We start from the raw sequence: 70,687 nt of genomic DNA on the forward strand, positions 1-70,687 counted from the left end.
GTCCCTTGTATTTCCTTAAGTTTGTTGTTAGATTATAGGCTTGATCAGATTCAAGTTTATTTCTTCTCCTCTTCTTCCTCTTCCTTCTTCTTCTGCTTCTTTTTGGCAAAACTATTTAATAGGTCATATTTTGTCCTTCCATCTGGCGATACCTAATGTCTGGTGATCTTTCTTTTTGTGATACTGTTACAGGATTTTTTTGCTCCCTTGGTGCTCAGGGTTCTTGGTCACGCCACTTCAAAGACTGAAGAGGTAGACCAGACAGAGTGGTGGCAGCAAAGCAAAGTTTATTGAGCGATAGTACAAAGCTCCCAGAGAGGGAGGGGACCTGAGAGGGTTGCCCCAGAAGTTTCTAAGTCTAGGGGTTTTTAATGGGCTTTTTGGTGGGCTGTTTTAATCTGATTAACCTTCCCTGCCACCTATCACATGGGAAAGGGTGGAGGGCTCCTCCCTGGGTGGCGTAAAATCCTTTTCAGGGTGGCTTCCTCTTGTGGGGGTGGTGAGGCTTGTCCCTGCCTGCCTGCCTTCCAACTATCCTTCCTCAATATTAGCAGCCATAGATGATCAATGCCCAGATCCTTTAACTCTTTAGGGATACAAAATGGTGCTATTTTGATTCTTTGATTCCTTCTTTAATTATTAGCTGGTGTTCTGTGCAAAATGACCTCCAAAGACCAAAGGAGCCTTAAGACCAAAGAAAAAGGCCAACAAGTCCAGCTTGGCAAGAAATGGTTTATTAAGGGGGTGGCTGCAGGAGGAGTAGATCTCCCACAACCCCACCTCCCTTAAGACTACCCAAAAGAGGGCGCCTGGGTGGCTCAGTTGGTTAAGCGACTGCCTTCGGCTCAGGTCATGATCCTGGAGTCCCGAGATCGAGTCCCACATCGGGCTCCCTGCTCAGTGGGGAGTCTGCTTCTCCCTCTGACCCTCCTCCCTCTCATGCTCTCTCTATCTCATTCTCTCTCTCAAATAAATAAATAAAATCTTTAAAAAAAAAAAAAAAAAAAGACTACCCAAAAGAAGAATGTTTTTAAGAATAGGCGTGTGTCATAGTCATATCTCCAGGGCAGATCAAAGACAGAGACAGCCACCGCCCCCCACCCCTGTGTGCTTAAAGGTGTGGTTAAACAAAAGGAGAGAATGTGGGAGGGGGGCTGAGCTCAAATTGGTTTCAGGTCACAGCAAGGTTATCATGGAGGATTTGTCCAAGGATTAGTCTGGTTCCCACAGCTGGGATATTTCACAAGACCTAATGCCAACAATTCACCAATTTTTTGATTTTCTGGCATCTGCTCTCTAGTGGATTATCCAGTATTCCTCGGGCTCTTCCATGTTCAAAACAGTTTGACTCGTATACTTGATGGTCACTTTCACTCAGTGTTAAATCTGTGGGTCACATGTCCTGAAATACTGTATTGTCTTATATTAAACATTACATTGTCTTCTGGCATAAAGCATTGCTGTAGAAAGTCAGATGACAGTTTGTTTTTCCTTCCTTTATCAGTGGTGAGATCTGTTTGCTTGGATTCCCTCTATTTTTTTTTCTTTCTTTTTCTTTTTCTTTTTTTAAGATTTTATTTTTAAGTAATCTCTACACCCTACACGGGGCTCGAACCCACACCCCCGAGATCAAGAGTCGCATGCTCCCCAGACTGAACCAGCGAGGTGCCCCTTTTCCCTTTCTTTAAAGCCCAGTGGTCTTCCTAGACTTGAGTCTCAGGGTTGTTTTGCCCAGATGTACCGCACGCCTCCTCAATATGAAATTTCAGGCCATGCTTTCTGTGAGGAACAGTTTTTTGAATTACAGCTTTTGGTATTTGTTCTATTCCATTGTTTTGGTTTTCTTTAAGGTTCCTTGTGGATTTCTACTACATGGATGGTGAATCTTCCTTTTCTCTGTGCTGGATCTATCACTTACCCCTCTTTTATCTCTTTCATCCCTTGGTTTTATTTTTATTTTTATTTTTCTTATTTTTTAAAGATTTTATTTATTTATTTGACAGAGAGAGACACAGTGAGTGAGGGAACACAAGAAGGGGGACTGGGAGAGAGAGAAGCAAACTTCCCACCAAGCAGGAAGCCCGATCCCAGGGGCCCGGGATCATGACCCAAGCCGAAGGTAGACGCCTAACGACTGAGCCACCCAGGCACTCCTGGTTTTATTTTTATACGTTAAAATAACTTCCCCTCGTGTCGCCTGGCTGGCTCAGTCAGTAGGGCATGTTACTCTTGATCTTGGGGTTGTGAGTTCAAGCCCCATGTTGGACGGAGATTACTTACAAATAAGATCTTTAAAAAATAAAATAAAATGCCTTCCTTTCTAGCTCACTTTTCTCTTAGAATATTATCTATTGTGTTTCTTCTCTCTTCTGTTTTTTTTCTCTTTTCATCTTCATTTCTTTTTTTTTTTTTTTTAAGATTTTATTTATTTATTTGACAGAGACATAGCGAGAGAAGGAACACAAGCGGGGGAGTGGGAGAGGGAGAAGCAGGCTTCCCGCCGAGCAGGGAGCCCGATGTGGGGCTCGATTCCAGGAACCTGAGATCATGACCTGAGCCGAAGGCAGACGCCCAACGACTGAGCCACCCAGGCGCCCTTCATCTTCATTTCTGAAATGGTTTCTTATTTTATATTTAGTTATTTTCTGATTTTTGTCATCACTTTTTCCCACTTTTTTCTTTTTTCCTCTTCACTTCTGAGTTTCTCTAATTTCAATTATTTATGTCATTTCATAACTTCTATCACTTTTAAAAAATTTCTCTAATTTGGTTTTGAAATATTAAGTTACCATTTCTATCTCTTTTGTGGACGTGTTTTTCTGGCATGCTTTTATTATTTGCAGGAATATTATTTTGCTACTTCTCCTTGTTCTTATAATTTTACACAGTATTCAACCTTGGTGCTTTCCCAATGCTCCTTTTTAAATTAGATTGATTTGGGTGCCTGGGTGGCTCAGTCGTTAAGCGTCTGCCTTCAGCTCAGGTCATGATCCCAGAGTCCTGGGATCGAGTCCCGCATCGGGCTCCCTGCTGAGCAGGGAGCCTGCTTCTCCCTCTGACCCCCCCCCCCCTCTCATGTGCTCTCTCTCTCATTCTCTCTCTCAAATAAATAAATAAAATCTAAATTAGATTGATTTTCCCAGCACTTTTAGGAAACATGGGTGAGTAAGGATAGTTTTCTACCTTCATGGCTCTTGAGCTTCAAATTCTGTTGAGTCTACAACATGATTGCTCTAATTACTACTGCTGCATAACAAACCACCCCAAATGTACTGTATCAAACAATAACCATTTTATTGTATTCCCAGATTCTGGGGTCAGAGAGTCAGAAAAAGTATGGTGAGGGTGGCGTGTCTCTGTATCTTGATGCTTGGTGGCTCAGCTGGAAGATGATGGTGTGGAGGTGACATGACAACTCGGGGCTGGGGCCATCTGAGGGCTCCTCACTCATATGTCTAGTGGTGGAGGCTGGCTGTCTAGTAGAATACCTACATGTGCCTTGTTGGGCTTCCTCACAGCATGGCGGTTGATTTCCAAGAGCGACCATCTTAAGAAAAAAGGTAGACATGCATGACATTTGAACAGTCTTGGAAGTAACATTGTCTTTATGTCCACTGTACTCTGTTGGTCAAGCTAGTCACAGAGTTCCAACCAGGTGCATAGATCCCACCATTTAATGAGACGAATGTCAAGGTCCCATTGTAAAAAAGCATGTGGGATGAGGAGATAATTTTTGCAGCCATTTTTGGAAAATAAAATCTGCCTCAATGATTACACACACACACACACTTTCCCTCCGTCCCTCCCTGTCTCTCTCTCTCTCATGGCTTTGTACTTTCTGAGGTTCCTCAACCCTCCACCCTCCAATCCCACTCTCCCCTGGAGCTTCTCTTTCTTTGTCCCTTAGTGGGCCTGTCCTGATCAGTTTGGATTCTACTCTCAAAGTCCCAGGGCCCAGATGGCTCCAGCACCATTATACCTCATTGTGTAGCGGTCCCCTGGCACTCCCACATGAACTGGATTCTGCGAGATTGTTTTCCAGTTTCAGCTACTGCTGAACAGGTCTGCCGTACTTTTGAGCACCACTTGGTGATCTGAGGGTTTACCTGTTCCTGGAACCACGAGAAGCCCAGTTTTCTTCCTTCTGCTTCCTCCCACACAGACACTGATATCCATGGGGCTCCTAACTGCCTCTGGCTTGTCCCCAGCCCACCTGTATTTTGGGCTTGTGGGTTTAACTTGTCACCTAGTTTTTTGTTTTGTTTTGTTTTGTTTTTGATAGATGTTGTCTGTGGGTCTTCTGATTTTTTTTAACCTAGTTTTTCATTTTTTTTATAAAAGGGGGGGTCGGTGTATTAGTCTGTTAGAGCTGTCATAATAAAACACCACAAGTTGGGTGACTCAAATGACAGAAATTTATTTCCTCACAGTTTTGGAAGCTAGAAGCCCAAGATCAAGGTGCTGTCAGGGTTGCTTTCTTCCTCCTAGACAGCTGCCTCCTTGTTGTGTCCTCACAAGGCTTTTCCTCTGTGAGGAGAGACAGAGAGAGAGAGAGAGATCTGCTGTCTCTTCCCCTTCCTCCATAGACACAAGCCATGTCAGATTAGAGCCCTACCCTTATGACTTCCTTTAACCTTAACTACATCTTAAAGGCCCTGTCTCCGAATATAGTGGGGTTAGGACTTCAACATAGGTATCTGGGGGAGAACAGGTTTCAGTCCATAACGGGGAATTTGGGAAGAGACATTCTACATTCTGCCGTCATCCCAGAAGAAGAGAGGCTTTCTTTGGCCACAGTCCACACAGGCCAGGCCCCCAGGACAGAGAGCGGAGTGCGGAAGGGTGGCCACTGCTCTTGGCAGCAAAGGGAAGGTGCCCAGCACCTGGCGAAGGCCCTCTGTGGCTGGGCCTCACCTATGTCCTCCTCTCCTCAATTCCTGACACCCACTGTTTTCCCCAGGTGCTCTGGAGACAGCAAACTGCCTCTCGGTGTCCCTGAACACCCCATCCTATTTCTGGCCTCTTTGCCTTTGTTCGCACAGCATGACTGCCCAGGACGCCCTCCCTACTTCCCTGCCCACTTCTCCCTATTTCAGCCGAGAGCTCCTATTTATTTTCTCCTATCGCATTTACCTCGGGCATCTTCTCTAGAATATCTTCCTAAATGTCTACCTGCTGGCAGGGACCCACCTCCATGCTGTTCATGTGTACATTCACACACACACACACACACACACACAGCCCTGCCACCCACCTGCACCTCCTCCTTGCACCTACCTCACTGCATTGTAGTTGTGCCTCGGTGAGTACTCCCACTAGACTGTGAGCTCCCTGAGGGCAAGACCTGGGCTTGGTCACTTGTGGCAGACTGGATTTCTGCTCTCAATTCTCATTCCCCTTGTCACAGACCTCTCTGTTATCACCGGGGCTTCATAGTGGGTACAACAGACTTCTCTGCCTTAATGCCTTCAGGTCTGGGCATGGGATTTGCTTTGGCCAGTGATGTCAGCTTAGGCTTCAAATGTGCTTGGGTGGTTTGCCTTGTCTCTTCCGTCTCGAGAAGAATGTGTCACGGGTAGTCACCGGACCAACGAGAATGTGGGGACTTGAACAGCAGACCTGAAGCCAACACAGAGGCTGGCCCCACACCCAGCCAATCCGTGGCCTACAACAGAAATCCCTGTTCAATTGCTGACCTACCCATGAATGAAGAAAATCCGCACTTGTCGTAAGCCACTGAGATTTGGAGGAGGTTTGTTTTATAGCATCATTGCAACAATACCTGACTAAGACGTCATTCATCCCCGGGTTCCCAAGCCCAGTGCAGTCCCCGGCCACAAACTGTTGAATAAAAAAGCAAAGACATTCTTTGATCCGATACCTTTGCAATGTGAGTTGGCTCAAGTCACTGCACCACCCGAAACCTTTGCTACCTCTTCTTTGCAAAGGGCATAGTAATAGTTTCTTTGCGGGGTTGCTGTGAGGATAATGGAATACTCTGGGGAAAGCTCCTGGCACTTTGTGTTCAACAACTGACATTTTCTTCCTGCATCTCTGCCTCTTACCATCTCGAAGTGAGCTCTTTGGCGAAAATGATCAGGAAGTAGAGGAGGCTGAGATGGGGTAGGGTGGTGGGGAGAGCAGAGAGCTTACTCGTGGCTCCTGAGCCTCTGAGCCCTTTAACTCCAGGTGGGGAGCCCCTTTAGATCCTTCCTCCTCCCCTCTTCCTTTGCTCCCAGCATTCTTCCTTGAGTCACTGCTAACTTGCTCTTCCTGACCCAGACAGGAAGATTTGCCCCAGATCCCAAGAATGGTTCAGCAATTCCCTGGCCCAGCATGTGACTGGGTTGCCTTACGAAGACAGGCAGCTTCTACTTCCTCTCAGAAGGGAGCTGCTGTGTAAGAAGTCTGTCTCCTCCGAAACTACCATGCTGTGAGGACACCGAGCTGGCCACATGGGGAGAGAGACACAGGCTGTGTGGAGGAGCACTGAGGTGCCACACTTCGGAGGGAAGCCTTCTTGGGCTTTCCAGCCCAGCGCAGCCCCCCTGCCAGCTGAAGGCAGCAGAATGACTAGCCTCACCTGATGCCATATGGAACAGAGGAGTCTTCCAGATGTATCCCGTCAATCCACAAATTTGTGAGGAATAATACTTTTTTGCTGTTTTAAGTCATTAAGCTTAGAGATGGTTTGTTATACAGCAGATAAATTAATAGATAAATGAAACTCTTTCTCTATAATACATATTTTATGTACAATGTGTATAATGTTTACTTTTCCTTAAAAGATTTTATTTTTAAGTAATCTCTACACCCAGCGTGGGACTAGAACTTACAACCCTGAGATCGAGAGTTGCATGCTCCATCAGCTGAGCCTGCCAGGCGCCCCTAATGTTTGTTTGTTTGTTTGTTTTTAAGATTTTATTTATTTATTTGAGAGAGAGAGCAAAGGGAGGAGCAGAGGGAGAGGGAGAGGGACAAGCAGCCTCCTTGCTGAGTCTGGAACCTGATGCAGGGCTCTATCTCACAACCCTGAGACCAGGACCTGAGCCAAAACCAAGACTGAGCCACCCAGGTGCCCCCCCTAATGTTTATTTTTATTAGTTTTTCTGAGCCATTTGAGAGGAAGTGGCAGAAATCATGACCCTAAATACTCAGGTGTGTATCTCTAATGAACCACACACCATCTTACAGAGCAGTGCAGTTATCAAATGCAGGAAATACAGCACTGACATAATATTAGCAATCGCTTGGCCCCCTTTCTCAATTATCTAAAGCATGGCTTTCATAGCATTTTTTTTTTCAGCTCCAGGATCGAGCTCAGGATTATGCATTGTACTTAGTGGCTGTATCAGTTATATGGAGCTGCGTAACAAGTCACTCCAAAGCTTCGTGGCTTAAAACAACCATTTTGATCATCCCACAGTTTTTTGGGTCAAGAATCTGGATGTAGCTTAGCTCTTTTGCTTAGGGTCCCTCAGTCAAGGTGTCGGCCAGGGTTCCCGTGATTTCAGGGTTCCACAGGGATGGGATCCGCTCCAAGGCTCATTCAGCAGGTGTTGGCAGGATTTAATCGTAGCACTCTGTTGGCCCGAGGGCCTCAGCGCCTTGCCACATGGGGCGCTCCACAGGGCAGCTCTGAAATCAAGCAGGCTGAGAAGAACCAGAGAGGATGTAGCAAGACAGAAGTCACAGTCTCTTATAACCTCAATTATGGCCTTTTGTAATCCAGAAATGACATTCCCTCACCTTTGCTCTATTGTATTCATTAGAAGCAAGTTGCCAGGTCTGGGCGCACTCAAGGAGAGGGGACTGCACAGGGGAGTGAAGGCCAGGAGTTGGGGTCCTTGGAGGCCGTCTGAGAAGCCTGCCTACCACAGTGCTCACATCCCTCTTGTCTCTTCTAATCTGGGGTGGTTTAGTTGTTTTCTTTGTCTTTGACATTTTAATATATTACAAGCCAGCTGTTTTGTCAATGTCCCTCAGTTTGGGTTTGTCCGCTGTGTCCTCATGATTAGATTCAGGTGGTGCATCATTTTTGGCAGGAATACTTCATACTCAACATTGTAACCTTCCCAGTGTAGCGTATCGGGAGACACATGATGCTGGCGTGTCCCATGATTAGTAACTTTAACTTGGATAAGTTAAAATGGTACTCAGGCTGCCACATTCTTACCCACTCTGCCATTCTGCCTCTGGCCTGGAAAGTTCTTTTTTCAACGGGGTAAAATTTTTCAATTTTTCAAACAGGGTAAACAAAACAGTACAAAACAAAACAAGACAAAACGAGACCAAATCTCTTGGCAGAGCAATTGTGGGAAGAAGTTGAGCCTGGAAACTCTTTTAGGATGAAAATCCCCAATGTCCTGTCAGAACTTTACCCTCCCCTCTCATTTGCAACCCAGATACCCTCAACCGAAGGCCCAGGGATTGGCTGTCATGCCAGCCCAAAGGAACCCGTTTCTTTCAATTGCTGGTGCCTTCACCTAGAAAGCCCTGTTCCATCTCTGCCTTCTGCTCTGCCTGCAGAACTCCAGTCCATCTCTGAAGCCCAGGCCTGGGGTCTTCAGCTCCAAGAATAAGGCTACAGCACTGAACAATTCCAGGGACCCCCGGAGCTGTGCAAGCCTGTGATCTTGTTCTGGAGACATCTACCCCCTTACTCCCGGCCCCAGCCTCCTCTCACATAGCACACAGTATCACTAGAATTTATTGAGATATAGGTCTGTCTTCTCTGGACAGAAGGTGGGACTAAGGTTTGTCTACCTCTCTGGGCCCCCGTATCCAATACGTGCTCCAGAAGTATTGGGTGAACACTGGAATTTCGCAGTGGCCGCTTGTGCTCCTCCTCCCACCCCTACCTCAGTAGCACTGTCCCTGCTCTATAATCTGGGGGTGACACAGTCCTAGATTTCAGACTTTGCATCCCCTGAGGTGCTTATAAAGTTCTGGCAATAAAATCCCAGATTCCATGTGGTTGACCGGAAGACCTCCCTTATAAGGCCAGCAGGTGCAGTTAAATGTAGCTTCTTGACAGATTTGTGAGGCTGCAAAGAGGCCCTCCCTTCAGAGAAGAGATGATGGGGTCTGGAGAAACCCTCCTGATTTGGAAACTGGTTGGAGAGCACACAGACTGATTCTAGAGCAGAGGCCCACAACCTGTGGATGAGGCCCAGGTAGCAGGAGATGTGGAGAGGGCCTCAGGATGCTTACCCAGGAGGTGACTTTAGATCTCAGTTCCCACCAAATTTCTAGTCCCCTGGAGCAGGCCACAGAACTGTTAATAATAGAACTGAAGCACCCAGTTGGGTTTTTCTGCCAAAAGAGACACTGAGGTCTCACTTCACAATCTGGAGCACTTTGCTCACATCCCCTCCAGTCCACAGTCCCAGGGGCAGCTTGGGCTGGTTCCGACCCAGATAATGAACAGGGACCTCTGACTTCCCCCACCTGTGAGGACTCACCCCTGGGGAAGGCCAGGACCATGCTCTGTTCTGTTTGGGTTTCTTTTCTACAAATGTTGAAAATGACAATGGAGGCAAGTGCAGATGTTGAGGTTTTTGCCTTTGGGGGCTTTCCTATTTCTCCTTTTCGGGGAATGACTTGTTGTTCTGAACCCTATACTATCCCGTTAAATGCCAGGACCACTGTCTTCAAGAGGCCTCAATTAGCTTATGGCGCTAAGTGCTGAAAAGACGGAGAAGAAAAGCCTCAAGCCCAAATCAAAGCCCCAGAGCCCAGGACACCACAGGATTCGGACAGCGAACAGGGAGTCTCTTTCAATTCCCAGCACTTCACCACGCTGCTGGTGAAGTTGGCCTTGCACCCACGAGCCGGCGCTGCCTAGCTGGACGCTGCCCCACGTGTGGGAGGCAACCGGTCCCCACTCCTCGGCCAGCAGCACTCACCCCACCCTCCGCCGGAGACGCCAGCTGCCCAGAAGGGTGGGAAGATAACGCGAAGCCGCCCTGGCTGGTGCGCGGGGACCCCACTTCCTTCTGGCTTCCCAGGTGTCCCACTAAGGGAACTCTTGACTGGAGGCCCGAGAAGGCGGTAAGGTGGGTGGGTGACCTGTGACCGCCCAGAGAGGGTGTGCTGTGGTCTTTGAAAGCCCAGGGGACCATCATTTGGACCCCCACCCCGCCCCGGGGCCGAGAACCAGCGCAGCCAGAGGGATCTCTCGGGGAAGAGATAGGATGGCAGGCCGGTAATGGCTTGGGAGGCTCTGGCAGGGCGAGGCCGCGAGGATCTATCTCCACGCCGCCTCTCCCCCCACCTAACCACCCCGGGGCCGGGAGCTCCGCGCAGCCTCTCTGGGAGGGGGTGGGGGATCCCAGCGGCCCCCCAGCGAGCCCCCGGGGAAGGCGGGCGGAGGTGCAGCGCCCGGAACAAAGGCCCACGGAGGGGTCCTGGAGCGCGCGGCTCCCCGGGGGCGGGGGCGGGCCCCCTCCTTCCCCCCTCCCTCCCCCCTCAGCTCCTCCCTCTCCTCCCCTCCTTCCACCTAGAGGCCCGGCCGGCGCGTAGCCCGAGCTGCGCCAACTTCGCCAACGGTTCCCAAGTTGCCGGGCGCACTGGGCTGGGAGCTGGGTGGGGTGAGGAAGGAGAGGAGGAGGAGGAGGAGGGCTCCCCGGGCGCCTTGGACGCGATTCAGGAATCCGCCGCCGCCGCCGCCGGCCGCTCGCCGGCTCGGGCCCGAGCGGGGAGGGCGCCAGGCAGGACCGCTCGCTCGCTCGCTCGCTCGCTGGCTCGCTGCGCAGGACGGCGCCCGCCTGGCGCCGCTTCCCGCTCGGCGTGCGAACCGGCCGGGCCGGGCCGCGCCTCCCTCCCTCCTTCCCCGCCGCCGCCGCCGCCACCGCCTCCGGGGAGGGCGCAGAGCCCTGGCCGCGGGGGATCAGAACCGCCGAGCCGCTTCTGACGCGTTCTGCGCAGAGGGCAAAGTTGCGAGCGGATGCTGCTGGCGCCGGACCGCAGACGCGGACAGTCGGATCCGCCCCCGCCGGAGGAGGCTTGGCGGCAGGGGTAAGTAGGGCGCCGGCGTCCCGGAACCGCCTCTGAGGCCCGGGCAAGGCCGCCCAGCCGTGCGCCCCGCAACCTCCCCTGTCCGGGCGGCCCGCCAAACTTTGGAGGAAGAGGGGGCGAAACGGAGCGTGGGAGAGGTAGTTCCCGGCCCGGGGAAAACTCCACGCAGGCACCCGCGACCCCCAGACCTAACCCGCGCTCAGATTCACAGCTGCCAGGTACTCGCAGCTCATCATCATTCAAGCCACAGACACACCGCGCACTCGCTGGGAGCACAGCCACGCCGACCCCGCACGAGCAGCAGGCCGAAATTTACAGTTCCGGGGGCGCCGGGGTTTGGATCTTTAGACCAAGCATGCCCTCCTGCCCTCAAATAAATCCACGGTCTTTGTCTGCTGCCCCTGCAGCCCCCCAGTGAGGAGCTCCCAAAGCGCGATGGGCCGGGGAAGGGCTGTCTTGTCTTTGAAAGTCGTGGCCGGCACCCCGAGGCTAGAAGTGGGGAGGGGAAAGCGAATACTGCAGTCGGATCTCGGGGTTCATCAGGAGCGAGTCTGGTGTGGAAACTCGGTGTCTTGGTGATGTGTCTGGGTGTGCGCAGCCCTTCCGGAGGCGAGGCCGGGAGAGAGGAGGGAGTGATTCATAAACTCGGACCCGGCGTGCTGGGCTCCGTGAGCAGAGTAGAAAAGGCTGCAGGCCGATGCTGCGCTGCGCGGGACAGCTGTGGGGTGGCAGTGACAGGGCCTGGAGGAAAGCACACAAACCCCTCCCCCCCCCCCCCCCCCCCCAGCGGATGTGCTTCCTCGGAGGGACTTCCAGGAGGACCAGCGGAGGAGATTCCAGCCGTATATGTGTGTGTGTTCACGGGGGTGGGGGATGTCTAAGACTCCCGAGGTCACGGAGAAACCAGGGCTGTGCGGGAGCCCTATTTATTTTCAGGCACCTGAAGCTGTGTTTGCTTTCAGATGCCCTGGTGTGCTGTGGCCCCAGGGTATTTCAGGGATTGTCCTGGACCTAGACCAGTGCTTGGCATATGGTGGGTACTCAGCAAGTAGTTGTTTGATGATTAATGGCACCAACAATTAATATTTGCTAAGGACTTACTATGAGCCAAGCCTGGTGGCCTCCGCTGGGTTGGAATTGGCCTTCCTGCAGAGGAGGGGGCCCTGAATGGTTCCAGGAAGCCCTGCCTGATTTGTCTGGAGAAGTGGCCCAAGCAGCATGTTCCAGGGTGCCATGTGGGCTGGCACTGGGGACTTGAATCTCACCATTGGCCTGTGCTCCCCTAAGAGGGGCAGCAGGAAAGTCTCCTATGTCTACATCTGGCTAAGCAGGGGATGGTGTTTGTGTTTCTTGGTGGCTCCTGTTGGCCTGGCTGGAGATGGGTCTCATGAAGGGTCTAGGGGCTATGTCCTCCAGCAGGGGCTTGGCTCTATAGTGGCAGCAGGTGGAGGGGTAGTCACAGTCCTTGTACTGAGCATCCGGTGGTTTCCTCTGTGTCAGCTGGAATGTGTTTCCCAGAGGAGCCGAAACATCTCATGTTCCTGGAACTGGGATCAGAAGCAGTTTTGGGAGTGATTCCCTGTTGGTGAGGGATTGAGAGTGTGCAAGGATATGGGACAACCTGGCCATGGAATCACAAGGAAATGTGTCATTCCCCTGCCCCTTTGTGACTAGGTTCAGTCTGCATTTCAAGCTTCGAAATGGTCTCAGTGCTGAAATTAGCAAAGTATGTGGGCAGCACGAGAACTGTGGCCCCAGATGAGAGAGGGAGTGACCTGGACTTGGCCATCTCTGATTTCAGGGGGACTGCTGCAGCCAGTCCCTTCCCCATATCACCTTCCCGCCCTGTGTCTTCTGGGAATCAAGAGCTCTACGTACATTATCTCATTAAGCCCTACATCCCTATGAAGTTAGCGTTTTATCGCTCTTTTGCAGATTAAGAAACTGAGGCTCAGAAAAGTTAAGTAACTTTTTCAAAGGCACACACTAATGAGGAACAAAGCTGGGGATTTGAACATGAACAGTCTGACTCTGGAACTCATGCTCTCTCCACCATGCCAGGTTGTCTCTACGGTCCCTACTGGTTCTCCATGGCAACAAAGAAGCTACTTACTAACACTAACATGGTCCTGGGGCCTCTGACTGCAGTCCTTTTTCCACACACTCTGCCCAGACTGGGTTACACCGTGGGCCATGGGAAATCAAAGTCTGGGTGGCTCCAGGCTGCTAGAACCTTCCGTGTAGGACTGGAGTCGGGAAATGATGGAGATTTGGAAGTATTGAGGGAGATAGTGCAGTAATTCCAGTGAGAGATGATTCGCTGCTTATCCGAGAAGTGGGGACAAAGCTGCCACTTACGACCATACAAGGCATAAGTTTGGGTTTGGGAGAAATGGCCAGGCAAACATTCTCAAATGGATTACTCTATTCCTTTCTTTCTTCGGCCCTCACCAGAGTGGAAATCTGGGATAACCAGCCCTCCCCTGCCACCTCCTGCCTGGTGGCTATCCTTCCCACACCTGCCAGATGCCCTGAGGTGGTTTCTGGTCCCCAAGAGAGATGGGTGGGCAGAGCTGGGGTGGGGGAAGATGACACATGGCTCACCTGGTGGTCCCTAGCGAATGCTTTCCCCCACATGCCCCACAGAGGGACAGTGGTTATCATCCCTACTTTACAGATGAGGACAGGGGGCTCAGAGAGGTGCGGTGGATGCCCAAGATCACGAACCTAGGGAACTGCAGGCTATGCTGCCTCCAGGCAGCCCTGCAGGCACTTAGGGACGGCTGTGTTCTCAGTCTGGTTGGTACTCTATACCCCATAAGGGCTGAGAGGGGTGCTTCTCACGGCTCTGCCCACCCCCATCTCTGCCCAAGGTGTCCATATACAGGAAAAACTGGCAGTCTTTTTTTTTAATCTTTTTTTTTTTTTTTAAGATTTTATTTATTATTTGACAGAGAGAATGAGAGAGAGAGAGCACATGAGAGGGGGGAGGGTCAGAGGGAGAAGCAGACTCCCCGCCAAGCAGGGAGCCCGATGCGGGACTCGATCCCGGGACTCCGGGATCATGACCTGAGCCGAAGGCAGTCGCTCAACCGACTGAGCCACCCAGGCGCCCCAGGAAAAACTGGCAGTCTTAAATAAGGAGCAGAGGATGAGCACTAGCTGGCTGGCCCCTGCCCACCTTCCCCAGGAAGCCCATGTGGGTGAGTTTCGAGAGCCTTGACAGAGCTGAGCTGTAGGTATTGGAACCCTCTCTTGCCTCCACTGCAGAGTGGGCATGCTGTCCAGGATGGAAGTTGGGAGACTGGGTGTGGGGAAAAGCTGCCCCACCCGAGGGACAGGGGCTGCTTATCTTTGCACCCTGGCTCCCTCCCAGCGTCTGAGACAGGGAAGTACTTAGGACCGTTGTCAGGTGATGGGTGAAGCCTAGGGAGGGGTCTCTGGCCTGCTGGGAAGTCATAAAGCAGCGGAGCCAAGGGAATCCTAGCCATGAGGAAACGCTCACAGAGGTCTCTGCCTGTCATGAAGTCATGCAGGAGGAAAATAGCTCTGCGTTTCATTCCTTAAACAGAAGAAAGAAATAAATGTCATCTCTTCTTCTCTGATGACTAAATAGATGATAGAATGCTGCTTGTTCTGCCTGAGCATGAGGCTTCCACGGCTGGGTGTGGGGCAGTCCCCGGCCAGCTGGACAGTTTGTTCTGTGCTTGGAGGTGGACACGCTCAGTCTTTGGCCCCATTGCCCCGGATCTGGCTGGTTGCTCCCCCCACCCTTATCCACCACCATGGAGAGAGGGGGCAGGCAGGCCACGGGAGACCCCAACCACCAGCAACTGCACCCCCTCATTCCTCCCCCTCTTGCCTCTCCCCTCCACATTTCCCCCGCCCCCCCCTCCCCCTGCTCCACAAAGATGGCTGTGTGCTGAAGGACTGTGGGTTTCTCTGGGCCCTGAGAAATTTATCACTGGGGTTCTAGAGGACTCTCTGAAAAGGATTTGGAGGAAAGTGTGGAAAATAAATAAGCCAGTTCCCAGTTGAGCGTCTCCTGAATACCATAAGTAAACAGCCATCCTGGAGGCCAGCCCCGGGAAGCTCTGTGTTGACCTCCCATGGTTACACCTGGCTCACTGGCTGCTTTTACCGGCTCCCCTACTCCCTCCCCTCTCCCCTGTCCAACCCCTCCTCCTTGGCTTTCGGAGCCTCAAAAGTCAGGGAACACACAGGACCGGACTGCTGGCCTGTCCTTGTGCTGCGGGAGGTTGGCACGCTGGCTGCTGGGACCAGGAGGAACATGAGGGAGGAAAGTCCACCTAGAGTGCCGGCTCAGCCCTGCTCCACCTGAGCAAGCCTCCCGGCTTTGGCCCCACTCAGCGAGGCAGAGGGTGGTCTCCCAGTTGGTGAGTTGGACTTTGATGGTGGAGAATGGTGGGGCTTTTTCCAGTGTGGCACCTGATGAAGTTTTGCATCTTAAACGTCCGTTTAGAGTGGATGGACCAAAGCTAATTTTCCCCTTTCGTGTCCCCCTCCCCACACACAAAGTGGGGCTCACATGTGAAGAAACCCTCACAACCTGTACATTTACCTTGAAGGGCTCTCGGGACTAACTGGAATGTCAAGGTTCTTTGCTTTTGGCCGGAGTCATAGCAGATTAGGCCATATCAGCTTAGGGTGCTGGTGGTGTAAGTTCACACCAAAGGTTTCAAGGAGCTCTAGCACGGTTGAGAGTTGCTCTGTCTATAGGGTAGGAAGCAAATTTGTGATAGCTTAATAACTTCAGTGCATTTAGTCGAGCCACTCTAAACCCCAGCAGTGCCTAGTGAGAAGGGAGAACCAGAGCTCTGCGTGGGAGGAGTTCCCGACTGGGACCCAGAGAGTGGCTGGGGGGCCTCTCCATTGTATGTGACTGTACCGAGCTGGGTGGGCAAACCGAAACCTCTGGGATCTGGGGAGCAGGCACTGCCGGGAGGCCCTGGGTCCTGCCCCCCGGCCAGGGAGCCTGTTTGTCATGCTGCTACCAGGCTGCCGAGAGAGAACTTGGGGGTGGGCTCCATAACTTGTAGCCCTGGGGGGAGAGAGGTGCATACCCGCGTACTCACAGACCATTACATCATCATGGGCTGAAATACACACACACACACACACACACTCAGATGTGTCCCTCCCACACAAATATTTCAGTAAACAGCTGGGCACATTATATACCAAAACATTTGTAGGCATGAGTGCGTGCATGCACACACAGATACACAAACACAGGGACATACTCATTCCAAAAGGCAAATTACGTAACGGTTAAGGGCACATATCCTGAAGCTGGAATGCTCGCAGTCCTGCTTAGTAGCTGTGTGACCTTGGGCAAGTTATTTAACCTCTCTGGGCCTTAGTTTCTTAATCGTACTAGGTCATAGGTAATAGGGCTGTCAGTGAAGCAGTATCTGTGAGGAGTTGAGAAATGTGCCTGTACGTAGAACTAGGCCAGTGTTACAAGTATTATTCACCACACACCCTCTGCCCAGATACTCAGATTCAGGTTCACAAGACTTCTCAGAGAGGCACCCACAAACTTGTCGGTGAGTGGAATCAGTCGCTTTGTACTTTCTGAGCCCTGATTCTCAGAATGTGTGCCATTTGCTGTACTAGACCTAAATTAGAATTATTAGGAAAATAATTTCATCTTCCCTCAGAAAGCTCATTATTTTAAAAGTGTTGTTACTTCCCCCCGCCCCCAGGAAGGGCGGGAATTGCTTTAGCAGCAGCGGTTTTCAAACTAGGTTCCACGGAGCCCCAGAGTTCAATGGGGACCCCGCAGAGGCCTGATGGGAGGAGGCTCCGGGCCTCTCCCCGCCTTGTCTGCTGTATACATTGGGCTTCTGAGGGAAGTTCTGGTTCAGAAGGCTCCCCAGCTTCGCCGTTTGAAAGCCCCCCTCTCCCGGCGGAACTGCTTCCCTTCTATGTGCGTGCATGCCTGTTCATACACGCCGAGCGCGGGCGCAAGCCCACACAGCCACCTGACGTGTGGCCCCGGGCCTCCTCGGCTCTCTTCCCCACTTTCCTTTTCTCCCTTCCCCTCCAGCTGCCGCACCATCTGCAGGATTCTGGAAAGTGCTAGGGGGGTCAGAGCCAAAGCAGTGCTATCTGAGGAAATATTTTGAAAACAAACTGGGCCGCCCCCCACCCCACCCCCCGCCCTCCACTGGGACTGCACCAATTTCCAGCACGACATTTCACAATTTGCATGACGCCGGGCCGCGGGCACCTGCCTCTGCTCTGGATGCGGCCTGGGGCCTGTCGCTGCAGGGTCAGGGACAGATGTACCTGAAGAGGCCCGAGATAGAAACCTAGCACCTGTGAGGAAGGGGAAGTCAGCCTCCTGGGGGGGGGGGGGGGGGGAGTGCAATGAAGAACCGAAACACCCCTGACCCGGAAGGTGGGGCCCCCAGTCTTGTTTTCCTCTCGGCCCGGCTCCTCCTGCGTCTGCAGGATATGTGGGGATCCCCCAGGTGCCCAGCGGTCAGGTACACAGGAAGCACGTGCGGGGACTGGGCCCCTCACACCCTCCGGGCCCGCGCTCGCTCGGTCCTCACAGGAAGCTCGTGAGGGAGGCAGCTCGTGATTGCCGTTCTGCAGTCAGGCACACCGAAGCCCACAGGCCGGAGAGGTTGCCCGCGTCGCCCAGCTCGGGCGTGCAGAGCCCTGTCGCGCCCCGGGGCCCTGCCCTGTGCGCGAGCGTGCCGCCGTGCCTGAGGCCCAAGAGGACAGTCCCTCCATCGCTGGCCGGGCCGCTGCTTTGTGGCTCGGCGGCTCTGGGGAGGCTGGCTTCCGGGGTCGCCACAGCCCTGTGAGGGCACTGCGGGTGGAGGTTCGAGCCCCCGGCCCACCCCCAGGCTGACCCGCACAGGGCATTCCTGATGGTACCACGGCCTCTTCTGCAAGGCCGGCCATCTGCCCATCGCTGCTTCCCCTTGGCAGTGACCTGGGCTGCCAACAGCTGTGTCAGGAGAAGGGTTTTAAACTAGCGAGGAGGAGCTAGCAGATCGGGGTGTCCCAGCAAGACAGAAGCCCCGCCCCGGGGATGGTGCCCAGCTGCTCGGGATGCCGGTGGCTTCCACGGGCCCTGTGATCTTCCAGGTGGATCGTATGGCCCAGCCTCCCCTTCCCCAGCCCTCACCTTGTCCTTGCTGTTCCCTGGTCCAAGCTGTCCTCATTCCTCAGACACAGGCATCCAGCTCTCTGTAGCCTCTCCAGCCTCTCCTTCCTGCTTTTCTTGTGGCCAGCTCCCATTCAGCCTCTGGCCTCCGCTTGGGTGTCCCCTCTGGAAGCCTAGGTCAGCAGCCCTCCCTGTGGCTGCCTGCGCGTCCCCCTCGTCACACTTCACCGCGCTGCATGGCCATTGCTGCTTTCGTGGTCTGTGGTCTCCTGTGGGTAGTGAGCTCTGTGAGGAAGGACAGTGTCTGCCTTGCTCCCCTTGGTGTCCCCAGTGCGTCCACACGCCCAGTGAGTCCCCACCTGACTATGGAACTGAGAGTGATGGATGTGACATGAAGCTTCGCCATGTAGGATAGGATAGTGTCCATCCTCCCAGGACGGGATGCTCCCATTAGGGAGCAGTCAGAGTGTGGGTGGGGGGCGGCGGTGGGAGGGGAGTCGTGGTGAGTTGGAGGAGGCAGCTGATGTGGACCAGAGGCTTTGTGTGGGACTGGGTGGAAACAGGAGAGTGGGACCCTGGGCACGTGACCTGTCTCAGTCATTATCCTATGCGCTGGGCTGGGGTCCTGACAATGGGCCCGAAACCTTCTGAGAGGCCCCTTTGAATTAGGTGGGCCGGGGGGTGGTTGCACTCTGGGCCCTACTGCTCAACCCCATCAGCAAGTGGTTCTCAGTCCTGTCCCCTTATGGAAGGATGTCTGTCCAGCCCGTCCAGCCCCTCCAGGGTTCAGACTTGCCCCTGTGGCCGAGTCCTTTCCCCTGAGCAGGGAGAAGGAAGCCCAGCTGGCAGGCTGCCTCGGGGGGCTGGTTCCAGCTACAGCCCTTGAGCCGTTCTTGCAGAAGTAGTGGGGCCCCCGAGTGCTCGATTGTCCTCCCCACCACCCAGGGAGCACACATGAGGTGCTTCAGCCCGGGCCTCGCCTGTCCAGGTACTGCATGCCTGCTCATGCCTGACACTGCACAGGGTGTCCTAGGGGTAGCAGAAGGTGCCCCCAGGCTAGAAAGGGAGAGGAGATGTGGGCACAGATAACTACCTTTGAGTCCAGCTGTGATGAGCCCACACAGGTGGACATGAGGGAGGACAGGGGGAGGGCTTCATGGACGAGGTGGGCATGCAGGTGCAGGGAGGGAGACTGGGCAAAGGCACAGGGTGGGAAGGCTCAGCTGGAATGCAGAGAAGGGCGAAGTGTAATTTGTAGGGTGCATGAAGATCGGAGATGAGGCAGGATGGAGCTGTGGTTGCAGTGTGCAGACTCTAGAGGTGGGCTGCTTGCAAGGAGAGGGAGCCCTGCTCCTCACCTGCTGTGTGACTGTGGCCAAGGTGCTTCATCCCCCTGTGCCTCAGTTTTCTCATCTGTAAAATGGAGATGCTAACAGTACCCACCACATGGGGGTGATAGAAGAAGAAAATGTGTCCCTAGACAAGTGTTCGGAGCAGTGCCTCATATACCGTAAGCATCAAGAAGAATGAGCTACTATTCTTATTTTTTATTTATTTATTTATTTATTTATTTATTAAGATTTTTTATTTATTTATGTGACAGAGAGAGACACAGCGAGAGCAGGAACACAAGCAGGGGGAGTGGGAGAGGGAGAAGCAGGCTTCCCGCCGAACAGGGAGCCCGATGTGGGACTCGATCCCAGGACCCTGGGATCATGACCTGAGCCGAAGGCAGACGCTTAACAACTGAGCCACCCAGGCGCCCTATTCTTATTTTTTAAATAAACGCAGCTAGAAATGTCAATTGAGGTCGTGTCAAGGTTCTTGAATGCCATACTTTCCATTTGCTAAGCGCCTGCTGTGTGCCAGGTAGTTATAGACCGTCTCACTAAGTAAGCCCCATACAGCCCAGCAGGGTTGTTAGCCATGTGTCCATTTTCCAGATGAGGAAACTGAGGTTCGGAGAGGCAGTTAACCCACCCTGGATCACTCAACCAGGAGCAGTGGGGGGCAGTAATGAAATCCAAGTCTCCCTGGCAGTTCGGTCTGTCCGTGTGGAGATTGGAGAGACATGACAGTACCATGGGGGTCACAGCCCGAAGCGGCACCCGGATGCTGTAGTCATGGGCCCCTGGGGCAGGGAGGGCAGGAGGGGACGGGGAAGGAGAGATCCATGCCAGCCCGGAGGGCACGGAGACAGGGAGCCCTTGAGACCATAACACACAGCTCACCATTCACAGCCAGGCGCACCACTGAGTCATTCTGGGAAAGCCTGACATCACTGAGCCTCACTGTCTGCTGCCTACCTGCCGGTCTGCCCTCTGTGGGCCCCTGGTGACCGTGTGCCCAAAGTCCTGCTAGGGACCCCCCCACCCCGGGGGAGCAGGGCCATGGCAGCTTTCTGGCTTCCTGTCCTGGTTTCTCCTTCCCGGCTGCTGTTTTCTACCTTGCCAGAGTTCCCTTCCCTGCCTGGGGTCCCCACCACACCCCTTACTCATAAGCTCAGCTGTGGCAGAGCTTCTGGAAGTGGTGATAGGCATGAAGAACTTCCAAAGGTACATCCTTGCCAGGCCTCTGATTGGAATTCTGGGCATTCCAGTGTTGGAATCACTTTGAAAAAGTAAAGCCTGGGTGAGCTATGTGCCCAGCACTATGCCAGGTCCCAAAGGCCTCTGCCTTCCTGGTAGGTACAGTTGAGTACCTGAGAGCTCTTTATGTACTAAGCATTCTCAGGCTGGGTGATTTATTTGCATCAGTCTGATTGCATAAGGTACCCATTTACAGATGCCAACGCTGAGGCCCAGAGAGGTTAGGTGACTTGTCCAAGGTCACACAGCCAAATTCAAATCCTCAGCTGTCCAACTATTGCTGTGCCTGTGCTCCACGATCCAGCTGCAAAATGAAACCACCAGAGAGTTGTAGGAGCTAGGGTGTATGAACCTATGCCTGCCAAATGGTGTGGTGCAGACAGGAAGTGCCAGGAGAGTTTTCATTTTTCAGTGTGAATCACTCCCCAGAGTTTCTTGAAGATGGTGGATCTCCAAGGAGGTGGCAGAGAGCCCCCAGCTTCTTGGCCATGCAGACCCTGCTGATGTGGCCATTTGGGGTGAAACTCACCTCTCTGGAAGGAGCACAGGGGTTTGGGGGCGCCCGTTCTGTTGTTGGTGGGCCGGACCTGGAAAAGGAGTGTGAGTCAAGAGAGGGGCCAAGTGCCAGCTTCCTCAGCCCCGTCTGCAAGCGCAGGATGCCAGCTCCGCCCGCCCCAGCCGCCCCAGCCGCGAGGAGGGGCCAGGGCCCAGCCCTGTGCTAAATGGTGCCCTCACCCTCCACAACCTCACGAGGGAGGCATGGTTAGCCCCATCTTCCAGGTGAGGACACTGAGGCTTATCGAGGTTTTCTGGCTCACCTGAACTCCTCTGGCCTGAAAGGGGAGAAACCGAGACTGTTTAGTCTTCTCTCTGCAAGGACAGGAGGAGGTAGGAGCTAGTCTCCCCTCTGACACCGGGTAAGGCCAGCTCTGTTCTCAGGCTTGCATTTCCGATTCGGTCTGCAGTCACTGGGTCGCCGTGTTGCCGTGTTGCCGTGAGAATGACCCTCTGGGGTGAGAGAAAAGCTCTGATTTCCCTTGAGCTGAGTTACCATTTTTCCAGGAGCACTTTTGAAGCCGTAGGGGCCCTCCTCAGGCTTCTGGGCTGGGCCCTTCTCCCCCCCCCAGAGCCAGCCCCACCTTAGTGGGCCTGGCCTGGAAACAAAGGGCCTCCACAAGATACCTGGCTTAGGTGATTACCCGGCATGTGACTCAATGGACAGGTGCCGGATTCTCAGGGGTCTCTCATCCCCTTTTTAGTGCCCAAGCCCCAGGTTAGCCTAACTCCAGGTGCCCTCTCCACAGATATGTGGGGATCCCCCAGGGTTCCATAGTCTGCAGGGTGGCTCCTCCTGACCCTGTCCCCCCTTAGCCCCCAGAAGTCCCCAGGCTTCAGGGGTGGCTATCCCCCCACACTCAGAAGGGAGGGGACCCAAACCAGTTACTCCCCTCAACTACTATAGGAATAATTTCTGGAGAGTTGTCGCTTTTCTTGCAGGGAAAGTAGACTGTTAGTTTGACTGTAGGGGCAGTTTTGCTTCTCATTGCCTCCAGATTTTCCTTTCCGGCTTTGCCTCAGCTTAAATTCAAAGGCCTGTTAAAATGACTTCCAAAAGGAGAGTCTCATCTCAAAAGAACTTTGCCTCTACTTCTATAGGTAGAAAACTAATACCTGCTTTTAATTTTTTTTTTTTTTAGTTTGACTAAATTTTACAAATTAAGTAATATATGCCCATGGTACACAATTGGAAAGGTACAAATGGATTAAGGTAAAAGGCACAAGCTGGAGAGTAGCTGCCTGGACAGTTAGTGTGTCATTTGGGGTGAAACTCACCTCTCTGGAAGGAGCACAGGGGTTTGGGGGCGCCTGTTCTGTTGTTGGTGGGCCGGACCTGGAAAAGGAGTGTGAGTCAAGAGAGGGGCCAAGTGCCAGCTTCCTCAGCCCCGTCTGCAAGCGCGGGATGCCAGCTCCGCCCGCCCCAGCCGCCCCAGCCGCGAGGAGGGGCCAGGGCCCAGCCCTGTGCTAAATGGTGCCCGGGGTCATTGCTAAGCCAGTGAGTGCTCCCTCCCAGGCTGTGCTGGCTGCCACATCCCAGCCCCCTCAGCAGTCACCTTGGCCTCCACCCACGAGACACAAAGGCCCCCACATCCCTCAGCCCCTGCAGCCCCAGCATGGCCCCTTAGCTTCAGCTTCCAAGGGTGGCATTCTCCTGCATTCCCAGCTGCCTCTTCTCCATTTTCCCCTCTTGTCTGGCTGGGCTGGGGCCTGCAGCTGTGGCCTGTGGGGTCAGGGCTCCACGCTGGTGATCTGACCGGACATACTGCCTCTTAGCCAAACTGACTGCAGGTTCAGAGTCCCCTAGGTGTGGGGGCTCACACAGACAGGTCCACCCTTCTCCACTGCCTTCCCTGGTGAGACTGAGTGTGACCTGGGCCTCCCCTGCTCCTCCCCCCCCCACCCCCCCTTCCCTCCCTTCCTCTGCCTCCTTCCCTTCTTCCCTCCTTCTTTCCTGGCATATATATGTGGTGCTGTATAGCAAATGGTAACTCTAATTCCTAAGAATGGGGCAAGTCAGAGAAAGAAATAGTGCCAGGAGAGCAATGTGCTGGAGATTTGATGTCAGCAGACCCTGCCCTTCACGTCTCGGCCTTGCATCTCCGACTGGGTGACCTTGGGCAGGTTGCTTAGCTTCTCTGAACCTTACTCTCTCATCTGGAGAATGAAGGTGATCGTGGTGGTAAGAATCCAGGCTGGGCACAGGGCTGGCCTGAGGACCAGGAGGAGCAAAAGGGCTTCCTAAGGAGGAAAGGGCGACAGATGGGGGGGGGGGGGGGGGGGGGGAGGGGGGTTCCCGGGGGGGGGGGGGGGGGGGGGGGGGGGGGGGGGGGAGGTGGGCAGTGCTGTTCCTCTGGGAGACTGGTTATGGCCTCGGGCTGGATCAGGGAGGGCTCTGGGGACACGTGGGGTTTGGGCTCAGCCTTAGGGCAGACTTTGGCCAGGCCCGATGGCCTCTTAGGCAGCTTGGCCCCTGGGCTAATGGCTGCCTGCCCTCCTGTGGAAATGCCTTTTCTTCTATTTCCACCCAGAAATGAACCCTCAGCTTTGTTTTTTTTTTTTTTAAGTAATGACTTTACAGTTTTTATAGTAGTGATAGATGCTTATTATGCAAAATTCAAGTAAAATGGACAAATAACAGAGAAGAAAGCAACAACTCACTCCTCAGTTCCACCGCCCAGATGTAACCAGTTAGTTATTTCGTGCACATATATACATAGAAGAGGGGGCGGTAGAGAGGCAGAAAGTTTTATAAACACGGGAAAATGCACAGTTGAGTTTAACTTTTAGGCCAGCGTTCTAAGAAGGCTGTGTGCCCCAAAGCAGCCCCTCTCATTTGTTCCCCGTGTCCATGAGGGCATTGTGGTGGGGGGAGGACCCATACACTCTGCTCTTTAAAACCTCCTGATACAGACCAGTTACAAAAGGGGAGCCGGTTGAAGTCGGTACATACCAGCTCCAGAACAGTGGTTTTCAATCTTTGGACCAAAACCACAGACAAAGATACCTGGAACTGAAACAAAAGTCTTATGAAGCCCATATGTATCTTCATCACACATTACACACACTGATATTTTCAGTTCTATACCATTCTGTTGAACTTTATAAAAAAAAAAAAAAAAGCTCGTCGACCTACCAAATTGATTGCAAGCTGGAGTTTGAAAAATATTGCTCTGGAAGACTGATTTTCAAACTTTACACCAGACTCACCTGGAGAGCTTGTTGGCAGCTTGCTGTGCCCACCCCCCTGAGATTCTGGTTGAAGAGGTCTGCGGAGGGGCCTGAGAATATGCATTTCCACCAAGCTCCCAGGTGCTCCTGCCTGCTGCTGGCCCCGGACCTCACTCTGAGATCTGACCTTCCTAGATTGTTTTTTAAAGCACTGTACTTCCCGCCAGACACTTCCAGAGGATTTGCTTTATTCAACAGATGAGAATCGCTGATGGCTAACACAAGAATTTGGGTCTCTGACATTTTGAGGGCGTCGGTCAGGCACTTTCTTCAGGATCTTTAAACACCACTCTCCTGAAATCCAGTTCACACTATGTCTCCAGTGCCGAATGCAGAAAAGGTCTGGGAAGCAAAGGGACATTTATGCCCAACCCTGGTTGAATACCTGCCTCTTAAGTCCCAAACCCACAGAACATAAAACCCTCCCGGCCCTTTTGAAAACACCGTTCCTCTATAGGCAATGAAAGGTGCCATTTACCATGGAGATTTCACCTCTTCTGGTTTTTTAAAGGGAAGAAGACAAGTCAAGCATGACCACCCCATGGGGAAAGCTGTTTCCCTCACTCTGGTTGGGGTCTGCTGGGTTTCATTGGCTGTCCCTGGATCCCCAGCTTTCCCTGGAACCTCTTCCTGGCATGGCAGCTGAGCGCGTGCAGCAGACCCGGGCTCGCCTATGTTTTAAGTTGCCTCTGCTCCTCCAGCCAGGGAACTCTCAGCCCCCACTCCTCATCCTCCCCCTTCATAGCCGTGGGGCCTCCTCCCCAGCCTTGCAGTCCTCTAGAAGCCAACCCTCAGCTGGGAGCAACCTCGTGAGGGAGGGAAGTGTTAAATGGGCACAGAGCTCCTCTGTTCCACTAACAATGGCCCGTTGATGACTGGATTCTGCCCAGGGCGGCCCCCCTTGACTGGACTTAGGGGAGGAGGAAGGACTCCAAGCGCCCCTCCCCCAGGCAGCCATTTCTGGGTGTGAAGTTGATCCCAGTCCTTGGCCTCTGCCGACAGAACCTCATTCTTCAGGCCCTGAAGCAACAGTGAGAAACCCACTCACCCCTCCTGTCCCATCCCAGGGGCAGTTCGAGGCCCCAGGAGTGATTCAGTTCCATGTAATTCAACAAACATCTATTGGGGAGTGAACCGCAGGCCCTGATATTTTGTAAAAGCTCTCAAAGGGATTCTCATTCACAGCTGGGGGTTAAGCCTCCTGGGCCTCCTATTGGTTAAACATTGTGCTTGCTGAGCACGGAACTGGTAAGTCCCCATTTCATGAGGGAGGTGCTTGTGGGAGGCTGAATACTGGCTCCCCGAAGATGTCTACACACGCACCCCCCACACCTGTGGATGTGTTACTTCCCAAGGTCAAGGGACTTTGCAGTGGAACTAAGTGAAGGATTTTGAGATAGGAAGATTACCCCGGATGATCCAGTGGGCCCAACGTCAGTATACTTGTCCCGAGAGGAGGAGGATTTGACGACAGAAGAGGAAGAATGATGCCTGAAGAAAGAGACTCAACCAGCCATTGCTAGCTTGGAAGATGGATGAGGGGGCCATGAGCCATGGAAAGCAGGCAGCCTCTAGAAACTAAGCTGCAAAGGTCAAGGAAGCAGATTCTCCCCCTAGGGCCTCTAGAAGGAACGCAAGCCTGTGGACACCTCGATTTTAGTCCAAACTGATCTTGGACTTCTGACTTGCAGAACTCTTCAGGTAATAAATACATGTTGTTTTAAGCCACCGAGTTGACGGTGGTGTGTTACCACGGCTACAGGGAAGGAATACAGGGCTGTTGCTAACTCTGCTTTACAGATGTGGCACAGAGAGGTGAGGCAGTCAGCTGGGGTCACACAGCTCATGAGTGGCAGAGCTGGAGCAGGAAGAATCCCTCACTCGGAGTGCTCCTCCACCCCACCGCACTGCCCCTCCTTGCAGCCTGACAGACAGACAGACGTAGGTCTGAAGCGCCCCACCTCCGCCCCGCCGCCTTCTTTTCCTGTGTCCTTTGTTAATGGTGGGGCCCAATCCGCGGAGAGAGGAGGATGTGGGGGTGGGCTGGGCAGGCGGAGGAAAGCTGGGGTGGGCCGGGTTGTCCCCAAGTGGAATGCCACATTTGAACTCGATTCTGGAAGAGCGGAGCCCGCGGGCACTGTCCCGCATCTCCTCTGCCGCCTGTCATCACGCTCTCAGGGCCACTCTGCCCCTGGGATCTGGCCCACGGCCACACGCCAGCCACAGGCTTGGGCAGGAGCAGCATTCTGCTCACTGTCACCCGCAGCCAGCAGCAGCTGCTTATCTCGGCCAGCCAGCAAGCTCCCATTTCCTGGGAGGCCGGCAGTGGCCTTGTGCCTTCAAAGGGCGTTTCTTCCCAGACGCCAAGAACCTTGCGTGTGAGGTCACGTGTGTCTCTTTGAGGCGTGTGAGACCAGCAGAGGTCTATAACCCTCCTGCTCGCTGATACTGTGTTCCTGAACCGTGGAGCCGACTGACTGGGTTCAAAACCCAGCTCTACATTGTGCCCGAGGGCAGGTGTTTGGCCTCTCCTTGCCCTAGGTGGGGGTGGTGGTTAGTAGCTAGGAGGGTACTGCTCCACCTTCCTCACTGGGTTGTGTTGTGGACCAAATAACATTTACAGTGTGTGAAGTGCTTGGAAGTACCTCGTTCATCACGGTCCTTGTTAGCTCGGTCATTGTTCGCTCCCCTAGGGCAGGGACTGTGTCTCTCCCTCCCTCTGCTGCCAGTGCCTCGGTCCCTCCATGGACCAGGGCAAGTACTCTGCAAATGAGTTGACTTGTCCTGCGCAAGCTTTTATCATCCAGAGGCTCGCTAGGTACTTCCCCCAGACTTCTAACTTTTCAAGTTCCCCCTTTGTTCAAACCCTCCTCCTGCTCCTTCTTGCCTGGGAGCTGCACGGTGGCCCAGAAGCAGCCTGAACCTTGCTCCACCCCTTGGCAAGTCCCTGGAGCAGTTCAGAGATAACCCAGAGGTCCCAGGTTCTCACCATTGCCAAGGCCACGCCTGGCCGACCTGCTGAGCTCTCTCCGGGGTCTCTGGGCCTGGTGGCAGCACTGTTCACAAACCGAGTCTTGCGTGGCCTCACATGGACCCTGTGCCTCCTCCCAGCGTCTCTCCTACTTGGAGCCCATGCCAGGCCTTCCAGCTGATGTGGGGGTGGGGGGCGGGGGGCAAACCATGTGGGTCCGTCAAGTCCCGTCCCCTTTCTCTTTCCCCTGCTGTGAGGATGGGGCTTCCTCATCCTCACTCAGCCTCCCCCACAAAAAGCCCCCAAGCTTATCCTTGCACATGAGTAGATCCCAGGGGCATGGCCAGTTCATGGTTCTACAGAAAGCCAAACTCAGGGGTCCAGTTTGGATTCAACTAGTTCAGTCTTCTGCCCCAGGAAGGCCATTTCTGCTCAGTCTTAACTACCTACCTCCAGCTGTATTTCCAAAGTCCTCTTTCAACCCCGCCTCTGTGTTAAGAGCCAGTTTCCCTTCCTTCTCTTTTCAGTTAAACTCTGTACATTTTTTAAGTTTTTCTTTTAATTCCAGTGAGCTAACATACAGTGTTATATTCGTTTCCGGTGTACAATATGGTGATTCTATAATTCCATACATCACCCAGTGCTCATCATGGCAAGTGCAGTCCGTCATCCCCAATTTGTAAATGCTTTCAGTTTTGAGATAATTATAGATACACATGCAGTTTTGGGAAATAATACAGAAAGACCCTATGCACCCATTACCCAGTTACCCTTGTGGTAACATCTTTTTTTTTTTTTTTTTAAGATTTTATTTATTTATTTGAGACCGAGAGAATGAGACAGAGAGCACATGAGAGGGGGGAGGGTCAGAGGCAGAAGCAGGCTCCCTGCCGAGCAGGAAGCCCGATGCGGGACTCGATCCTGGGACTCCAGGATCATGACCTGAGCCAAAGGCAGTCGCTTAACCCTTGTGGTAACATCTTAACAAAACTCTGGTCCAAGGTCACAGCCAGGGCACCCACACTGACTGACACAGTCAAGATAGAGCACCACAGAGCTCCCTCATGGTGCCCTTTTATAGCTGTAACCACTTCCCTCCCGCCCCCACGCCTTCCTTAGCTCCTGACAGTACTGATCTGTGCTTCTGTCTTTACAATTTTGTCATTGCTAGAATTTTATATAAATGGGGTCATGCAGCCTGTAATCTTTGGAGACTGGCTTTTTTCACTCAATACCCCTGACATTCATCCAAGTTGTGTGTAGTACTCCAAGCACAGAAAGGTGTGGAATCTCCTGAGGACGGTCAGTAAGTAGGATAGCGCAGGAAGGGGATCCTGGGCTTATGCATTGAGAGCTTTTTCCTACCCAGCGATCCCAGAAATGCTGTAGTAGAGTTAATCTTCACAAAGGTGCAAAACAAGATGGGAAAGCTGTGTGACCATATTGAAAGGCACCCCCGGTCCCCCCACAGCTGCCACTGGCTTCTCCTGAACATGTTCACCTCTGATGCACCCATATGCACGTATACATACTTACACACATTTCTGGTTGAATGGTGGCAGGCCAATCAAACTAACAAAAGCCCACAAATGAGCACAGAATTTTGTAATAATGAGCGTGACCAAAATGGAAATAATAGGGCACATGAGGAATGAGGGAAGGAAAGAGTTCCATGGCCCAGAGATTCCTAGCCTTCTTAGGCTGCTCCCCCTAAAGTAAGAATGGCCAATATGTGACGCATGTGTTGACCCTTCCCCATCCTACACACATGGCAGACATCACTAATCAAACACAACATTCTTTTCTCTCAGAAAACAAGCTTGACTTCAGTCTTCTCACAGTGCTCTAGGCAGTCAATACCAATCTATTGGCTTCGGCTCATGGGTTGAGGATTGTTTGCTGTCTACAGCTTAAGCGCGTTCTTTGGGTCAAGATGCTGGAAACCTGGTACAGTCACCATCTTTGTCAAGCTCCCTCTTGTGCTGGGCTGTTTATCACAAAGCTTCTTAGGCAGACTTGGTCATTCAAGTAAACAGTAAGCACTAACTGTATACAGGGCAATGGATTAGAGCACAACTCCATATACTCTTTTTATTCTAGTTTACTTTATAGCCACTTCCTTTTAAAAAAAAGATTGATTTATTTGAGAGAGGGGGAGAGTGTGAGCAGGGGGAGGGGCAGAGGGCGAATCTCAAGCAGACTCCCTGCTAAGCCTGAGCCCAATGTGGGGCCGGATCCCACAACCCTGAGATCATGACCTGAGCTGAAACCAAGAATTGGATGCTCAACTGACTGAGCGACCCAGGCTCCCCTATAACCACTTCCTTTTCTTTGGAAAGAGTATTAAATAAACATGATAACAAATTCAAACAATACAAGAAGGTGTATGTGAAAAATGGGTCCCCATTCCCACCCGTTTCCCAGTTCCCCTCAACCACTCTTGCCAATTTCTTGTTTTCCTCTCTAGAGGTAGTCTGTGTACCAGCATGTGTGTGTGTCCACCTTGATTTTACACAGATGTTAGTAGACTTTGCATACTCTTGTCCCTTGTTTGTATCACTCATGTCTTGAACAGCATTTCCCATCAGCCCATACAGAGCTGCCTCTTTCTTTTTAACCACTGCAGAGTACTGCACTGACAAATGTGCCATCATCTATCTAACTAGTTTTTTGTTTGGGTTTTTATGTTTGTGCCTCTTAACAGACATTTAGATTATTTTCGGCCTTTTGCAGTCGTGCATGGTTTCCTGTTGTGTGTGGCCTTATTGTGACTTTGCTAGTGTATCTACAATTGCTGGGTTAAAGAGCATGCATACTTAGAATTGGGATGGTTTTGCCAAACTGTCCTTCAAAAAGGACACTCCCATCAGCATGACAAGAGGATCCCGTGTTTTAGTTAGGACGGAACAGGCCATGCTGCAGTTACAGACCCCCAAATCTCAGTAGCTTCGCCCAACAAAGGCTTATTTTGCCCTTGCACCACCTCTGACGCATGTGGGGGGGCTCTCCTGTCAGCAGCTCGGGATCTGGACTGAGCCAGCCGGAACCTGTGGTCTCCAGTGCGGCCACAACGAGAGAAGAGAGGGCCTGAGGAACATGTGGGATCATCTGGAGGACCAGGCCTCAAAACGGCTCACGTCACTTCCACCCACATCTCCCTGACCCGCACCCGGTCATATGCCTCCACAGGCTGGGGAAGGCGGAGGGCGTGCGGGCACTTGATGAGCACCGAGTGTTTGCCAGCCTGCCAGTCGTTTCTCCCTAACGTTACCTGCACAGTAGATCACAGAAGATGTTGTCTTTCAATCTGATGGGCATCATGTTATCATTTCGATTTACCCTTATACGCTTTCCTTAGGCAACTGGCCTCAACCTACTTCTGCTACATTCACACTCAAGACACACTCCAGGGGCACCTGGGTGGCTCAGTTGTTAAGCGTCTGCCTTCAGCTCAGGTCATGATCCCAGGGTCCTGGGATCGAGCCCTGCATCGGGCTCCCTGCTCAGCGGGAAGCCTGCTTCTCCCTCTCCCACTCCCCCTACTTGTGTTCCCTCTCTCACTGTCTCTCTCGGTCAAATAAAAAAATCTTTAAAAAAAAAAAAAAAGACACACTCCAGGGGCTTGCCCAGATTTTCCCAGAGCCCAAAAAACATTTTGTGGGGAAGCCCTGAGACTTTTTTTTAAGTTTTGGCTCTTATTCATAAAAATATATAAAGGCATGTGAGTAATAATATAAAATTAGCCGTGTAAAGATCTTTGCCAGCTGTGGTATGGAATGGATTGGCAGAAGTTCTGTGCAATTTCCTAAGCTCTCCGTAACTCCACCTCCACTCTCATTCAGGAAAACACATGCCACATGGGGGAGGGGGGCTATAAGAACCTTGCATCAGTTGCAGTTGTTTTCAAAACACAGTTTTGGAGGGAGGGGTCTCAATGTTTGATGCCTTCACTGTTCTTAGTAACCTTCGCCATGAATTATAATCTGCAGTGTTTTGTTCAGTAAAGGGCCTCATGGGCTAAATGAAAGGCTTGGAGGATGGGCGTACAAAGCACATGTGCTTGAATGGAGGGTTTATGTAAGAGTTGGGGCTGGCATTGCAGGGTGAGGTCAGACTGTAGAATGTCAGACTAAGAGGTGGCGAGGAATTTCATTCGGTAGCCAGTAAGGATCCTGTAAAGTTGGGAGGGCAAATCAGTTTTATCTCACAGGACAAGGCTAATGGATTGGTGCTGCAATGAGGTTTATGAGGCTACATCCCAGTCTCAGCTGAAGAGAGGACATTGACTGATTAGTGATGTCTGCTCCGGGCACAGGACTGCTGAGTGGTGGTGGTATGCGCCATGTATTTGCCAGCCCTGTAATGAAGCTTCTTAAGTGGGCTAAGCTATGAGAGTCAGAGTGATAAGGGGGGCAGGGCCATCACTAACCTGGGAGACAGGAGACCCACGTAGTAGTTGGAGTTTTGTCTCCATCCACTGGGATGCCTTGGTCTCTCGGAGCCTGAATTTCTATAGATAAAAAATGAGGAAGGGTCGGTAAGAAAATTTCCAAGTGCTGACATTCTGCAGTGTTAGGACAAGAGCCATGTTTTTTGTTTTTTGTTTTTTAAAGATTTTATTTATTTATTCATGAGAGACAGAGACAGAGACAGAGGCAGAGGGAGAAGGAGCCTGATGCCGGACTCGATCCCAGGACCCTGGGATCATGACCTGAGCTGAAGGCAGACGCTCAACCGACTGAGCCACCCAGGCGTCCCAAGAGCCATGTTTTTTCAGGGCCCACGGGGTGGTATACAGTCCACATTTCTTTTGGACGTCCTGGACACCAGCTTCCACTTCGGGCCCTGACTGGGCAAAGCCCAGAGTTGGGGTCAGCTTCGACCTGGCCGAGGGCCCCAGGTTCAGTGTGAGAGGTGCTGGAAGTGCCTTCGCTGACAGGAAGGCCTGGGACTATTCTCTGGGGCCCTGTATTTCATGCACCTGTTGGCTCTGGGATTTACACAGGATGTTTTGCTCATAGGACTGAGCCAGCCCTGATAAAGTGACTCTCAAATGGGGGTAGAGAGTGTGTTCCCCCGCATTCCCACAGAGCAAAACAGGGCTGAGGGGCAGCCTGGGTCTGTCCCAGGCGGAGCTGATGCCCTGAGAGTCTGTGGCAGCCCCGTCCTCACCAGGCTGGCCCTCAGCCCTGTGGTCCACCTCGTGGCGGTGGCCCACAGCTTCTCACAAGCTCTTGGATGTCCATTGCCGCTCAGGTGAGACACACCTTTACCTTTGGCTGCTTCTCCAATGTCTCTGTCTTGGCTGAGGCTGGGCACATGCCCATAAGGAGGTCCTAGAGGGGTTTGTTCTTGGGAGAGGAAGCTGGAGTGCTGGAATGTGAGCAAGCTTGAGGAATAAGGACGGCCCCGAGCTGCGCAGGGGACCATCAGCCAGATACTCATTCACTTCCTCACTCTTCTTCCTTCACTCACTGGTTTGTCCAACAGCCCCTAGGCATTTACTCTTCTATCAGACACTGAGCTTCCCACAGAGCCCCCCATCCGGACTCTTGCCCTCTCTCAGCTCCTCTTCTCGTCCTGGCTCTTCCTCTGATGGAACAGCGGTGGGAGCAGGGCCTACTCCCGCTGAGGCCCAGCCCCCACTGTGCTCTGGGCCCCAGCAAGTGAGGGGAGTGGAGTTTTGCTGCCTGATGCAATGTCTGGCAGGGCCTGTCCCTTATCAGAGCTCCATTCCCAGCAGACTCTGGGACCCCACCTTCCCTTAGGGGAGGCAGGGGCAGGCTGGGAGGCCTCCAAGTAGAAAACTGTTGTCTAGTGAGGGCCCCCTCGCGGGGCGGGAGGGAGGCCTGGCTAGAAAGGCCCCCGAGGGGAGAGGAAGGTAGAGAGGCCGGTGCCTAGAGTTGGGGCCTTAGCCCAGCCCACTTTCTTTTCAGTATTCCCTCACTCAGATTTGTCTGGGATACCCTTGGTGGTTTCCTGCCCTCCCATCATTAGCACATCGCTGTAGAGGCTTGAACTGAAAGCCCCAGGGCTTCGTTTCTTCATCCTCAAAATGACATCCCAGATTGTTAGTGATAATTCAAGAGACTGATGTATGTAGGGGCGCCCAGGTGGTTCAGTCGTTAAGTGTCTGCCTTCAGCTCGGGTCGTGGTCCTGGGGTCCTGGGATCGAGCCCCACATCAGACTCCCCACTGCTTCTCCCTCTCCCTCTGCTGCTCCCCCTCCTTGTGCTTGCTCTCTCTGTCAATAAGTAAAATCTTTTAAAAGAGAGAGAGAGAGACTGATGTATGTGAAGCCCCAAGTGTGAAGTTTTGCCCATAGGACGCACTCGTAGTATTTGCCTGTAGTACACCCTGGGGCGTATACTCAGAGCGCACACACCCATAGGGCACAATCATAGCACAGACATGGCTCGTCTAGGGAACAAGCGCTTTTTCTTCTTCATATATCCCATCAACTTAGAATCTGAGTGAGCACCTCCCGCTGGGCCGGATGCTTTGGTAAAGGATCCATTTATTCCACAAGTCTTCTGGAGTACCTGCTCTGTGCCTGGGACACACAGAGTAGGGCTCAGGGATTCTGGGCACAGAGTACAGAGGTGGAACAGACGGACGAAGCTCTCCTCTCATGGAACCTACACAGCAGTGGCTGAATTAGGCAAGAAACCAGTACATTTCCATCCAGGAAGGAAATAAAGCAGGATGCTAAGAATGGAAGTGATGGGGGAAGGGAGATGGTCAGCGTGAGGCTGATGGTCAGGGCAGGGCTCCAGGGGGGGGGCTCCAGAGCTGAGCACTGGGGATGACTGGGCCACGGGGAGCTGTCCCACCCCTGCTACATCCCGGCAGAGCTGGGCTGGCATGCTTCTGGCCTTCTTCCCCATTGGCCCTAGTGCCCTGGAAATGGGACCTTGGCTGGCATCACCCCTTTTCCTTTGGCTGTCACATCACTTGCTGGATGGCAGGGGAGAAAATGTATCGAGTACTCCCCTGGGAGGCAGCATCTGCCAAGAGAAGGAAACGATGTTTCATTCTTCCCATGAGCTAAGCAAGGGTGCATCCTGGGTTTTGGGAGGGAGTAGCACAAAGGTTTGACTAGTGTTGACAGATGTCACAGACCCAGTTCTTACAGAGGGCCTCTGCCGGGAGCTTTGCCAGGTGACCCCCATCCTTACCCCATCTTCCTCCCTGGTGACCCTGTGACCTCCTGGCCCCTGTGGCCCTCTCCCACCTCCTGGGTCTGAGGACCTCCCACATTCCCCTTGGGACCTCTAAACCTCCCTCACCTGCCTGCCCAGCATCTGCTGGGCTTCCAGAGCTGAAGCGAAGGGCAGCCTGCTGGGACAGGGAGAAGGCGCCGCCAGCCTGCCTTGTGTTTCATGTCAGAGTTTTCACCATCGCTTCTTCCTTTTAGGGCAGTGCTGGGAAGGTTCTTAGGAACCCTGTATTATTCAGGGGGGGGAGGGGACTGGGATGGCAACTCAAAAATACAAACAATGCTTGCAAGGGAGGGGAGGAGAAGGTGCAGGAGCTCATCATCAAGGCAGCCGAACTTATAATCTTACTAAAGACTCAGAAGGGAGAGGACAGTGTGGGCAACTCCCCCCACCCACCCCTGCCTTTTCACCTCTCTTGTAGTTAATGAACACTTACCATGTCCTAGATATTATTCCTCACAGCGACCTTATGTGCAGGTTATTCATCCTACAGGTAAAGAAACTGAGGCCCAGAGAAGTTAAGTCACTCCTACAAGGTTACACAGCATGGTAGACATGCAGAAAGGACTAGAACCCAGGACTCCTGGTCCCAGCTCCTTCTGCTTCCCTCGCATCATCAGACACAGGCAACTCTCAGCCAAGAGACAAGAGGGCAGAAAGTCAGGATTTCAATCCCTTTTGCTCTGCAGACTCAGCTTTGAATCTCACCCTTCCAGAGAGACAGACGGCCTCACACTCCACAGGGTGTGAGGAGCATGGCTCTGCCCATCATTCTGCAAACTCACGCTGACAGCCTGCCAGGCACTGAGCCAGGCGCCAGCTTTGACAAGTTTGCTCACTCGTGGTTTGTTGGGCAGCTGGTATATGCTGGGTGCCGTTCTAGACGCTAGTCCCTACTTCAGGGGGCTCAGAGTCTGGGAAGGGAAGACAGACAGACCATAAGCTGGAAAGCCCAACCATATATGCTACAGTGGGGGTGACTGGGGAGCACTGAGAGGCTCGAATGACCTGGATCTTGGAGGGAGGATGAGGGCTGCTGCTGGGGGAAACTTGGACAAGTTATTTAACCCCTCAACCTCAGTTTCCTCATCTGTAAAATGGGATAGCTGCCACCTAATGGGACTTCTGTAAGGATCTGATGAGGAAATGCAAATCAAGTGCTTAGCATGGCACCTGGCACAGAGTAGTAAGCACTCAATAAATCTCAGCTACCGGATCATTCCAGTTGGCCCTTCCAACCCGAGTGTCAGCTCCATGAGGGCATGGATCAGCTGTGCTTGCTCACTGTTGTATCCCCAGTGCCTAGACCAGAGGCTGGCACAGAGTCGGTTCTCAGGAAGCAGCTGTTTCATGAGTATGTGGGGAAAGGCCCAGAAGAATTAGGAAGGGGCAGGAATATTCCAGTTGCCCTGGAGCTGGCCCTGCAGGCCTCCTCCCTCTGAGCCCATCCTCAATCACCCACACTCAGGAAGCCTCACCACCCCTCTGCCCTGCACAGCCGGGTCCCACCACTCAGCTGCCAGCTTACACACCTGCCTGCTCGTATTGCAGAGCCCCTGGCCCGCTGCTTTCCCCAGAGGACAGATGTTCTGGCTCTCCCTCTAGCCACTTCCATTTGTGTGATGAAGGTGCAACCCTGGGACCTGCCTTCCTGCCCTCCTACTCCCTCATGTGGACGTCAGCTGCTTCCCGTGGGAAAATCCATCTTTTCCAGAAAGAGAGATGATCCTGGGTGCACTGTACCAGGTCACAAGACTTTTCCACACTTGGAGCGATAGTATCCCATGAATGATGGTCCTTAAGGAGAAGGGATAGACTTTTGGACGGCGGGGCGGGGGAGGGGGTTGTGCTGGAATCTGGGGCCCATGACATGGACAGGTGTGTGTGTGATGGTGCGGATGAATGCAAGAAATGGGCTCCTCAGGCAATGCTGTATTTGCTCAGCTTTTAAAAATGTATACATCTTCCGTTGAGGGTCATCTGTTCCTTTATCCATTCTGTCGTTTGGCAGCCATGCTCACGTGTGTCCTATGTGCCTGGCCCGTGCTAAAGAATAATGAGGGGCCTGGACAAACTCCCTTACTCCACAAAGGGATGATCAGCATTGAACAAATCATTGTAAGTGGGCTCACCTTAGGACAGTCTCAGATGCTAATAGGAGTCTTTCACGGTGGTGGGGCCAGGGGAACCCTAACCTAGCCAGGAGGAGGCTGCTCCAGGAGGCTGAGATGTGAAGGCTGAGGCCATGTGAAGGATTTTGGAAGGACCCAAGTGAAGGATCTAATATATATATTTAGGTTATTCACATCAACACTTACAGATCCATCTCCATCATTTTTGTTTAGGTATTTGTAGTCTTTTGCTATTGCAAACATTTATAGTGCAAGGAACATTCTTTTCCGTGTACTTGCCCTTGAGTTACATGTGAGGTCAAAGGATAAGTTGATGGAAGTGGGATGAATGAATCTAAGGGCTGATTAGCATTTTAAATGACCTGATTTCACCTCATCCATTGGGAGAGTGGGTCTGGGATCTGGCTGCTGAGCAGGGCCACAACCCTCAAAAGTTGGGGGGGAAAACTCTTCATTCCTCACCTCCAGACAAGGGTGTCCTGATGACCGGTCTCTTCACAGGACGAGCGTGTCCCCCACCTGAAGACGACGAGCCAGGTCCTGAGTGATGCTCCTGAGCTGAGGGCCCATGGCCCCACCCTTCCCCATGGAGAAAGGACTCGCTTTACCCCAGGACTGCCGGGACTTTCTGCACAGCCTGAGGATGAGGAGCAAATATGCCCTTTTCCTGGCTTTTGTGGTGGTGGTTTTTGTCTTCATTGAAAAGGAAAATAAAATCATATCAAGGTGAGGGATGCAAGCGCAAAAGTCTTCCTTATCAGGGAGGGGTGGGTGGGGCAGAGAGGTAGCTATAGGGCTCTTTGTGGACGTACAAAGGCAGTCCTTCAACCAGTAATCATGAGGCCCCTCCTGTGCCCGGGGAAGTGGTCCAGCCCACGCCCCCAGGAATGCACAGGGGTGACACTTGGGCTCTGGACTCAGGTAGCCTGGGCTGGAATCTTGATTCCGGTCCTTTGTAGCTGTGACAGCTTGGACAAATTCACTTCTCTGTGTCCCAAGTTCCTCTTCTGTAAAATACGGCTAACAATGGGGCTTTCCTTATAGATTAAATTAGGAAATGTAAAACATTTAGCTCAGTGCCTGGCATGCAGTTGGTATCAAGTACTTGCTGACCATGGCTATTACTATTAATTTATTTCTTGGCTAGGATGATGCCTCACATTAACAGCACATCTCTGCTATACCAGCCTGAAGCCATGGGTGAGGGTGAGCCCATGGAAAGGCAGGGTCCTGGTACACGTACCCTGGTGGGCAGGGCTTCCATGTGCAGCTGTCCAGGTTGTATACTGCTAAATTCCAGGGGCGTGCACTCACCTCAGCTACACTGGGAATGCTGCCCCCTGAAATTGGCAATGTACCATTGTGTGCAGTGGCTCTTCTGCTGAGCCTGCTAGACACACAAAGTTTTTAGACATGCTCTCCCAGCGCAACACCCTACAAGGAAGCAGCCACCATGGATAGATTAGGAATTGGGCTGTGTGGCAGGCACTGTGTCACTGCCCCACCTGGGTTCCTCAGCATGGACTGTTCCAGGTCATGCCCACAGGGTTCTACTACAAGCCCCTGCAGGGTCTCCACCAGAGAGCTTTCTCTCGACGTGCACACCGGCAAGCTAGGAATCCAGGGAGTAAATGCCTCTGGGAGCAGCCCTCAGCCAGGGCCAGCTGGAGCTTTCCTGTCCCCTGGGCGAGAGCATCCTCCAGGGTGTTCTACACTGTCTCCCAGGATGCCCCAGGGGGGTTGGTTTGCCCATAGGGACACCCTGCTCACCCTTTATAGACCTCTTTTTCTCCCCACCTCGTTTCCTACCTCTCTGCCAGTTCTTCCTGTGATCATGTCCCAAATAAACTACTTAACACTCAGATCCTTGCCTCGAAGTCAGCTTCTGGGGAAAGCCAGCTAAGACAGGCTCTGGGTGATCGGCCCGGGGAGGCTGCTTAGGGGTGCACAAGGGATGGAGTCCCCAGTCACTCACTGATTCCGACTTCCCTTTGTCCTCCTAGGGTGTCAGACAAGCTGAAGCAGATCCCGCAGCCCCTGGTAGACGCCAACGGCACCGACCCAGCCCTGTTCTTGGCCGACAACGCGTCCCTCTTGTCCCTGAGTGAGCTCGATTCGGCCTTCACCCAGCTGCAGGGCCGCCTGCGAAACCTCAGTCTGCAGCTGGGTGTCGAGGCAGCAGGGGAGGCCGGGGCGGCGGCGGAGGCCGGGGTCGGGGAGGAGGCGCCACCGTCACCCCGCGGGGCCCCGCCGCCGCGGCGCCACGTGCTCCTCATGGCCACCACCCGCACCGGCTCCTCGTTCGTGGGCGAGTTCTTCAACCAGCAGGGCAACATCTTCTACCTCTTCGAGCCGCTGTGGCACATCGAGCGCACGGTGGCCTTCGAGTCGGGAGGCGCCAGCGCCGCCGGCTCGGCCCTGGTCTACCGCGACGTGCTCAAGCAGCTGTTCCTGTGCGACCTGTACGTGCTGGAGCACTTCATCAGCCCCCTGCCCGAGGACCACCTGACCCAGTTCATGTTCCGCCGCGGCTCCAGCCGCTCGCTGTGCGAGGAGCCCGTGTGCACGCCCTTGGTCAAGAAGGGCTTCGAGAAGTATCACTGCAAGAACCGCCGCTGCGGGCCGCTCAACGTGACGCTGGCCGCCGAGGCCTGCCGCCGCAAGGAGCACATGGCCCTCAAGGCCGTGCGCATCCGGCAGCTGGAGTTCCTGCAGCCGCTGGCCGAGGACCCCCGGCTGGACCTGCGCGTCATCCAGCTGGTGCGGGACCCGCGGGCCGTGCTGGCCTCGCGCATGGTGGCCTTCGCCGGCAAGTACGAGGGCTGGAAGAAGTGGCTGGCCGAGGGGCAGGCGCGGCTGGGGGAGGAGGAGGTGCAGCGGCTGCGGGGCAACTGCGAGAGCATCCGGCTGTCGGCCGAGCTGGGCCTGCGGCAGCCCGCCTGGCTGCGCGGCCGCTACATGCTGGTGCGCTACGAGGACGTGGCGCGCTGGCCGCTGCGCAAGGCGCGCGAGATGTACCGCTTCGCCGGCATCCCCCTGACGGCGCAGGTGGAGGACTGGATCCAGAGGAACACGCAGGCGGCCCAGGACGGCAGCGGCATCTACTCCACGCAGAAGAACTCCTCGGAGCAGTTCGAGAAGTGGCGCTTCAGCATGCCCTTCAAGCTGGCGCAGGTGGTGCAGGCCGCCTGCGGCCCCGCCATGCAGCTCTTCGGCTACCGGCTGGCCCGGGACGCCGCCGCCCTCACCAACCGCTCCGTCAGCCTGCTGGAGGAGCGCGGAACCTTCTGGGTCACGTAGGCGGCCCCGGGCCCGCGCGCACCCCGCCTTGTGAAAGGCCCACCCTTGCCATTCCGCCGGGCCGCGCGATGCTGCCTCCCGCGGAGGGCGGGCGGCCTGGGGCAGTAGCCCTAGGGGCCCCGGCCAGCTAGCTCCCCGCCGCCGCAGCCTGGGGCCTGGGGTCTGTCACCCAGAGCCGGACAGCGTCTGTCCCGCGAGGGCCGCCAGGCCCGGACCTCAGGGGCTGCGGTCTCCTGAGCAGGCCCACGCAGGCCCAGAACTATCAACAAGCCTCTCTCTCTCTCTCTCTCTCTCTCTCTCTCTCTCTCACACACACACACACACACACACACGAAACACCCATAAATGCCTGCAGACCCTGTGGGCCAGAGTCCCAGTGTTGAACCAGAAGGGGCTGTGGGCCCGGACCAGTCACAGCCGACCACCTGCTGTACTCAGCGGTCATCTTTCAGTTTCTGGATTTCTATGCAATCCAGTGTGGAATCCGCATGGATCCCTGGGGAGGGACTGGAATAGCCCAGAATGTCAGAGGATGGCATTTGGGGCTTTTCAACCAAGAATGATTCAGTATTTTCATAAGTGGAGGAGCCGTGCTGGTGACTGATGAAATCAGCCCTGCACAGAACCATAGAACACCCGTATGTGTGTGAGGACAAGGCCTCTGTATACCACACACAGACCCAAACAATGTAGAAACCCAAATCCACACACGCATACACAGGCAAGCTTCCCTGTTGCTTTATGCCCACGGGATTTAACTATCGCACACCTCAAGAGGAGACTTTCATTACATTTTTAGAATTATTTGAGGTTGGGGAAGGAAACACGGTCACGGACCATGACCCCGTTCCCGACCAGGTTTGGGACTGAACGGTAGACACAGAAGGGCCGAGTCTGCGGCCCCTGTCCGCCTTGGTTTCTCCTGGCTACCTCCTCTGGCCTATTCGCATCCTCCCTGCTGGCAGGCAGGATGTTTTGAAATGGTGTGGCCAACCCTCACATGACACAGCCCAAATGCCCCGTCCCAGCTGGGCTGGCTCCCTGAGACATGTCCCTGTGTGAAGGCTGCCTCGGGCCTGACTGGAGGCAAAAGGCAGCTGACAAGTCCTGCCATTTTCAGCCAGGCCTCCTGTGGGGCAGGGCCCAGAAGAGAGTGCGGAGTGCTCTTGGGGGAGAAGTCACATCAAGATACCCCCCTCCCCTGAGAAGACAGGGGACAGAGGTTGGTCACCATGGTTACATGGTTAGTGTCTGGGAATTCCAACTTTTAGGGCTCTGGGAAGAATGTTGCTCCACTTGGGATAGGCTGGGTGTTTTGTTTGGGTTTTTAAGAAAAAAAAAAGGTTATAGTTTGGTATCTTGTTTTGTGGCTATGTTTTTTATTTCCTTTCTGCAGGAGTGCAGCTCAGAAGCAATCTGGGCTTGAGGGGGCTGGGAGGACCAGCAAGGAGCACTCTGGCTCCTGCCGTTGGGAGAGGAGGAGGAGGATGGATCAGAGCCTAGGCGGCCACATGGCAGTCTGCAGTGCCCCACGGGCTTTGCTGTGTGTCCAGAAGCAACATAAATTAGTAGCTCTCGCCCTCTCCCCAAGACGAGGCCAGATTTGAACATCTCTTCCAGGTCCGAATGCATTTCCTGGGGGGTCAGGGGCCTATGGCCAAGCAGCAAATGTCCCCAAACTGGGGAGCAGAACTCAGTTCCCCTCAGAACTTGAAGAGCTGCACGACGAGTTCACAGGGCTGTTTCTGATTTCCTGGACAACTTCTCTGTCAGATCTGTCCTGTTGTCAAACCCAGAGGGCTGAGTTTCGGTTTGAGTAATACGGACACAAGGGAAATAGAGGATCTGAGTCCAGCTGGTGCTGCCATGGGGAGTGTGTCCTGGCCAGAAGTTGCTGTTTGAGACGGTGAGGACCGTAGCCATTTTGTGGGGTCTGTTCTGATCACTGCATTGGAGCTGCTGGGTCTCCATCACCATGGACTACAAGCCATTCAAGGTGGTCTCCAGTCTTGGCTTTCCGGTCCCAGAATAAGTTGTGCAGGGAGCTGGATCGAATTTGGGGTCCAAAGGGACACCAGCCCTGAAAACTTGACCCCGGGGCAGAGCGAAACCAGGATGTTTCTGGCGAGCACAGAAGTGCTGGCTTTCCCTCCCCAGCCCCCTTGCTCCCTGCACTGTGTCCCACCTGTGGTTGGTGGGGGGCTGGGGCAGGGACAAAGGCAGGCACCTCCCTCTGGGGCTCTTCTTGGGGCCCCCCTGGTGCGGATAGCAGACTTCTTCCTTCCTTCCTGTGCCTCTGGGGCCAAGGTCTCCACCCCTGCGCTCTGAGGACAGTGCCGAAAATGGACCTTTGGGATTTCTCAGGACGTTGACAATTTGTACACTGCAAGTTGACTTAATTTATTGATTTTGTGACAAAGAGACCTTAAATACCTTATTATTTGCAGGGACTCAAAGCTGTACCCAAATCAAGAAAGACGAAACAGTAATAGAAACCGTTGACTCGTGCCATACACACAAGGACACTCGAAGATGATGATTCAGAATACAAGAGAAGAGTAAACCCCAAGGGCGGCAGGTTGCATGGGCCCCGGGGTGTTATTTAAGGAGGTACCTTGGTTTTTTTCTTGTAGCTTGGAAGATGTGACATTGAAGGCCCTTTCTGCTGTATTTATTCCCTTTGCCCTGGTGTCTGAAACAGGACACAACTCGAGAGCACTCAGCAGCGCTCTGGGAACCCTCAGGGTTTGGGGAAGGACAGGGTGGGGGCAACTACTGACTTTACACCCTGGGGGACCTGGCTGAGGGTATGCATGTGGGGGTTTCAGCAGGCAGCTGGGCCGAGGAAGGTGGTCCATCTGGGGCGAGTGCTGCCCTTCCATCGAGGCCAACCCCGGGCTTCTCTGCTCTTGCTGGCTCTAATGGGAGCCTCCCTGCCTCCGCCACCCCCCACCCACCCACCCACCCCCGCCTGCAGAGCATCCACCTGCCTACAGGCAGAGGGAGCTGTTGAGGCCTTGCCTCTGGGGCTGCCAGCTTGGCCCCATTCAGCAATGAGTGTTTACTCATTTTCTTTTTCTTGAAGACCTCTTTAGCCTGGCCTATATAAATAGTTCAGAACATTCCAGGCCTTAGTGAGACGGGGCAGTGTCTAACACCCACAGGCTGTCACTGTGGCCACCTTTTCTGGCTTCTCCTCTGGCCTTGTTTGTAAACCTTGGAGGGGCTAAGGGCACCGGGTTGGGGGCGGGGGTCTTTGGGAACAGTTGGTGCGGACCAGGGTCCCTGAGTCCCCACAGAGAGAAAAACATAAGCAGATTTGCAGCTCTGTGGCACTCCCCCTCTACCCCACGCCACCCTCCTGCCCCACCGCTGCAGGTTATCACCAAGTTCTTACTAAGGTTGAGGACATGAACAAAATCTAGCCTTTGGTCCCTTTATGTGATACATACACTTGAAAATAAATAACTAAATGAATAGGAAAAAAGTGTTTAATGAAGATTTACTCCCTGCCAGTACCCTCAGCCAGGGGCTGGTCTAACGGGGCAGCTGCTGACAGGACCCCTGAGAGCAGAGGGCCCACCCAACCCATTACAATGGCATCTTTCCCCACCACCTCTGTCCTCTCTGATGATGGAGCAAGGTCCAGCAGGAAGTCAGGGGATTCCCTGTTCCAATAGATGGGCACTTGGCCTGGAGAGGTAAGCATCAGATAGTTTGGACCTGATCCCAGAGGTCTCTTCCAGCCCTGGTGGTCCTTTCCCACATTAGGGCCTATTTTAATTGACTCTAGGGCCTGCCCCTTACTAGGCCTTGGATTATGAAGGATGGGAGCAGAAGAGCAGATGGCCGCGTCCCTGAGGCAGTCCCTTGCTCCCATCCCCGAGGCTGAAAGCAAAGGCAGGTCCTGAAGGGATTGATTCTGGGTCAGGAAGAGAAGGGGCAGGGCATGGGGAAATGCATCTGCAGAAGCCAAGTAGGTCTTGCCGATCTGCACAAAGTGGAAGGAGCATCCCAAGGGTCCCAGGTTGGTGGGTTTGCTAGTGGAGACTGCCAGGACATGGTCCAGCTGGATGAGAGGCAGAAGCTTCCTGATTGCAACCACAGTGCCTCTCAGCTGCCCACAGTTTCAGGAATAGTGGGAGCTGCCCTTTACCTCAGAAGGTTGAAGCAGAATTGGCAAATTCAGATGCCGTAAGAGCTTGGAGATCCTTTGGTCCCGTGTCCTCTGTCATTCCATGACTGTGCCTGGGGGACGAATGAGTTGTGTGTTTCCAAGGATATGGACGCAGTGCCATCCCCATGGGCCCAGCTCATTATGTAGACCAGGTATTTTATTTGGGAAAATACGCTGCTTCCTCTGCCATTGGGCTTGAACTGGGCACCCCAGAAGTCTCCATCTCGTCTGTATGTTCTAGGCCAAGTTTGCCTGGCTCCCCTGCTCCCTCCTGGATCCCACAGACTCTGTCTTTTTGCCAAGATCCCGGCCCTGTGTCATGTTTCATGGCCACGTGGTATGGGGCACTCCCTTCATGGTCATGTGTGTACATATGTGTCCACACGTGTGTATGTGTAGCACGCAACTCATTCTGCTCAGCCGCCTTGCCCCAGCCCCCTTGCCATTAAACGTCCCAGATGTCCTTGCCATGGCTGCCATGTGCCGTCTCCTGGAAATGCAGGGGCCACCGCCGGTCACGGTCTGCTTTGTGGAACAGAATGTGAACCATCACTTGATGGCTTACTTGACTTATTTAATTAAAAATGAAAACACGCAGTGAGCAAAATCTGAAGTGTGTCTCTGCCTTTCTTTTTGCATTTGTTCTCGGCAGCAACCAAAAATTAACAAGAACAAAAATGAGCAGCAGTAGGAAAGGGGTGACTTCTGGCACGAAGCAGGGCAGAGGAAAGCTCCTGAGAAGTGAAAGACACATGGAGGGGTGGCTACGTGCAGGGGGTGTGATCGTTGTTTATGTTACCAGGATGGCAGAGCTGGTGGGAACCGTGCTTGGAGTCGGCTGCAAGAATGCGGTCTGACACATCAATACCCAGGTGTTCTAGGGCAGGGACAGGAGCATTGGCTAGAGGTCAGGGGACCAGGGGACAGGTCCCAGCTTTGCCGCTGTCTGGCCCTGTGACCTCGGACAAGTCACTTCTCTTATCAGAGCCCGAGGTTCCTTGAGAATGAAACATGTAATCAGTGGTTCCAAAGTCAGCTGAAAAAGCAGGCAGTGCCTCTCACACAGAGCACCTGTATATTTTCTGCTTCACGTGTTGAAATGGCACCTAAGATTTCCTTGGGCGTTCAACAAAATCTCAAAAACCGCATGAGGAGATTGCTAAAGGCCCTTTCGGCTAAGAAATTTAATGGAGTCCTTTCAAATTGTTATTATACGGCTCTATCAGTCCTCATAACTATAGTGCGAATTCGATTTTGGCCCTTTTGTCTCCAAACAGCCACCTTGGAGGCAGTAGGCGTTTCCCCAGGGAGAAGAGAGAAGGTTCGTTTTGGAACAGAAGACAGAGCTGGTAAAGCTCTGTGGCTTTGGGGGCCCAGGTGAGACGAGGACAGTAGCAAGCTTGAAGAAGCAGAGAAGGGCTGAGGACTGGTGAGCAGTTGGGTACCTGGAGTGAGGGGGTGACAACAGAGGGAGGCATGATAGGAAGGAATGGGACCCCTCCCCCAAAACTCAGACCTATACCTCTGCCTAGGCTGGGCCTTGGGAACTCAAACCATTTTCCTCCCAACCCCTAAAAACTCAACCGTGTGCATTATCCCAACCTGAGTACTCTGCCGCCCCCCCCCCCCCCCCCCAGTCAGGTGCCACTGCTGTCTCCACTCTCCTGGGGACTGGATATATTTAGTTTAATTTCTGGGCTATGTTTCCTACCACAAATGACCTCCTGGAGGAACAAATTGCCATAATCATAGAGCAGAGAAGTCGGGAAACCTTCCCACCCACTTACCCCCTCAGTCACCAGCCCAGGCTGGAGCCATCTTTCCTCTCTGCTCGCAGACCTTTTGGGACTCCTGAACCTTCCTCCATTATACCCCAAGTTACCCAACCCTGGGAAGGAGCCAAATACTCCCCAGGGTCTCTGAGGGAGTGACAGTCCGCTGGATCCATCTGGGAAGCAGTTTGACCACCAGCAGGGGCCGGGGACCTGTGTCCTTTGCTCACGGCAGGCCCGGCACTGTGGTCTGCATCAGTGTGTCCCCAAGTGTGGCTGGAGGAACTGTGGTCACCTAACCGCTCTTAGGAAGTTATGGCGCACGTTAGTATATTAAAGGCTCTGAGAAGGTCTGCTTTTCTTTGCCCCAGCTTACCAGAATTCACTCAGAACCATTTTTATGGGTAAAATTCTTTCATCATGAAAAGTGGTTTTTTTGCCAAACAACATTTTCAAGACTCTGGCATTCTACAGGTCCCTTTGTAGCTATCAGAAACCTGCAAATATAAGCATATGGGACTAAAAGCCATGATAAGCAGAAAAGAAGGTTGTGGGTGAAGGGGGTGGGGAGAAGTTCAGGAGGGAGCTTCGGGGCCCCATCCCACCTTCATGCCATTCTCAAGGGGCTGCAGGCTAGGAGCAAGAGTTGACCCTTCGAGATTGTAGCAGCCTTAGGGGCGCTGGGGGTCAAAGTTCATACCCCAAGGCATCCATGCTGCTGTTGTAAAACCTCCTGGTCACCTGATACCCTGGGTCCTTGGCTTCCTTAACTCAGCCCACACCTGCAGAGCCTCTGCGGCATTACCCAAAAGGTACGGTAACCCCCACAGAGAGCGGGGACCCTGGGGAACCAGGCCAGGCATAAACACCACAGGACACTATTGATCTGAGCTTGGAGGTAACTCTTAAAGGAGCCATTTCTGGAAGAGCCGGGCAAAGGTTACCAACAGTAAACAGGCTCCCTGGAGATGTAATCCTCTCGTAGCTAGTAAACCCCTCGCTAAACGCTGCTGTGCGGTTTATTGAAAGAACAAGCAAGTAGTAAAGGCTCAGCGGGAGAGGCTTGCCCAGGAAAATCAGACCATGAGAAAGAAGGGGGGGCGGAAGGGGGGTGGGGGAAGTGACAACAAGGAGGGGGCATCCTCATGAGATGCAGGGGAGGAAGACAGCCAAGGTGCTAAAAGAGGACACCCACGAGGATAGCCACGGCTGCAATGTCCAAGCACTCAGGGCCCAGGGTGCGCGTGGCCCCGCACACCCCCGGCCATGGATCGAATCTACCCTGTGGATGTGGGGCCCACACAGTGTCTGGTTTCGTCTTTAGCAATTGGCATTAGAGGCCGACACTTAAAAGATAAGGGGTTTTATATGAAAACCAGCTTTCCACTTCCTCTAGAACATCAGGTGTCTTGGTTTGAGTAACACCTGGGGTTGATGCTGAGACGAGGGTTAGAGAGCAAAGGGTTTATTTTTGTCATTGCACACGACTGAATTTTTAAGGGTTGGGAGGAAAATGGTTTGAGTTCCCAAGGCCCAGCCTGGGCAGAGGTACAGGTTTGAGTTTTGGGGGAGGGGTCCCATTCCTTCCTATCATGCCTCCTTCTGTTGTCACCCTCCCCTAGAGAGCAGGGGAGGAGGGAAGCGAGACAGCTAGTGAAGGGTGCACTGGTAAGCCAGCTGCCCCCTTGGGCAACTGGAGCAGAAGCCCTCCGGGAAACGGTATAAAGCCCGTGCCTTAGAATTACTCTACCTGAGGGGGAAGATGAGGGACCCTGGAGTATTCCTACATCAATCCTTGTCGGATTTTGGCTGAAGGCTGCTTTAGGGGAATATTAATTCCCCAGCACAGTCTTGCTGGCAGAACAGCATTCCAGAATTCTGGAACAAGCCTTCAGGCCCAGAGATGCAGGCAGTTGGAAGTTTCCGGAGCTCAGCGTAAGTATGCAGAGCAAGGTGTAAGGAGGGGAGGGGTCTGACAGCACCGGCTCCTGGGTGGTGTGGGGCTCTCATTCCCGCAGGGACAATGCGCTACAGCTAGGGGAAGGCAGCAGTCGCTCCAAGGGGAGAAGAGCCGGGTCCCACGTTCCCCTGGGCTCTTCAACACTGAGGCACCATTTACCACAGCACTGATATTTTACCTCTGACTGAGACATCTCTGTGAATCCTCATCTGTCCATGAGGGCTACTGCTGTGACTCCATTCATTATAATAGCTCCCCAGGACCCAGAGGCCTTTGCGTTTTCAACCTCCAGCTTGAAGTCCTGGTGGCATGCTGGGGTCTGAGTAGGCTTTCCCAGCAAGGCCTACCCCAAGGTCCTTAACACTTAAATCTGAGGAATAAGCTGGTTAGTCCGGAAATCGTGGGCTCCGCCTCTGTCTGCCTCATCAGAACATTGAACTTAACTGCCCCGTCTACACCCACCTGGGTTTCTCCTGCCCACCCCGCCCCCAGAGCTGCTGTTACCTACTCGAGCAGGGGGCCAGAATGAGCAGTGAGAAAGAAGGTGATTTTGCCCACCTAGAGGCTGGATGGGGCCAGCCTGTGTCCAGTCCATACCAGAGCTGTCCTCCCTGGAAAGTGCATAGCGGGTGATGCTCACCTGTGGGGTACACAGGACCCCTGGGCGTGCTCTTGCAATGATCGGCGTGGCAATCCCCAGTGCCTGCATTCAAATGCCACCCCGTTCTCTCTCACCCAGGAAAGCTCAACAGAGGGCCCCAGGGGGCAGCAGGTGCTAGGGCCTGGAAGACAAAGAGGACTGGGAGCCCTTGTGGCCCGAGAAAGAGCTTGCTTCTGGGGAAACAGGAAGCTGGAGAGCAGAGCTGGGCCTGAATGCTCAGAAGTCTCTAAGCCACACTAGGAAGGAGCTGGACTTGATCCTTCGAGCTAGGGAGCCACTGAAAGGCAGAGTGAAGCAGAGTGGCCTGCTGTGATCACTGGACCCCATTTCACAGATGAGAAGAGTGAGGCCCAGACAGCTGACACGACTAGCAAGTGTTAGGATGTGAATCCACGTCTCCCATCCTCATAGGCCCTTCTGTCCCATCCTTTGCCTCAAGTCTCCCACTTCGATCTGGTGAGAGCCCTCAGGTCATGGAGATGCCAAGGAGGCACAAGCGCAGAAGCGAAGGCTTCCCTTCGGGCTCATACACGACAAGCCCGACCCCTCTTCTAAGTGCCCACTTTGCGAAGTCTGCCCCTGAGTCTGCTCTTCTCCAGGCTTGAATAACATCAATGTGTCCTAGCTGTGTGACCTTGGACCAGTGAATTGTCCTCTCTGCGCCTTAGGTTGCTCTCGTGTAAAATGGGGACAATATCAACATGAAGGACAGGGATATGTGCTGTGTGCCTGGTTCATGATGAGCCCTTAATAAACAGGTACTGCTTTACTTGAGGTCTTTGCCCCATGCTCGTCCTCCTCTGGACGCCCCTCAGTTAATCAGTGAATTGACAAATATTTTGAAGGCTGGAAGGGAGGCCCAAATAGAACTTATAATGGGACCCAGGGCCAAAGAGAATGGGTCCCTCAGCACCTGCCCCAGGCAGTCAGGCTGCCCTTTGTCCTAAATCCTGAAAAGCAGAGCTGAGCTTCAGGGACAGACCCGAGATGCCCCATGGAGTTCCTCCAGAGTTTGGCTAAGTGAACAGGAGCTAATCCTGTTTCCCCTTGTAAGTTTCCATTAATTCCCCTTCTTTACCATTCTCTTTTCCCCTGGCTTGATGGTGATTTCTCTAAGCAGCGTCCCTTCCGGGAGAACATGCCCTCTGCCTTTCGTCTGTATGAGTGGAGAGACTGACGCTGGGGGACCAAGATCTGGGCTGAGGTCAATTCATTCAAAACACTGCCTGATGGGTGCTGCTCTCCACCACCCTGGCCCCAAACAGAGACATGTTCACACTTGGCTTGGAGCGCACTGCTTTCTTGACACATGTCCCGCTTGGCTGGGGAGCAGAGGAACAGTTGAGAAGACATGTGTCAGGACTTGCCCATGGAAGCAGGAATCCAAGGAACCCAATACAGGACCATGCTCCTGACATTTACTTCCAGATGTCAGTGCCCGCTCCTCGTTCTCCTTCACGGGTGATTAAGCCTCAGGGAAAGGCTTGAGCATTCACCTTGGCTCCCTGTGCCTGACACAGCACAAGTGGTAGTTGCATGAATGAATGAATGAATGAATGAATGAATGAATGGTGTACTATTAGGGACACTTAGTACATGTGTAATATGCAGCTGTCACCACTCTCTAGCTCCAGAACGTTTTCATCACCCCAGAAGGAAGCCCCATATTCCCTGGCAATCACCGATCGGCTTTCTGTCTCTAGGATTTGCCTCTTCTGGACATTTCATGTAAATGAAACCACACAATATGACACCTTCTGTGTCTGGCTTCTTTCGCATGTTTCCGAGGTTCACCCAGGTAGAATGTATCAGAACTTCATTCCTTTTTAAGGCTAAATACTATTGCATTGTATGGATGGACCCCGGTTTGTTTACCCATTCATCCGTTGATGGCCCCTCCGGTCCTTCCTATCTGTTGGCAACAGTTTTGTTTACTAAACATTTCCTGCACACCTACCGTGACCCAGGCCCTGTGCTGGGCACTTGCTCACGATTTCTTCTTGAACCCTCAGAACTGCTCTCAGCTGGGTGGAAATTATCTCCCCATTCCACAGATGAAGGAACTGAGGCTCAGCACTGTTTAGGGAACTTGCTGAGATAGAAAGTAACAGAAATAGTTGAGCCCAACAAACGTTGGCCGTGTGCCCACCATGTGCCAGACCCCATGCAGAGCTGCAGGGGAGAGGATTGCAAGCACAGTCCCCGTCTGCGCGGGGACAGACATCCCATGTCAGACTTTTCAGGGCAGGCTCAGCATTACTCATTTTTATACTTTCCAATACCCAATACAAGAAATTCATTGACGATTCTGATGCGGCTTACTCTGTAACCATCTGTACCTAAAAATTCGCAATCGGGGAAAAATAAAACCCACCATCAATACCCCGTGTCTGTGTCAGTCCCTCCCTGCCTATGACGGATGGGAATGTCCAGATGGAAGTGGCTGAGGCCTCGCTGGCTCAAGTATAACTCACCAGTTTCTTTCCGCCCTTGACAGTGCTAAGTTGCTCAGTCTGCATCTGCAGCAATAGCTCCCCAAGGGAGCTTTATAGGTCTCCTCATGAGGTCCAGGACCGCCCCTGCCGTGCACTTTATTTCAGACACAGGAGCAGAGGGACCAGACCCCAGGCTTGTGGTGGCTCAATGATTTCTCAGCATTGTCCCTAGAGAGCCCTATGGTCATGTGGCTGTGGGAACAGTGTGGAGTCCTGAGGACATGAGCAGGAGAGGGCTCATGCAGGGCCCTGCCAACACTTTAGTCACTCCCGGGCAGGATCCAGCAGAGAGGCATAAAGAGGTAGGACCTGGAGGGCTCAGAGCCCATCCCCTTGTGTCTTTTCTCAGACGCTGCAGGAGGTTCCGTGCCTGTCCTGGGAGCTGCCCACAGCGTCCTGGAGGTGCCATGTGTGACCTCTTGGGGCATACACTGAAGTGAGATTTAAGTGAGATCAGGCATTTTTTCCCCAAATAGCTGTGCCAGACCGTCGTGGGGACATCTCTGAGCTCCAAGATTTTGGCACCCTCGTCCCTCTCCTTGGTGACAGGACAAATAAAAGGCACTTATTCATTGGCCTGGTGGTCTGGGATCTTGGGCATCCCTGCAGATGTTGTCTGCCTCTGCGAACAGTGCTCCTGGGATCCTGACCCAGACAAGAGAGAGGCAGTGGGACCAGAGACTCTCTTTAGAACTTGGCTTTCGATGACAGTGGCGTGGAGCTAAGGCAGGGAAACATCACGCTCCTGGAGGAAAGGTCACCTGTTGCCCTCAAGACATGCACCCATAATGAACATAGGAATAAAGCTCAAACTCAGCAGAGAGCCAAGAAATGTGAACCAAAACAACAAAGACCTCTTAAATTGGCAACCAAGTTTTTAAAATAGTAAACACCCCTGCTGGCGAAGGTGTGGAGAAACATCCTTTCATCTTATGGGAGAACCAGGGTGGAAAGTTTTGTGGTATGTATCAAACACTAACATTTTTTTCATATATTTTCACCCAGCAAACCCAGTACGGGAGTTTATCCTAAGGAAATAACTATGGCCGATGCTAAGATTTAATGTTGATGAACTTGAATGTTGCTTATAATAGTGAAAAAGCAGAAAACCACTTAAGTGTTGAGTAATAGAGAACTGGGCACATAAATTGTGGTTACACATATGATGGGATTCTCTGAAGCCATTAAAATGATCATACAGAAGACTTTTTTAATGACAAAGACGTTTAGGAAAATTACATGACAAAAGTAATCTATAAAACAACAAGTACCATATGACTCGATTTATAGAAAATATTCTCTACTGTGAATACATTTGCAAAGAGAAATGATTGGAAACACATAAGCCAAACTGTTGACAGTAAATTACTTATCTGAGTCTCCAACAATTTCTTTAACAAACATGTATTCCTTGCATCTGTCACTTGGCTTATTTAAGAGTGTAGCCTGTGGGGTCAGGCTGCCTGAGTTCAAATCCTAACTTTTTTTTTTAAGATCTATTTATTTATTTTAGGGCGCCTGGGTGGCTCAGTTGGTTAAGCAACTGCCTTCAGCTCAGGTCATGATCCTGGAGTCCTAGGATCGAGTCCCACATTGGGCTCCCTGCTCAGTGGGGAGTCTGCTTCTCCCTCTGACCCTCTCCCCTCTCATGTTCTCTCTCACTCTCTCTCTCTCTCAAATAAATAAATAAAATCTTAAAAAAAATCTATTTATTTATTTTAGAGAGAGAGTGAACAGGGGGAGGGGCAGAGGGAGAGGGAGAGAGAATCTCAAGCAGACTCCCCGTTGAGCAAGGAGCTGACTCGGGACTTGATCCCATGACCCTGAGACCATGACTTGAGCCGAAATCTAGAGTCAGACGCTTAACCGACTGAGCCACCCATGCACCCCATCAAATCCCAGTTCTACCTCTGGGTCACAGAGACATCTCTGAGTTTCCATATTCAAGTACAGATGGGAATAATAATAGTCATGCCAAAGCACCTGCTGAGGGGGTGTTGGGAAGCTCTAAGTGAGATGGTATGTGTGAAGTCCCTAGTACAACGTCTTGCAGTGATTTAGCATCACCATCACTGTGATTACCATGACTAATTATTGTTAATAATTATCAATATAACTCTTGCAATTAGGAAGGAGCAAAGCCTGAGTGTTGGCCGGCTTCCTCTGCCCACCTAGCCAGAAAGCCACCCCCGCCAGCTCATCCCCACCCCCTAAGGCTGGCTGTTGCTCTCTGACCTCCCATTAGGCCTTCCGCTCATACTCGCCAGGACTCCAGTGTTCCGTCCTCCTTGCCCCTGGCCACAGAGAGGGCTTGGAAGAAACAGCCCAACAAACATTGCTCTGCTAGTCCCAGAGTGAGACGCGGAAGCTTACAAAAATGCATAAGCAAATGTTTAATTTGGGAGGAGAAAAGGAGCAAGAAAGGAGAGTTTTCAGTAAGGCCTAGGAAGAGACTGTCATCCATCGCTGGAGCCTCCTTGTTTGTCCTGCTTGTTTCTTCACTCCATCCTGACCACATCATTTGCTGTGAAGCATCTGGCTCCAATATGCGGCTGATTTTAATAAATCCAAGACATCTCCCTTAGCCCAGCAGACTGGAAGAAGCCACAGAGAAACCCCACCGTGTTGCCAGCAGGAGCCCTGAAAGGCAGAGATGGATAGGAATGAGGAGGATGGTTAATAGCCTTAGTGAGGACCAGGATGCATCTGGAGGGAGGCATACCCACGTGACCCATGTATTTAGAAATCAGGAGGGACAGGCCAGAGAGAGACATGCACACTGGGGCCGACAGTGGCCTCTGGCAAGCATCCACCTGCCCTTGGTTTCTATCCTCTTCTGTGGCCCCTCACGAGGCAGCAGCTGGCGCATATGGTCACAGATTTCTCCAGACATGAGAGAAGAATAGGATCATGGGACATCTGTAGTTGTTTCCCTACACACACACACACACACACACACACACACACACACACACCCCTTTCCTTCCAAACGGGGTAGGCAAAAAGGTTATGGGGTTTTCCAGCCAGATTCCATCTTCCAGTTGGCTTAACCCGGAAGGATGCTGCAGTGTTCCGCGTTTAACCTGGAAGGACGCGGGTGCTCATTCTGTTGGGCCAGGACAAAGCAGAGTACCTGTCGTTGCTGGGTACAGCATCAGGAAGGGTGAACAGAAGCATTAGGTTGAAAATGAGAGAAAGTGCATTTAAAAAGCTGTGATTCCTAGAAATTCCCGCTCCACCCACTTCCCACAACTATTCTATTACTCCAAAATGAGAAATTAATTCCTCCAGGATTGGGATTGTGAAGGATGTGCCAAAACCCAAGAAAAAGGCCTTATGTTCACAGGGCGTGAAGTTGGCTCAATGGAGCTCATGCAGAAGCAGCTAACGGAACCTGCGCTTGACTTCTTTGCGTATCAGTAAAGTCTCAAAATACTGTTGGTCAAGGATGTCCTGAACAGGTTTGGGGCCTGTTAGTAATAGGACGATTGGGCAGGAATATTAATTGTGACAGTAAGTTTTGCCTTGTTTGCCCTCATGTGTGTAGAAGATGTTCAAAGAATGGGCAGGTCACATTCCCTTCCCCGTCTGGGATGAGTAGAGACCAGATGCTTTCATCCTGAACTCTGGGGCTCAGCAGGGAAGAGATAAGCCACTGTTGGAAGAAGCCACTCAAATCAACACTCACCCTTTTACTACTTTTTAACAACAAGAAAAATAGAGCTTCCTAAACTAACCCAGTGGTTTTCAACGCCGGACACACATTAAAATCACCCAATGGTTCTCGGGGCGGCTGGGTGGCTCAGTCAGTTAAGTGTCTGACTCTTAATTTCACCTCAGCTCATGATCTCAAGGTTGTGAGATGGAGCCCTGCGTCAGGCTCCACCCTGGGCATGGAGCCCGCTTAAGATTCTCTCTCCTCTTCCCTCCCCCACTTTCTCTCTCTCTCTCTTAAAAAAAAAAAAAAATCACCCACTTGTTCTCAAACTTTCCTATGCATCAGAATCTCCTGGAGGACCTGCTAAAACACAGATTTCTGGTCCCAACCTCAGAGTTTCTGACTCAGTGGGTCAGGGTGTGTCGACCGAAAAAAAAAAAAAAGCCAACCTTAAAATAGGTTAGTAATGCCTTATTTGTGGTCTTACTGAGGTTCTATGTGCTTGCAAGCAATTCTCCAGGTGTCATTGTGCATCACAAGGTATAATTTGTTCAGGTGTAAAAATTAAGTTTTACTGATTTCCATATAGTCACATAGATTTTCCATATATATCTTAATACGTTATGTTTCTATCATACCTGATTGTTAAAACATGTTGCCTGCATGCCTCTGCAAAACTGGTTTTCTGGCTCTTCTTGGCCTGGCTTCTCCTTGAGGTCACCTGAGATGGTCACAGAAGGCTGACATCAGTCGCCTGTCTTAATACACTGCAGTTTTAGTGCACAGGTAGGGCCTGAGAAGGGCTGCTAGTCCCTGGGCCACACTTTGAGAACACCTGCCCTCCCCCTTTCCTCGGAGACTGACGCAACTGGTCTGGAGCGGGGTCTGGACACGCGTTATTTAAAAGCGCCCGGAGTGGGGCACCTGGCCGGCTCAGTTGGTAGAGCATGCAACTCCTGATCTCAGGGTTGAGAGTTCGAGCCCCACATTGGGTATAGAATTTACTTAAAAATAAATAAATAAATAATAATAAAAGTGCCCAGAGGATCCCAAGAGAACCTCCTTCACCTCCAGGGCCAATTAAGGTGAGATGTACTACAAGAGCACATTATAAAAATAAGTACAAACATCCAGTTGTCAGTTGAGGACTAATGACAATCCAGCGGTTCTCAATCATGGCCTTATCTCACTCCTGTTCCTTTTTTACATTAAAGAGAAATCTTGCCATCTTTCTCTGACTTGGCCCTTCTGCAGCTTCCCAGAGGCTATTTCTGCCTTGTCTCTGATTTGCTCCAGATTCTGGCTGAGGGCTGGCATCAGCGCTTGGTCAAAATCTTCGCTCTCAGTTTGCAGGTTCCTTGGTGTCTTCATGCTCTCCCCCTTTGCTTCGTTCCAAGAGAAACGTTCCTCTCTTTGCATCTGGTGCAGAGATCCCCTTCCGATAAGGAAAGCTGACTTGCCTTGATCGGTGGAAGAGCCTAGGTTTCGTGAGCCCACATCCTCGGCCTGGGAGGCCCAGCTCTGGGAAAGCAGCAGCTGAGCATGCAGCTGACAGTCTGATCCTTGGTCTGCAAGGGCATAAATCCCTATCTGAGGCCAGGCAGGAGGGGAGCTGTGGGCCTCCAGCCCCCGCTGTGGGAAGATTTACAAAACAAAGAGCAGATGCTTTGAACAATGACTTCACTGAAGAATGGAGCCCGGTAATCCTCACATCAGGAAGGGAAGGGTCAGTGGATGCTGGCCTATTCCTGCTCTAGGAGCCTCAAATAGACACAGCCAGGCCAGCAGATTGACCCAGACAGCCCCGAGGAACAGAGGGAGGAGAATGAACACACTCCGCTTCCCCTGGGCTAAGCTCTTACAAGGAGTATCTTATTTAATCTTACAACTATCCCCACGGAAGATGCTGTCATTGCTCCTATTTCGAAGATGAGGAAACAGAGGCTCAGAGATGTCAAGCATCTGCCTAAAGCCACACAGCTAGTGTGCTGGCTAACATTTATTGAGTCATTACTGTATGCCGGGCACTGCTTTACACAGTTGTCTTACACATATTGACCTATTCAATCCCCTCGGCAATCCTAAAGGTGGGCGGCACAGGCTAGGTTGTGCTGTGGCAGTCCCCAGAGTCTCAGGGACTGACACAACACAGATTTACTTCCCACTTACACAAAGCCTGCTATGAGTCCATGTGACTCACCAGGACAACTTTCCTTCACTCGGTGACCAAGCAGGCCAGGCAGTCTTGATCTTGTGGCTTGGCCAACTGAATAGGAGTCCACCTTGGTGCTGAGGCAGAGGAAAAGAGGGTTGGAGGGTCACGTGCTGGCCTTGCTGTGCTTTGCCCCAGAAGTGACTCATGTCACTTCAGCCCACAAGCCATTGGCAAGTGCTAGGCACGTGGCACCTACCAGTTTGCAGGGGGCTTGGAAATGCAGGGGAACACATACAATGTGTGGCGACCATCTCTATCGCTGCCACAGGGAGGTATTATCATTATCATTATTATTATTATTCCCATTTTACTGACAAGAAAAGTAAGACGAAGAGATGAGGTCACTTGCTGTATTAGTTTGCTGGGTCTGCCACAACAAAGCCTCACTGACTGGAAGCCTCACATGACTGAAGCTTATTGTCCCACGGTTTTGGAGGCCAGAAGCCTGAGGTCAAGGTGTCGGCAGGGCTGGTTCCTTCTGCAGGCTGTGAGGGAGAATCTGTCCCCTGCCTCTCTCCTCGTTTCTGGCGGTTTGCTGGCATCCTTGGTGTTCTTTGGCTTATAGAATTATCACCCCACTCTCTGCCTTCATCTTCACACGGCCTTCTTCCTGTATGTGTCTGCCTCCAAATGTCTCCTGTTTATAAAGACACCAGTCCATATTGCATTACAGGCCCACCTTACTCCAGTATTCATTCATTTCATCTGCAACAACCCAACTTCCAGATAAGATCTCATTCTGATAATCTGGAAGTTAGGAATTCAACATGTGAATTTTCGGGGACACGATTCAACCCATACTCCTTGCTCAAGGTCACATGTGGCCAATAAGTAAAATCGCATGAATCCCCGTCTGCCTCATTTAACTCTCCATCCAAGGTAATAATGACTTCCTTTGAGGTGGAAGGCTGTAAAACATCTGGAGCCATGTTGGTGATGAGAATGAATCATGTTATTCTTGTCGGTCCCCAGAGGCAGGGATCAGACCTCATAAAACCACTCTTACACTCGTCCTGACTCTATAAACACGAAATCCATTTAAACTCTTCAACAGGGATGTTGAAAACCTCCAAGAAATTAAAATTCCTCTCCCTTCTTACTCCCTCCACACAAATGAGGTGTGGTGTTCTCCTTAGAACAAACAGCTGTGGGGCTCTTTTACCGCCCCACCCACAGGCCTGGTCTAGAAGGTGTCCTCTGCCTTTCCCATCTTTACCAACCGGGATGGTGATGTGGCCCCGACAGAACGCTTGGGCATCGCAGCCTACCTAATTCACATACCTTCTTGCGCTCTCTCCCGGGTTCCGACGCATTATTCCTCCCAGCCCCACAGCACACAGACCCTATCTTTACTTTTTTAAGTCTCCATCTTTGCCCATAGCCGTCGCCAGGGGAGTCTCCTGTTGGATTGATGAAGGATTCACCTTAGCCCAGATGGGAAGAAAACAATCCAAAGGTTCTAGAGTTTGGGTGTCCATAGTCACATGTGTCATTTAATAACGGGGCCCTTAGAGCCCCCTCCCCCCTTGCCTCTCTGAATCTCAGTTTTACCATATATAAAATGCAGGCAGTGAGGGTGGCGTGAGGGCTTCTGGTCAAGTTAGTTTTACATTCATGTTTTGAGGCCCCATGGTTCCAGAAATATAGTAATAATAAGCAAAATAGATTTGTAAGATTAAAAAGCTCCCCTTCCCCCCAAAAGACAAAGTCACGGTCAAAAACATGATAAACCTTTTTGTGGCGCATAAATGAAAACCTCAAGCTGTGAGAGAGGCAGAGGCCAGCAAAGCTGGTGAGAAGCTGCCTTTTGGGGACAGCATGCCGCAGGACACAGGTATGGGTTCCCCACCAAGACTCACAGCTGGTCCCCCTCTGCTCAGGAACCCGCATCTGATCTCCCCAATATGAATGCAGAGCAGACCCCCCAAGATGCCCAGGTCCATTCCAGACTGTGGGCTCTGAGAACAAAGTGAGACAGGCACGGGGAACAGGAGAGAGAAAGACAGAAAACAAAAACAGGAACCAACTTCCCACTTGCCACTGGACCTCGAAACTAACATTCCAAATCGGAGAAATTTAATGCTAAGAAAACGGACAGACTCAACAATAAGAAGTAAACTCATTGCAGATGAATTTGAAAAAGTCCTTTAGAAGAAGTAGCTTTAAGCTCCTTGGAGATCAATGCAGGAATCAACTCTTAAAAAAGAATGAGCCATTATGAAGCCTAAGTAGGAAGAAATGAAACAAGAACAGTGAATGTAAAAATATTTATTTGTAAAAAATCAACAAGTAGAATTACATTAAACTAAAAATCTGCACAGCAAGAAAAAAAATCAACAAAATGAAAAGGCAACCTATGAAATGGGAGGCAATATTTGCACACCATATATCGGGTAAAGGGTTAACATTCAAAATATGTAAAGAACTCCTAGAATTCAATAGTAAAAACTCAAACAATCCAATTAAAAAGTGGAGAGAAGTAGTAAATAGACACTTCTCCAAAGAAGACATCCAGATGGCCAACAGGTACAGGAAAAGGCGCTCAATGTCACAGATCAGTCAGTGCTAAGTGAGGTAAGTCTGATAGAGAGAGACAAATCTGTATGATATCACTTATATGTGGAATGTAAACAAGCCAAACTTATAAAAACAGAGAGTAGGATGTAGTTACGGGGCTGGAGGGTGGGAATTGGTGAGTTATTAGTTAAGGGTACAAACTTGCAACCTGTAGATAAATAAGTCCTAGAGATCTAATGAACACCATAGTGATGGTAGTCAATAACACTATATTATAAACTTCAAAGTTGCTAAGAGACTAGATCAGACTTGTTCTCACCACAGAAAAGAAATGATAATTATGTGACGTGATAGAAGTGTGAGTTAACACTACAGTGGTAGGGGTGCCTGGGTGGCTCCGTTGGTTAAGCAGCTGGCTCTTGATCTCAGTGTTGTGAGTTCAAGCCCTGCATTGGGTTCCACACTGAGCATGGAGCCTACTTAAAAAAATAAAAACACTATAGTGGTAATCGTATGCAATATATAAATGTATCACATCAGCACATTGTATACCTTAAGCTTATATGTTATATGTCAATTATATCTCAATAAATTCTTAAAATATCTTTAAAGTAAAAAAATATGTCATCGAACTCAATGGATACACTCCTCTGGGACACAGCTGTTTAGCTCAGAGAAATTCACACTGAACGGAGCAGAGAGATAGGTAACATAAACATCAACTTAATGGCTGCATCATAGTCCATCACATGTGAGTTCAGCAAGTTTGTGGGATATAAGATCAACCTACAAAAATCAATAACATTTCTATATACTAACAATAAACACACAGAAACTGAAATTTAAAAAATCCAATACAATTCACAGTAGCTTTGAGAAAATAAAATATTTAGGTTTTCACTTAACAAAACATATGTAGGATCTTTATTGAAAATTACAAAATCCTGGGGCACCTGGGTAGTTCAGTCGTTAAGTATCTGCCTTCAGCTCAGGTCATGATCCCAGGGTCCTGGGTTCCAGCCCCACATCAGGCTCCCTGCTCATTGGGGAGCCTGCTTCTCCCTCTGCCTCTGCTGTGCCCCCTGCTTGTGCTCTCTCTCTCTCTCTCTGTCAAATAAATAAATAAATAAATAATCTTTCTCTCTTAAAAAAAAGAAAATTATAAAATCCTGATGAAAGAAATAAAAGATCTAAGTAAATGAAGAAACGTACCACGTTCATGAATTGGAAGACTCACATAGTAAAAATGTCAATTCTCCCCAAACTGATCTATAGGTTTACATTTCCTATCAAAATCCCAAATAAGATCTTTATAGACATAGACAAACTTATTCTAAAGTTTATATGCAAAGACAGAGGTCCTAGAATAACTAAAACAATCTTGGCAAAGAAAAATTAAGTGGAAAGAATTACTCTCTCCAATATTAGGTCTTCCTGTATATCTTCAGCAATAAAGACTATATGGTATTGGTGGAGAGAGAGATTCATAGATCAGTGGAACAGAATAGAGGACCCAGAAACAGACCTACACAGATATGTCCAACTGATTTTTTCACAAAGGCATGGAAGCAATTTGATGGAGGAAAGAAACTTTTGAACAAGCAGCGCTGGAGCAATTGGACATCCATATAGGAAAAATACGAACCTCGAACTAAACCTTGCACCTTTTACAAAAATTAACTCAAAATGGATCATAAACTTCAATCTAAAACATCAAACTCTAAAACTCTTAGAAAAACTTCAGGATCTGTAAGTAAGCAAAAAGTTCTTAATCTTGACACCAAAATCATGAGCCATAAAAGGAACAATTGATAAATTGAACCTCATCAAAATGAACTGTATGGACCTCAGTTGGCTCTTGATTTGAACTAACAGTCAACAATTATGAGAGAATGGAGAAATTTGAACACTGGTTTGATATTCGATGATATTAAGACATAGTTAAAAGGATATTCAGGATTTAGTTAAAATTCTAGGTGGGATATTGGTATTATGATTTTTTGAAAAGAGTTCTGATCTTTTCAAGAAACATGATAAAATACTTGCGGATGAAATGATGTAAAGTCTGGGATTTTCTTCTAAATAATTGGGGGAATGGAAGACAGACAAATTGAATGAGATTGGTCATGAGTTGATAATTTTTGAGACTGAGTAATAGGTAGAAGGTTGTTCTGTATATGATTCATATATACATTAGTAATTTTCCATATTAAAAAGCTGAAATATGTTTATTTTTTTAAAAGATTTTATTTATGGGGCGCCTGGGTAGCTCAGTCGTTGGGCGTCTGCCTTCGGCACGGGTCATGATCCCAGCGTCCTGGGATAGAGCCCCGCATTGGGCTCCCTGCTCAGCGGGGAGCCTGCTTCTCCCTCTCCCGTTCCCCCTGCTTGTATTCCCTCTCTCAGTAAATAAATAAATAAATAAATAAATCTAAAATAAATTAAATAAATAAAAATCTTAAAAAAATAAAAATAAAAAAATTTTTAAAAAGCCATTATAAAAATGTTGTGGTAATAACTTTTCTCCCCCACTTTCCTTGTAGCATAATTCCAAAGTTTTTGAGGGACACAGGCCTCCCAGAGATAAAGATTTCTCTTGTCTTTCCTGGAATCTCTTATAGCTAGGAATAGCTATATGGTTAAGCTCTAGCGAATGGAAAGTAAGTGGAAATGTCAGGTGTAAATTCACAGAGCACCTTTTTTGCTTCTTCTTCCTTCGTGATAGCTAAAATGCAGACATGATGGCTAGGGTCAAGCAGCCATATTGGAGCATGAGGTGAAAGCTACTCACTGAGGATAGCAGAGTTGGATAGAAGTAGCCTGAATTCCTGCTAATCACAGAGGTGTCACACTAGCCTAGACAATTTGTCTCTGGACTTTATTATTATTACTATTATTTTAGAGAAGGAGAGGGGGAAGGGGCAGAGGAAGAGGGAGAGAAAGAGGATCTTAAGCTCCATACCCAGTGCAGAGCCCCATGCAGGACTCAACGTAAGGCTTGATCTCACATCCCTGAAATCATGACCTGAGCCAAAATCAAGAGTCTGGCGCTTAACCAACTGAGCCACCCAGGCGCCCCTCCCTGGACTTTATATGGAGTTTAAGTCTAAAACTTCTATCTTGTTGATAGCAGATAATTTTTGTTTCTGTCACTCAAGGTTGAATCTAATGCTAACTGAATCAGAGGTGTCACATCTACTCAACTATTCATGAAGCTGGAACATTCAGATTAACTTTCAAGTTTTTGCTATGCTAAATAGTGTAATGTGAACCTCTTTCTGCAAAAAAGTCCATCTAAATCTGTGTGTGTGTGTGTGTGTGTGCGTGCACACGCTCATATATTTTATTATTTTCCTGGGATAGATTTCTGGTCTTGGAATTTTAGGGTCAAAGCATAATCAACATTTTAATATCCCTCAATACACACTGCCAAGTCACTTTCTGAAATTATATTCCTGCCAGTTGAGTATATGAATGCCCGTTTCATGGTCTCTGCATTTTCTCCAAAGCCCTCAAGCAGGTGAGGTATGGCAGGGAGTTAATGCTTCAAGGTGGTAGGAGATGGTGAAATATGTCTGGATTTTTTTTTAAGGCACTTTATTTATTTATTTATTTTTAAAGATTTTATTTATTTATTTGTCAGGGAGAGAGAGCACAAGCAGGGGGAGCAGCAGAGGGAGAGGGAGAAGCAGGCTCCCCGCTGAACAGGGAGCCCGATGCAAACTCCATCCCAGGACCCTGGGGTCATGACCTCACCTGAAGGCGGATGCTTCACCAACTGAGCCACCCAGGTGTCCCTGGATGTTTTTTATTTGTTTATTGTTTAGGGTAAGAATTTATAAAAGAGGAAAAACTGAGTCAACAGGAGAACATATTTTTTGAGGATAGGGATGAGAGCCAAATAATGATACTAGCCATCATTTATTTAATACCTACTATGTACCAGGTCCTGTTTGGGCCTTGACATAAAACAATCTCACATCAGCTCTGCAACGTAGAGATTTATTATTCCATTTCACAGATGAAGCAACCGAGGCTTGGAGCGCTTGATCAAGGTCTTGCAGCTATTAAGTAGAAGGGCAGGATTTGAACAAAGTCTGTGCCCTGCCTCCTCCAAGGCACCAGAGTGTGGTGGATGAGGCTCTGGTCTCAAGAGCAAGGGAAGGACTGAGGTTCAGAAGCTAATCCCAGTTGTCCTCTGCAAAATATGAGAACCCACCTGAGCACAACCCTGTTCAGGACTGTTCTCCTTGTCCCGCCCACCCCAAAGCACGCTGCGCACCCCCTCTCCCACTCTACCCCCTCCCCTGACTCTCCGGGGGCGAGGAGGGCAGGGGTGAGGGGTTGAGGTGTTGCAGGAACCAAGCGAGTGAGTGGCGTTGAGCAAATTTATCCAGCCTCTCTCAGCCTGGCCTTGTTGCAGGGAGGATTAAGGCGCTGTCCTTGGAGGGGGTTGGGAAGCGCATTTGCATTTGGAAGCTCAGGATACCAGAGGACAGTTATTCAGCACTTAGCAAGTGCCCGGCAGGCACTTCAGCTAACCGGAGATTTTTTGCCTGAAAGGCCAGCAAAGGTGCAGAGAGCTCCCTCTGTCACCAAGGTGTATGGGTCACTGGGGCGACCCCAATTAAGAACATAGTTTTGACCTCCCCTGAGCTGCACCCCAAGTGCACCCCATAGTTCACTGGCTGGGCCACCTGGGCTGGTGACTGTCCCTGTCTTAGCGTCAATGTCCTCATCTGTCATGAGCCTTGGGGCTGCATGGATGCTGTGACAGTTAATGAGATAGTGCGGGCAAAGGACTGGGAAGAGAGCTGGGCACATAGAAAGCCTGAAAAGGGCTGGCTGGCGTGCACAGAGACAACTAGATGACACCCCCGCCCCCAAGTCCCATAGGTCCCCAGGCCAGAGCTCCCGGGCAGGTGGAGTCTCTGAACCCCGAGGGGGGGGACCCCAGTGTGGGGTCCTCATTCCAGGCCCCACCGCCAGCTTTGTCTGGCCCCTGGACACTGTGCCCCATGGTGAGGCACGAGGCTGCTCACCCTGAACGGCCTTGGTGTGACCTGACCCAGAGAGAGGCTGGAGGTGGGGGGCTGGGGGGGGTGGGAAGGCCAGGAACTCAGGCACCTGTCACCCTCAAAGACACAGAAACAACTCTTTGCTGTTTTGATTGAAAAGAAAAAAAAAAATCCTCCTTGTCCAAAGCCACCCACGGAGGGCACCAGCCACAGACCCAGGGCCGGTCACTTCCCTCCTGGGCCCTTGAGAACCTGTACTGAGGAATGACCCTTGCCCCAGCCCTACATCTCCCTTGAGGGCACTTTCCATCCCTCCCTTCCTTCTGCAGTGATAGCCCCCCACCCCCACCCCAGGCTTTCACCGACTGAAAAAACAGCAAAAATAAACCCAAAACTAAAAGCCCAATTGTTATGCTTTTGGCCTTATCCTCTGATCTAGCTTCAGATAATAGTAATATCGTTTATTGTGCTTGCTTGGAAGGACATTTGACTAAATTCAATACTTACAACAACCTCGGGGGTTGGTCATATTATTACCCCCATTTCATGGATGGAAAAGCTTGAGTCACAGAGCAGTTAAGCCACTTGCCCAAGGTGACAGATCAGAGTGAGGATTGTATAAAGTCCTCTCTCCCCCACCCCCAGCAGATCCCTCAGGATTTCTGAGGCTCTCTGTGCTCTCGGTCCTCAGGGACTTGTGCGGCCACTTTCGTGCCCACCCCTTGCGGGGTGTCTCCAATCTCCGGAGTGGGCTCGGGGAGCCTTCCAGCTGGCCACAGGAAGCGGCATTCTGAGGGCAATGCCGTGCCTGACTTAGAAAACCCTGCCCCGCCTTTCAAATACACATGGTGTATATTGTTCTTCTGGGACTATTTCAGCAGTGTAAATAATACTTTTCCTTAAAACAGACACACAAACACACACACACAAAGAAAACCCTGCTCCAGACAGTGAGCCTGAGCATCTGCCGCTGGTTGCCTTCCTGTGTTTACCATCAGGCCTCCATACCCAACAAAGGCTCCTTGTGTGGGTCTGGAGGTGGCAGGTTTTTAAGGACACGGTTAGCCCCAGGGCTGTGCATCCCAGCACTGGGCTTCCTCTCCTGGAGGTGAACGAGTTGCTCTCACAGACCGTGGGGAAACCGCCGCCGTCCCCGCGGCCTCTTCCTCTGCTCGCTGGCCCCGCTCCCCGCCGGCCGCCCAGTTACACCTGACCAACTTGCCACAGACACACACTCGTGCGCACATGCACACTCACACACACACGCCTGCAAATACACACACACACATGCACAGCCTTCCAAAAAGCAGAGGAATCTTTGAAGAGCCTCATGGGATTCCTGCACATCTAGTCATTTGCAAAATTGTAGCGTATGTGGACAGGGCGGGCACAATCACGTAATTTGTGGGGCCCTGTGCAAAAGGGAAATGTAGGACTCTGTTCAAAATGTTTTACGAATTTCATGATGTCGGGGCGCCTGGGTGGCTCGGCCGTTAAGCATCTGCCTTCGGCTCAGGTCATGATCCCAGGGTCCTGGGATCAAGCCCCACATCGGGCTCCCTGCTCGGCGGGAGGCCTGCTTCTCCCTCTCCCACTCCCCCTGCTTGTGTTCCCTCTCTCGCTGTGTCGCTCTCTGTCAAATAAATAAATAAAAGAAATCTTAAAAAAAAAAAAAAAAAGAATTTCATGATGGCAACAGCAAAACGTTCAACCAAGCACAGTTCCTTCTGAACCCAGGCCCCATGTCACTACACACCAGGCCACACACCCAGGAAATGGGCCCTGTGCGCATGGGGGCGGGGGTTGCTTGTTTATACTGCAGGCACTTTTCTGATTAGAAAGTCAGGGCTTTCATCAGAATCTCGAAGGGGTCCATGACTCTGTAACGGTGAAGAACCATTTGGTAGCAGAATGCGAGTTAGGCAGGCCCGGGTTTGAGTCCCAGGTGCCTCATTTACTAGCTGCGGGACCTGGACTGAGTTCCTTACCCTCTCTGGGCCTGTTTCCTCATCTGTAAAAAGAGGAACCTTCACAGGTTCCTGGGTGCACAGGGTTATTGGGAGGCTAGGAGAAAATAGGGATAAAGAGATTAGGATAGAGCCTGGCAGGTTAGCACCCAGGACATAGTTAATCAACTGCTAATTAATTCTATTCTGGTTGTGTTCAATGTCACATCCTTCTGCCGGCCTGACCTTAGCAGGCTGCGCCTTCCTGGGAAATAAATGGTGGTCAGTCATATTATGAACATTGTCCAGCAGTTCTCAAAAGCTAAGTGGGTTGACAACGATAGGTGTCCGGGATGTATTTTTAAGTGAAAAATGTACATCGTAACATAATACATACAGTGTAAATCATTTATGTAAACATAAAGGATATATTCTCTAAACATATTTATGTACAGGGGAAGGTCTAGAAAGATAGATTTCAAATTATTCATAAAGGCTGTCTTTGACGAGGGAGGCAATTGAAGGGGTGGTCAAGAAGGACTTACACTCCACCCTGCTGGAACCCTGGCCCCCCATCCTGCAAGCCTGTTCCCGCGGCCAGCCTTCCCCAGATAGGATGGAATTTTGACTCCCAGGGCCAAAGCCATATGCTGCACTGCTGGAATCCTGGGTGGGAAGTCTGAGTAGCTGGTGAGTAACCAACTTCCCACCATTGTTTCAACCACCGTTTATTAACTCCCCACCAAGCGCCAGGCACAGCCTGCACACACACACCCCCCCCAGCAACCGGGTGGGCATCAGAGCCAGGCAACGGACTGCCAGGAACCGTGGTGGGTCTGAGATTTTACTCTGCGTGCGAGCTAGCAGTCCCCCTGCCAGTTCCATGAATGCTGGCAGAAGACACGAGATTTCCGGGACCAAGACAAAGGACTTATAACTGCAGACAAAACAGGTGACAGGAGCTCTGTGTTCCCGTTGGTTCCCTTTGCACTCTTGTCTCATGGGCCAACTGGGAGGTGAGCCCAGGTGGATGCTGCACCCACAGTGGGGTTGGGTCACAGTGGAGGAACCCTGAGATTAGGAAACCCCCAACCTTAGAAGGGGGCTTCTAGCAAAACCACCCAATCTTTGCCCTGGAGGGAGATGTGGTTTTTATTATCCTGGACAACAAACGAATCTACCCTCTGCCCTAGAGGGAGACACGATGTTTATCTTCCAAAGCTATTTGCTAAAAAATATCCTTGAAAAGATAGTCTAGGACATCTGCCATCACAGGACCCCCAGAAGTTGCAGAGGCCCTCTGGAGAACTGGCTCCCAACATGGACAGATGGGGGAAGAGAGGCTCGGAGAAGGTGAGTCGCTCCCCCAGGGTCACACAGCTAGGAGGTAGCAGAGTGTGGGTTACCCCAGGTAACCTGACTCCAAAGCCCTTGCTTTTTTCCTCCCTGCCTCCAAAAGGGGTTGCTGGTCTAGTCTGGGAACCAAAGAACCAGGGACAATGTTGCTTCAGAGGGAAAATCCACTCTGAGCTCCCAACAACCAGCTCTAGGAGAATTGTGGGAACAGAGGCTGTCTGTGGCTTGGGGACCAAGCGCTGCCCGAAGGTGCCTGACCTGACCCCCCAGGGGATGAGAAAATTCCTCCCATGCTGCCCCTGGGTGATGTCAGAGAGGAGCTGGAAATAAGGAATGAGCTTCTGGAGACAGGATAAATGCTCTTTTCTTTTGCAGAAGGGAAAAAAATGTCATGTAATTACCATTTACTTAAATGTGAAATTTATTTATGGAGCAAAAAGGGTTGGTGTTGGCTTTCAGTGCCCAATCAGGAAATGGCCTGGGCTTGTTTTTGTCTCCTCCAGCACCCTGTCCCCCCATGACCCAGTCTGATTTTCAGAATTGAAGGCTGGTCCTGTTCCTGGTTCTTGGGCCTCCCCTGACCCACCTTCGAGTCTCTGGAACCCGCTCTTCCCTGCCAGGAGAATGGGCAGAGAGAAGCCGTTTGTCGCTGGGTTCCAACATCGCCTATGTTCCTCATCTGTAAAATGGGGACATGTATGCCTGCCCACATCTTCCTCATCCATAAAAAGGAACTAATAGTAATAATTAATAATAGTTTCTGGGGGTACCTGGGTGGTGCAGCCAGTTAGGCATCTGACTCTTGGTTTCAGCTCAGATCATGATTTCGGGGTGGTGAGATCAAGCCCCACATCAGGCTCTGCGCTCAGCACCTGAGACTGCTTGGGTTTCTCTCTCCCTCTGTCCCTCCCACCCTCCACCGTGTGCGTGCACGCGCACGCGCTCTCTCTTTCTCAAGTAAATAAATCTTTAAAAAAAAAAAAATAATCATTTCTAACTTGGTGAGTTTCTACTACGTGCATCTCTGAGGTATTAGGATTCTCATTTACAGATAGGGAACCTGGGGTTCGAGGACATTGGCAAAGCCGGCCACCATCACATAGACCCCCTTGGAGAATGTCTGCCTCCTTGCACATTGCGCCTCCTGAATTCCTCCTGGCCACCAAGGAAGACTCGTGTCCAACATCTGCTCCTTGGAGTTCTGTCTGAAGTTGCATGGAGTTTGTAAAGCGAGGGGCTTGGACAGGGCTGAGGTTGGGGTCTCGTCCTACAGATAGCAGACCCCCTCCCCCAGGAGCTGCTCTGTATGAGGCCCTTTATTTACCTCATTTTAACCTCATGGTGCCCGCGAGGGAACGAGAGCTTTGTGTCCGTTTTACAGCTGGGGACACCGAGGTGTAGAGTCATGCACAGCCGGGCCTCGTGGCTGGTGGGGGTCAGAGATGGCCCTAGGAGACAAGTTCCACTCTAGGCCTGGCTTCTTGTCCCCACATCATAAAGCCTCTGACCCAGCACGTTGTGACTCGGCCTCCGCTTCCCCTCTGCACCAGCAGGACAACACCAGGCTCCTTGTCATCTGAGATTCTTACGGGTTGCTAAGTTCCCTTCAATGGAACTCTGTGCTATTGCTTTGGAAAGGCCCAGAGAGGACCAATGATGTGTTGGGGTCCCAGGGAGCCTCCGAAGGCCAGTGTTCTGTCACCAACCCCTTAGGGCACCGGCCTCCGCAGGGAGCTGGTGGTGGTGGGTAGGCCGAGGCCCTGTTCTCAGGGAAGGGGCTGAGGACCGTGCTCGCCACCCGAGCAAAACCAGCCCCCAGTAGGTCCCCAAAAAGCTCCTATGGCAGACAGGGAAATTACAGGGTGGGGTGGTGGGGGGGAGGTCAGGGCGGGGCTGGAGGGCCGAAGAACAGGGAGGAGCAGGCCTGACACCCACCCTTTCCTGCTTGGGGACAGCTGGAGCTACAGACAAACACGGGCCAGCAAGGTGTGTCTGGGGGACCTCAGGGAGGGCAGGGCCCCCACCCCAGGAAAATTCTACCTGAGCTGAGGCTGGTGGGCAGTGAGATGAGATGCCCCTCGCCCCCTCACCAGGCAGGGTGATGAGCCGTTGTCTCCTCTTTCTAGAACTCTTCCTGCCCCTTACCCTTTGGGTCTTGTGGAGATTCACCTTCCCAGGAAGGCCTCCTCGACCTGCCTATGTAAAGCAGCCCCCGCCCCTCCTGTCTGGGGGTGTTCCTCATGCCCAGTGACTAGAGGTTATCTGCTTTATTTCGGATTCATCGTCCCGAAACACCAACGCGTGAGCCCCATAGAGTCTAGGCCCTGTCTGGTTCTGCTCCAGCTCTGCCCCCCAGCACACAGCTCGGGTTGGCACGCAGCAGGTGCTCGGTCCCTGTTGGGTGGGGCCCGGAATCATCATCAGGGTTCGCTTGCTCATTCAGTGACATAACAGGTAGGTGGGGCCTTGTCCTGTGTTTCCAAAAGGCCGCAGAGAGGCAAAGCACAGTACCTCCAAACTGGGACCCAGGTCTTAAGAGAGCCCAGCTGTGACCAGACACCTCCCCTCCAGAGGCCACCAGGCTGGCCAAGCCGAGCCTACCTTAGCAGCCGCCCCCCATCAATCACATGCAGAGCATGGAGAGAGTCCCCTGTGGGGAAAGCACGCGGTGAGGAGCAGCTATTCCTCTGAACCATGGTAGGAAGGTGGTTCACCGTGGCCCCAGCCCCAGCCAAGTGTTGGGGGACTC

General features: G+C 51.7%; 1 protein-coding gene across 8 annotated transcripts; it reads left to right on the forward strand.

The window, feature by feature from the left end:
* The first annotated feature begins 9,945 nt into the window (after positions 1 to 9,945).
* CHST3 (carbohydrate sulfotransferase 3) lies at positions 9,946 to 44,953 on the forward strand. Of its 8 annotated transcripts, none has more exons than XR_004682118.1 (4): positions 10,614 to 11,019; positions 37,365 to 37,589; positions 38,867 to 41,406; positions 41,560 to 44,953. XR_004682118.1 is itself a non-coding variant. In XM_035021178.1 (3 exons), the coding sequence occupies exons 2-3, from the start codon at positions 37,432 to 37,434 to the stop codon at positions 40,161 to 40,163; spliced, it is 1,455 nt and encodes a 484-aa protein (XP_034877069.1). In that variant the 5' UTR covers positions 9,946 to 10,053; positions 37,365 to 37,431; the 3' UTR covers positions 40,164 to 44,953. The 8 variants fall into 8 exon arrangements, 4 of the variants coding, with proteins under 4 accessions (XP_034877069.1, XP_034877061.1, XP_034877076.1 ...); XR_004682119.1 differs by having other exon boundaries at positions 42,611 to 44,953; XR_004682117.1 differs by having other exon boundaries at positions 38,867 to 41,385.
* Positions 44,954 to 70,687: the final 25,734 nt, after the last annotated feature.

The sequence above is a fragment of the Mirounga leonina genome, unplaced genomic scaffold (assembly GCF_011800145.1).
Source record: "Mirounga leonina isolate KUSES-001 unplaced genomic scaffold, KU_Mleo_1.0 Mir_114, whole genome shotgun sequence".
NCBI classification, from domain to species: Eukaryota; Metazoa; Chordata; class Mammalia; order Carnivora; family Phocidae; genus Mirounga; species Mirounga leonina.

Coding starts and splice junctions, on each gene's coding strand:
- CHST3 (XM_035021178.1), top strand. CDS start 37,432: ATGGCCCCACCCTTCCCCATGGAGAAAGGACTCGCTTTACCCCAGGAC. Junction 37,590..38,866: donor GAAAATAAAATCATATCAAG/GTGAGGGATGCA, acceptor TTGTCCTCCTAG/GGTGTCAGACAAGCTGAAGC.